Here is a 71827-nt window from a genome sequence, read left to right as displayed (position 1 = left end):
GCATCGTAATCTACACCGCTCCAAGTGCTGCAATCTGTGCTTTGACTCCACCGTACAAGACGTACCAATGAAGTGGAACTGAATACGAGTTAGCCCTTCATTTGGAGTAACAACGAATTGCTGATCTCTTTGACAGAGACCAGAAACCAGATGCCAACGGAAAGCCACGACAAGAATAGACTTCTCATTGGAAACCTATTAATAAGCAAATTCTCATGACTGAAACTTGTGACGTGAAAGGAACGGTAGACAAGGAAGTTTAGGAAAGCAAGATTTAGTTAGATTTTCAGAGACGTTAGGAGAACATATACCGCGGACCTTGACTTTTTGTCAGTTAAAATGCCAAATTCCTTTCATAATCACTTACGGCAAGAATATTGAAGAGAATTTGATGAATAATTTACACCATACAACAGGCAAGGTTCTTGATTATCTGCAATGATTTGGTGCAAACTCTAATTTAGATGATATCCTAGAGTTAACAGACGGTAATTGGAAATATTCCTGAAAATATAGTAATGGTGTTGTTTAAGTGCGAGGATCTGATGGAGGGGGAATAATGAAATTCATTGACCAACCTGAGTCACGGAAGATTTTCTCTGGATAATTCACCACCCAGTAGCTGGTATTTGTTATTGTCCACTCGAGAATAAATTCAATATTTTACATCATAATTCATGAAGCTTTGCTTTGTTGGGTCTTTAACTAAGCTTCTCAGGCCTACTATACTCTACCCCATTTGAAGTATGTGAAAACTAATTCTATATAATATATTTACAAATTTCTTGTATAAAGTCATTAATACAAACCGTATCAATCCCATGTGTTTTAATGTGATTGAATGGTTTTAAATTAGGGATAGAGGTAGCAAATTAGAGGAGATGATGCATTAAACATATAGGGTTGCCACATTAAAGGTGGGCAAACGGGCCTAGTCCCAAACTGGGAGGGACCGAACCAAAATTGGCTAGGACTAGTCTTGGGCCCGTCACTTTTGTAAGGGCTTGGACTGATCCCAAGCCAGGGCCTGGCTTGTAAAACCAAATTACATTTTTAACCCCTAAATTTATTATGTATTTTATATATTATAGCAGGTTTTGGTTATTTGTTAGGGGTCTTTGGAAATTAACTTGGCCTGAGCCTTGGAGGAAGGACCGTCCTAGGCCTAATCACCCTTCCCCAAGGCCCGGGCTAGTCTTGGGACCGATCCCTATGGCACCTCTACGCCACATCAAGTAACATCTCGTTATGTGTTTCTGAAATATGGAAAATTATGTCGCTAAGTATGGAGGGGATTAGGCTGGCAAGAATTAATGATGTCGCGACCTTAAGGATTATAAATAGTTCCCTGTTTTAAGGTGAGTTAGTTTAACCCACATCTTATTTGGTGATCCAGCTTTTAGCATTATCAATATGATTACATTTGATTAATTGATGTTAGATAACTATCACATGAATAGCGAATATAGTTAGAAAATTAAGAAATGAGGAGATGGATAGACAAGACAGATAGACCAAATGAAGATAAGTAAGGTGGTTAAGAGATGAAAGTGTCAAATCAATTAAGGGGAACCATAATTCAAGCCCAAAACTACAATGCAAGAGGCTTTATTTATGAGCTCATGAAATCAAATCATAAAGAACTTAAAATTCTAACAATTCTAATCGACATAACAAATGAAATCCTAATCTTAGTTAAACAATAAACATGAAATAAAGAACTTATAAATGAAACAGAACTCCAAATTATATACTAATATCCTTCATTTTACCTGATAAATTTCACCTTATACTTGCTGATGAAATCATCACACCATTTACCTTCTTGGAAAACATCAGGGGTGCAACGACAGCTCCAAAGCCCACCGCGAATCCAATCTCCCTCGTTATAAACAGCCAATCAATTTCACTGTTTGGTGAAGCTGGTGGTGGAGGTGGTAAGATGCTGGAATTTGTTGTGTAATTATTTGTCAAAGGAGGGCCATATAATGCTTCATTACCTGCAAAAGAAGATGCTGAAAATGTTTGGAGCTGAGTACCTGACGGGATCCTTCCCGCAAAGTGATTGTTTGAGAGATTCAGGACTGAAAAGAAACTAAGGCTTGCAAGCTGTATAGGGATCACCCCATTCAGCTGGTTAGCTGATAGGTCCAAGGACTCCAGTTGTAGTAAGTTCCCTATGGATGATGGGATTGGGCTTGTGAGAGCATTATGTGACAAGTTGAGAAGATGGAGGGTTCCATTAGTCCTATCTCTTCCGGTATTGGCCTTCAAAATTGTTGTCTGACAAGTCATGGGGTGAATAATGTTAATATCTTCACTAGCTCCAGCTCCAGACCTTTGCTGGTACTGTTATGAATCTTGGTAGTACAATTGGCCGAATTCAACAACTGAAATTGAAGGTGTTGAACTGTACTGTGTGTGTTGTTTCTAGAGCTGGAGTATACTAAGAAAAGAGGACCAAAAACTGACGTGAGAGAGAGCTGTAGAGAGAGAAAATCTGAACTGAAATTTACTCTGTTTTTCATTCAAAAAGCAGGGGTAGATTTTACAAAGCACACGCCACTGTTCCACCTAAAGCTGCAAATTTAAAATTTAAACTAAACACACCAACTAATGCACGTACAAACATATCAAAATACATCATTTTATCAACCTAATTCACCTAAACACATCACTGAATATTTCTTAAACTGACCAAAAACAACTTCTGCATGCACAGCACATTTCAACCGTGGCGCCAAAATCTTGCAACTCCCACCATGTGTTGACTTCATCATTTCCAGCATGGTATCACCATTCAACACTCCTCCTTGATATCATGCTGGAAACCCAGTTTGAGCTTTAAATCTTCAAACTTGGCTTTGGACAAAGCTTGGGTTATTATATCAGCAATTGTTCTTCTCTATAAAGAGAACTCCTCCTTCATTGCAGCTTCTCCACGCATCAGATTTGACTGCCTCATTGTAGCTGGTTGGTTCTAACTCAACCCACATGCCCTCTCATAAATTTCAGATATTGGCTTTGTACCTCTGACTGGAACTTCATCAACTTCTCTGAATTCACTTCTTCAATCTGACTTTTGGGCATTCTATCTTGTTGGAGCTTGGCCTGACTTTAATCTGATTTTTTTTACAGTTCCAAACAGCACATTCGTCCACCTTAACATCTCTATTACTATGTTAGCTGAATGGTTTTGAAAAACACATTTCCCCACTCTACCGGGAAGTTTTTTCTTTGCATCTTAACTCTCATTAACTCATTCCCATCACATTCCATAATGCCAACTGCTGAGTTTTTAAAATGAAAGAGTAATTCCTCTCAAGCATTTGTCCTACACTAAGTAGGCTTTGATTGATTTAGGAACAAATAAAACATCAGATATAATCTTGGTACCTGACTTGGTTGGACAAAAACATTTCCCTTGCCTTTGACCTCCAGCAGCTCTCCATTTCCCACTTTACTTTAGACTTGTAGATTTGATCTAAGCTCACGAAATGGACATGTTTGGTGACATATGGTTGGTGCAACCACTGTCAATAACCACACCTCTTGATCAAAATCACCACACATCCTGAAGCCATAAACAACTGCTCAAGTTCTTGAGTCTGCTGTTATTCTCCACTGCCTGGGATTGATGCTCCTGCTGCCCTCCTTTGTTCTTGCACACCCTTTCTACATGTCCAACTGCTTACAAGACCTACATTGTATGCCAGGCCTAACCAACATCTATTTTCAGAGTGGTTCTTTTTCTTGCAGTGAGGACAATAGGAAAGGTTCTCGCCGCATTTTTTTCTCCTTCGTTGTTAACTTCCTCTTTTCCCTTCTCTCTAGCGTACCTTCTGTTTTGCTTGCTATCATGGCTCCTTCACTTGTGTCTTCTTGCCTCACAACCTCCTCTGCTCTTGTGCTTGAGAGCATGCACAGTTCTGCTAAGCTGATCTGAGACAGGTCTTTGGAGTCTTCAAGTGAGAGATTTTTGCCTCAAATCTCCAGGTAAACTGACCAAAACCTTCTCTACTACCTCTTGTCAGTCAACTCTTCACCAAGTAGCTTAATCTTGTTCACCCACATCATCAGCCTATCCACATACTCCTCACAGACTCAGCCTCTTGCATCTTAAGCATCTCAAATTCTCTTCTCAGGTTTAGAATTTGCATGTTGCGTGTCATATTGCTGCCCCCAAACTCCTCCTTAAGCTTATCCCAAGCCTCTTTAGGAGTTTCACACGCCATAATCCTGGTGAAGACTTGGTCTGTCACTGCTGAGTGTATGTAAAGAGGGCCCTTGGTGCTTTAGACATCTCCTCTTCATGAATCCTGATTTGGTTCGTGTGGGGTTTGCTCCCAACTGAGAACTTCTTCTCCTCCTCCACGTATTGCCACAACCCATGGCCTCTTAAATAAGTCTTCATCTTGCAGCCCATACTGAACTGATCTCCATTGAAGATGGGTGGAGAAAGTGAAGCTGGAGTTGCTGCCATGAAGATGATTACGTATGTGTTGAGTTTTGTTAAGAGGTTTTTGTTTTTCCAGGTCCTGAAAGATCACACAGCTCTGATACCAACTGTTGGTTTTTAGAGCGGGAGTATACTAGAAAAAGAGGACCAGAAACTGACGTGAGAGAGAGCTGTAGAGAGAGAAAATCTGAACTGAAATTTACTCTGTTTTTCATTCAAAAAACAGGGTAGATTATACAAAGCACACGCCACGTTCCACCTAAAGCTGCAAATTAAATTTAAACTAAAACCACCAACTATGCACGTACAAACATATCAAAATACATCATTTTATCAACCTAATTCACCTAAACACTCACTGAAATATTTCTTAAACGTGACCAAAAACACTTCTGCATGCACAGCAGCATTTCAAACCGTGGCGCCAAAATCTTGCAACTCCCACCATGTGTTGACTTCATCTTTCCAGCATGGTATCACCTTCAACACTGTGCTTCATCTTCATCAGCCATCATGCTTTCCAGGTTGTTAAGTACTTTCCTGGTATTGTTCCATTAAAGTTGTTGATAGCTAAGTCGACAATCTGAAGCTTTGGCCAGGCACCATTAATCTCTTACAACTGATGTTCCCATAAAACCTATTTGATCGCAGGACTAGAACCGCAAGCTGGAAATATTCTTTAACCAGCATGGGAATGTATCATTTATTTGGTTGCTACCAAGGTCTAGAACCTCCAGCATTGTGCAATTAGCCAGAGATTTTGGAACCATTCCTCTAGATGATTTCTACTGAGATCTACTGTTTTAATGCACAAGTTTCTGGAAATGTATCAAAAATAATTCCATGAGGTTGTTTCTTCTCAAATTGAACACCAGTTCTCGCTGCTTTGAGTTAAACATTTTGGTATATTGCCATTGAAACTTTTGTTTGAGAGATCAAGAACTTGAAGAATGTGGCATTGCATATTGATTCAGGGATAGGTCCTGAATCGTATTGTCTGAAAGGGAAAAGAACAAGGTGAAGTGAGGGAATTACCAATTTCTGTGGGGATGGAAGAAAAGGAATTTTTCGAGTAATCCACATAGATAACATCTGGGGAGGAAGTGGTATCTTTCCTTGTAGCAGGTTGGAGTGCGGTCAATAAAAGTGAGATCGGGAATAACATAAGGTTCTTGCAGACCCACCAGGAAATTATGCGAAAGATTTAGACTGTTGAGATCTCCATTAACAACTTCCAAATCCAATTAGGTATTTCCCCAGAAATTTGGTTGTCGGAAAGATCTAACTCAAATAGACTTGATTGGTTTCTTTAGATTAGGAATTACATTCAGGTTGCAGGAGGCCAATCTCAACGTGGTAATCTGGGGAAGAAAGAACCATTACTACTGGCATTCACTGTCAAACTGTGTATGAAAAGTCAAGCCTTGTAGATTGGGAGCTTTGAATTTTATCCAGCAGTACAGTTCCAGTGAAGTTGTTGGAAGAAAGCAAGAGGATATTAGTTTTTTTAGCTCAAAGATTGACATGGGAATAGGCCCTTCTAGTCTGTGTGCACTCAAATCTAGGGTATCCAACTGAGAGGAGGAGCATCTAAAAATTCAGGAACTTGGCCCCTGAATCGGTTGTTGGCAAGCAGAAGCTTCTGCAATGATGGGATTGCAAACAGAGACGAGGGAATACTACCATTAAGGGAGTTGAACCTCAAGTCAAAATAAGAAAGATTCTGAAGCTGTTCCCAACTGGATGGATCGCATCAGTCAACAGATTATTAGAGAGATCAGGTAAGTGAGATTTTTGGACAGTGAAGATGGGATCGGACCACTGAAATTGTTAGATGACAGGTCCAAATAAACTATTTGGTGAGAGTGGCCATTGCAGTGGGAATTTGTCCTGTAAAATTGCAATCTGATAGCCCTATTCTTGACAAATTTTTGAGGTTGCCTACGAATCTGGTAGTGTCCCTGAGAAACTTGTGGAACAAGCATCGTGTCCTAAGAGACAGATTCTGAGGAAACTGTGGCAAGAACCTTGAGTAATTCGTTGTTTGATAAATCAAGATTCTGTAGTGTTGGTACCTGGAAGATATTTTCTGGAAATGTTCCAAGTAGCCCACAGTAACTGAGCCGCAGGGAGGTCAAATTCATGAATTCTGCTAAAAACCCGGGAACTGTAGAAAACAGATTATTCTGATCCAAACGGACTACTGAAAGTGAACCAAGTTCTGCAAGTGAAGTGCTGATAGGGCCTCAAAGAAAACAGTTGGACAAACTCAGGACTTGTAGATTAGGCAGTGAAGACGATAAAGCTTTGCACCATTCATTTCCATGAGCTGATATATTTACACCATCCAGATACAGTTCTCTAATCTCTGTGAAGTTCTGTAGAAACGTGCTTAAGTTTGGATTCTCGAGTTTCAAGACAGAAGATCCCAAGAAGTTAAGACTTGACAAATCAAGTGTAACCAACTTTGTCATGCCTGAAATCGAGCTGGGAATCTGCCCTGTGAAGCCAGCCTCAGAAAGATTCAGATAAGTCAAGTTTTTGAGATTGGCCAATCTGGACGGAATTTGAGTTGCATTGAATCTATTATAAGCCAAATTTAGGCTATTCAGATTCTGAAGAGCGAATAGACCAGTCGCATTCTCAATTCCACCAGAGATTGATTCATTGCTCAAGTTGAGACTAATAACATGTCCAGCCTCATCACAATCCACACCACTCCAAACACAACAATCTGTGTTTTGATCCCACTGCGCCAGATTTACAGATGAATTAGAACTGAACACGAGGCTGTTCTTCATTTGGAGTAACTGCAATTGTTCATCGCTCTGACATTGGCTAGAAACAAAAAGCTTAGAGGTGTTAAGGAAATTTGCTGAAAGGGGTATCAAAAAAAGCCATGTTAATAACAGATTTCTCATTGCGAACAGATTATATGAGCAAAATATTTGTACAAATGAAACTTGAAGATGTGATAAACTAGTTGTGACTTTATACAGGAGGGTCGAGGCTGTTGAACAGGACCTTTTAGCTTAAAGTCCAGCTCATGACCAATAAGAAATGGCTCATGTTTTGTGGGAAATGGCGACCGATGAACCAAGCGTATAGATTGGGAGGCAGAAGAAGTAAGCAGAAGGAGCAGAGGAATATAAGAGAAATGAATGGTCAGCATATAGCCGCAGTCGAATTAATTGTGTTCACCTATATTTCAAGGCTTTTTTCACAAACTATCCTCAAGCTTGTGTGTAAAAAGCCTTATAGCAGAACTAGTAGCTCGTGATTTAATTTCTTGTTAACTAAGAAAAAATATCTGGATCCTTCAAGATCTTTGGGAGAGCGACAGAATAAAATTGTTAGTCTACTAGGAAATAATTACAACTGGCAGGACTGAGGTTTTTCTGTATCAGTGTTTAATGATGATTAAAAGCCTAATGTCGATACAGCTCAAAGTTTAATATATGTCCAAGTTTGAATTCTAAGACTAAAAGACACCAAAGAGGTTTCAACTTTACCTTTTTTATATTTTTTTTCCCTCTCTTTTATGAATTATCTTTTATATCATCATCCATCAAGAATCTTACGTTATCTATTAGACAACTTAATGTAAAAACTTAAGCAGTGAAGTTAAAGATTCAGTAATATATAACCATAATCAATGTGGTAATTTCTAAATCCTTAAATATGTTAGTCCTTTAAACATTTGTTGGCTGATAATAGCAGTTACAAGGAAATATGAACAAAGAAATTTCGAGCAACAAGGTTTGGTTTGATGGCCACAATGTAGGAGACCATTCCGTAGACCTTGACTATATGCAATGACGGAAGTTTTATAAGCAGCATGTGGGCACTTATTTTGCTTTTCCATTCCGCATTACTTTAGGCATTTCTGTCATAATCACTTTGGTAGCATTAATTCTCTATGCCGATTTCCATTGCCTCAGCTACCTCGAAATGTCCTAAGCTCTCTTCTTTCATTATTCTCCCTTCCTTTAGCTGAACAAGGATTTTGAAGGGATTTTGATCGATGAGGATGTAAAAGTCTTGGTTCCACCTGTTCCAAAGTCAAGAAGTATGAATCATGATTACTGTCTTCATACGTTGGTTGTGGAAAATTATTATAAGAGATATGTAAGTGGCTGAGATTCTCGGAAGTAATGGAATTAGACCAGTATAATAAATATTTGATGGTAAGCCTACCTATACAGGTCGTATAAGATTGTCCGATAAGTGAAGTGTGAAACGTAGAAAAACGAGGGAGCAATGAATTGGCTCGCCATCACTTAAATACGTACTCTCCCTTAAGAGAGAGAATAAAGTTTTCCAAGCATATTCACTGAAATATATTTTTGCAATTTTCCAAAATTTTCCTCCATATTCTCAGCATGAGTAAATGATATACGCTAATGCTAAAATGAGTAAACACAACCCGCATGCTAGCTTCTTTCTTAAAATCATTAACCCTTTGAACTTTAGGCTTTAAGGTTTTATATTGCCATGATTGTTATAAGAACTAGGGATTTGGTATATAATCCGCATTGTTGAAAATTTCTCTGTTTCAAGTCAACCGAATCCAACTTTACTAATAGTCTCTGAATTGCAACGCAAAACTTAAGGGTTTTCGACATAATAAAAGCAGTGATACTTTCATTTCAGTTTTTCTATATTAGCAATTACAGCTGATGAACTTTAAATTTGCAGTTCTGTGATTAGCCATTAATCTCATATGAAGAGGAAAATTTTCTTTGTATAACGTTAGCATTTCAGTTATTTGCCCTTGCGCATACGCTTTACATATTACATTTTACTTGAAATAGACCGTTCTTTAATGTAAATGTCCATATTTTTAATATTATTCGGAACACATTTGCTGGTTAAGGAAAAAGTTCATTATCATTGGTAAACACTAAATAAAAAAATTCCAAACAAATTTCTAACTGGCAAGAGATTAGAAGGGCATATTTCGGGCATCCTTCATTTGGAGTAGCAACGATTGCTGATCTCTTTGACAATGACCAGAAACCAGAATCGTATAGATGATGTTGATGCAGTGATGCTTTGCTGGAAATGCATCAAATGCTCAAGTCTGCAGGATTATGTTTTTGGAAAATGCAGAATGTTTCATGCAGCAATGGCTTATCATGCATGGGAGAGTTTTTGTGTAATTGGTTATCTTGTTGTTTAAAGGGTATTTAAGTAAGTTCATTAGAAGTAAGTTTACTGTAATGTTGTATTGAAATTTGAATTTGAAAGCTGTAACTTCTGCTGTAGTTGGTGTAATTAGCAGAGAGTGGATATGAGTTATATATGGTCTTTTTTAATAAAAGGTTCAGAACCTTTTTGTAAACATTTGGGGTGCTCTGTTTCTCTCTCTCTCTCTCTCTCTTAATGTTCTTCGGCTGAAACCAACAAATGGTATCAGAGCTGCCACAAAAACCAGAAACTTAGCATTGTAAACCTTCGATCACACCTCCAATACACTCTTCATCTCAAAACGATAGACCTGCAGTTGTTTTTCTTTCTTCTTGCGACAGACACGAAAAACAAGGGCATGGCAACGCAATCTGCATTGATGGCTCCACCAGTATTCAATGGAGAACATTACCACATCTGGACAGTAAAGATCAAAGCCTTTCTTCGTGGACAGGGATTGTGGCAATATGTGGAAGAAAACTGGCAGCCACATCCTCTTGGACAGAATCCCACATTGAACCAAATGAGGCTGCATGAGGAAGAAACAACCGAAACTTCGAGAGCTCCTTCTCACATACATGCTGCTCTGACTGATCTTGTTTTTACAAGAATCATGGCATACGAAAACCCCAAAGAAGCATGGGATAAATTAAGAGAGGAGTACATGGGGAGCACTACAACGAGGAATATGCAAGTTCTTAATCTAAGGAGGGAATTTGAGATGCAAAGAATGCAGGAAACTGAAAAAGTAAAGGATTATGTTGATAGACTAATGAATGTTGTCAACAAAATCAGGCTTATAGGAGTGGAGTTGACAGATCGTAGGGTTGTGAAAAAGGTTTTGGTGAGTCTTCCGGAGAGATTTGAGTCCAAAATCTCTTCTTTAGAGGACTCTAAAGACATGAATCAGATTACATTGACTGAGCTTGTCCATACTCTCCAAGCTCAAGAGCAAAGAAGGCTCTTGTGGCAAGAAGATACTAGTGAGGGTGCATTGGTTGCAAGCTTCAAAGGCAAACCTACACAGACACAAACAAGAAAGTATGCTGGAGATAGAAAAGGGAAAGAGAGGAGTAATAAACAGTGGGAGAGACCTGGTGGAGCGAAAGAATTTCCAGCCTGCACCCACTATAAAAAGAAGGGGCATCTGGAGAGAAGATGCTGGTTCAGGCCTGGTATACAGTGCAGCAGTTGTAAGCAATTCGGGCATATTGAAAGGGTGTGTAAGAGCAAAGTAAACCAGCCAATACAACAAGCAAAAGTTAGGGAAGATCAGCAACAATGTCAAGAAGTTGAACAACTCTTTGTGGCCACCTGTTATACTGCACAAACCAGCAATGATGCTTGGTTAATTGATAGTGGTTCCACTAATCACATGAGTGCAGAGCTGCAAAACTTTGTTAGCTTGGACAAATTATATAGCTCCAGAGTCAAGATTAGGAATGGTGAATTCATGGAGGTCAAAGGCATAGGGGAGGTTGCTGTCCGAACTTGGTCAGGTACAAAAATAATCTCTCATGTGTTGTATGTTCCTAGAATTAGCCAAAATCTATTGAGTGTGTGGCAAATGTTAGAGAGAGGTTATTCCTTACACTTTGAGAACCAAGCATGTACCATACTAGATCCTAAAGGAGTCGAATTGATGAGGGTAAAGATGCTAGGGAAAAGCTTCCCGGTTGAGTGGAAAACCACCAATGATTCTGCCCTGTTAACTAGATTGGAGGAGTCAAAAACTTGGTACAAACGGCTTGGACATTACCACTACAATGGCCTCAAGGAGTTGAAGAATGCAAACATGGTGAGTGACCTGCCAGATATTGAGGAGAAAAACACATTGTACAGTGCATGCCAAATTGGAAAATTGAGCAGACTTGCGTTTCCTACGGATCAGACCTGGAGAGCAACAATGAAGCTTCAACTGATTCATTCAGAGGTCCCATGCAAACAGAATCCTTAAGTGGAAGCAGGTATTTCATACTCTTTATAGATGATTGTACATGGATGACATGGGTGTATTTCCTACAGTAGAAAAGTGAGGTTCCTGCAGTGTTTAGAAAATTCAGACTGTTAGTAGAAAATGAAGCTGGAACAAAGATCAAATCATTTAGAAGTGACAACGGACAAGTACACTTCAAGGGAATTCAGTTCTCTCTATTTAGAAGCTGGTATTAGGCATCAATTCACTACTCCATACACTCCACAGCAAAATGGAGTAAGTGAAAGAAGAAATAGAACCATCATGGAGATGGCTAGATGCATGTTGGCAGAAAAACAACTCCCTAAAAAATTCTAGGCTGAAGCAGTAAATATGGGAGTTTATCTCCTGAATAGGCTGCCAACCAAAGCAGTCAAGGGACAAACACCAGCTGAGGCATGGACAGGAACTAAACCTGCAATTGGCTATTTGAGAGTGTTTGGAAGTGTGTGCTATGTGATGGTTCCAGCAGTGAAAAGGACCAAGCTAGATAACAAAGCTGAAGTTGGTATTTTAATTGATTATAGCAACCAATCAAAAGGATTCAGAGTGTACATTCCGGAGACAAAAAGAGTTGTGATAACTAGGGATGTGAGAATTGATAAGAATGCGGTTTGGTGTTTGAAGAGTAAGAAGATTGTTGTTGACGGTAACACACAACAACAAATTGGAGCTGTTCTAGATGAACTTGAAACTGAAGAAGATGAAGTATCAACAGATGAAGAACCTGCAGTTCATGGAACCAGGACCTTGGCTGATGTTTATGCAAGGTGCAATGTGGCTGTGTTAGAACCTAAAACGTATGCTGAAGCTGCTGGATCATATGCTTGGAAGAATGCTATGCAGAAGGAGATTTCCATGATTGAGAAGAACAACACATGGAGGTTAGTTGAAAGACCTGAAAACAGAAGAATTATTAAGGTAAAATGGATTTATAAATTAAATCTCAATCCGAATGGTACAATCCATAAACACAAGGCTAGGCTCGTGGCAAAAGGATTTGCACAACAGCAAGGGGTGGATTACACTGATACATTTGCTCCAGTAGCAAGACATGACACTATAAGGATGATCATAGCCATGGCAGCCCAATTTAGTTGAAAAATTTTCCAACTTGATGTCAAATCTGCCTTCCTAAATGGCTGCTTAGAAGAGGAGATTTTTGTGGACCAACCCGAAGGCTACCAAGTGAAGGGTGAAGAAAGCAAGGTGTACATGCTGGAGAAGGCATTGAATGGTCTAAAACAGGCACCTAGGGCCTGGTATAGCCGCATAAACGATTACCTTAACAGCCTAGGCTATGTAAGAAGTCCAAATGAACATACCCTTTATGTTAAAGAAGCTGAAGGTGATTTAATTGTTGTGTCATTGTATGTGGATGATTGCTGATGACAGGGAGCAATCCGGACCAATTGAAGATGTTTAAGCAATCCATGCAATCTGAATTTGAGATGACAAATTTGGGGGAGATGTCATATTTTCTTGGTATGCAGATTTTTCAGTCCAAAAATGGAATATTTGTGCATCAGGAAAAGTATGCAAATGAAATCCTCATAAAGTTTGGAATGGAGAATTGTAAACCTGCAGATACACCTTTAGTCTCTAACCTGAAGCTGAGCAAAAATGATGGTGAAAAAGGAGTGGATGAGAGTATGTTTAGAGGTTTGGTAGGATGCTTGCTGTACTTGACAGCCACACGTCCAGACCTGATGTTTGCAGCGAGTTACCTCTCCAGATTTATGAGTTGTCCAAGTGAATCTCACTATAGGGCAACAAAGAGGGTGTTAAGGTATTTGAAAGGAACTTCAAACCTGGGCATTTGGTTTAAGAGAGCAGAAAAATTGGTTCTGTAGGGATACACAGACAGTGACTGGGGAGGTTCCTTAGATGACATGAAAAGTACCTTTGGGTATGTGTTTTACATCAATAAATGTGCCATTGGTTGGTTGTCGAAGAAGCAAGACTCGGTGGCTAAGTCCACTGCAGAGGCAGAGTACATTTCTGCCGCAGCAGCAGTGAACCAAGCTGCTTGGTTCAGAAAAATCCTGTCTGATTTGAAATAGGAACAAGTTAGGCCAACACTAATATTGTGTGATAATCAATCAGCAGTGGCAATGGCAAAGAATCCAGTTCTCCACGGCAGGACCAAACATATTAAGATTAAATTTCATGCAGTTAGAGAGGCTGAAAATGATGGGGAAGTCACTTTGATGCACTGCCGGGGTGTGGATCAGATTGCAGATATCATGACTAAGAGTTTGCCTAAAGCCAAGTTTGAGGAACTTAGACTCAAACTTGGTGTTTCCAGCTAGACCTGGGCAAGGGATCGGTCCCTTGCGGGCCCAGGCCTGGCCCCGTTTGGGATTGGTCCCATTTCATGGGCCTGGGACCGGTCCCAAGCCCATGAGAAAAACCAGGACCCAGACCAGGCCTTAGGCTTGGTCGGGACTGGTCCCATGGGGTTTGAAAAATTTTATTNCCTTCAATGGCAACAATAGTTCTCATGCTTAATAGTTACTCTGTTACTCTTCCAGCACCTAGACGACTAGCCTTTTTCCTTGGTAAGAGAAGGGAGGCTAGCATGGCAACAAAGAAGTTTGACTTTGATCAATCTAAAAGCAAGTCAATCCCATGGTCTGTTGATGATGCATCGATTATTGAAGTATATCCTCGATAATAGGGTGTTTTAGACTTCAAATCACTTGTACAACCAAAAGTGACAAAAATGCTTGTTTCTATATTGTATTTGGTGAATTGAAAGATCTTTCATCATATAGTGATCCTATATTTGCCAATTTTATTCAGGCAGATGTAGCCTGAAAGGGGGGGAGACGTATGCTCAGTATTTTCTTGTTTATGATATAATTTTCATGATCTGCGATAGCCAGCCTTGATGGTATGCTCCGTGCAAAACATAGTTTTCTGAGGAAAGAGTGTCAAATGGTTAATTTGTAACTACTTTCCATTGATTTTGTTATCTGTTGTCTTTGAAAAATCAATACCCTTTTATTATACTTGAATTATTACTCAAATACTTGTTTCTGCTAACACCAACCCCACTCCAGCAATGGATTCTCCAATGGTTTCTATAACACCACCCTAGGCCAAGACCCTAACAAGGTCTGCCATCTCTTTCTCTGCTAAGGCGATGTTAGCAGCAGCGTCTGCCAAGACTGTGTCAGATTTGCTGCCAGAGATGTAGCTCAATGTTGCCCTGTTGAAAAACAGACCATAATATGCTACAAACAGTGCGTTCTACGTTATTTAAACCTTTTGTTTTTGTAATGTCTGAAGCACTCTGGGTTAATCTGTGGAATGCACAAAAGAGTACTGACCAAAGCCGGTTTAATGAGTTAGTGGGGAAGTTGACGAACGAAGTTGCAATTGGTGTAGTATTATTCGAAATGATTCAGGACTTTGCTGAATGATCTAGAGTTGAGTCTCATTCTGTAGTATAATGACAAATTACCAATCAATATTTGAAAATTACCCACAGCTTTTAAAAAGGTAAATAAACAACAAATGTCTTCTTTATTTAAGGAAATACAATGACAAATTATTCTAGTATCATTTTTAAATGGTAAGCTAATATTTTAATTTATTCTTTTAACATATATTTATGATCAATATATACCCTTTAATTGAAACTAAATAACTTGCAACCAAAGCTAAGAATCTTTTTATCTAATTCTTCAAACATATTTATGCTCATAGTTGAAAGAAGAATTGAACAATCTCAAAGACTGGCTTCTACATGTTGGAATTGGCAACAACTTCAACTATGAACAACTCAAAAAAGACCTCATCGGCAACTTTAGGATTCTCTAACTCCTATAGGTAGGGTTTGACTTAGGAATACGAATCCTTGTAGATTTAGGTTTCTCTACAAAAAACTAGTATATAAAACACTTCTTCTTGTATGAGTGCGTACAGGAAATCATAACAAATACATTCATGTAAAGAGAGAGGTGAGTAAAATATTAAATAATATTGACTGACATAGCCTAGATTTGACATTTGAGTGAAACAGGATAAATCGCGCTTGTCAAACGCTCTTTAGTTCTTTCAATTTCTTTTGAATCGGTGAGAATCAATGATATTTTTCTCTTGCTTGTTAATCAAATGCTTAGGGTCCATTGTTTTAGTATATAGATAGTATTTTTGAAAAAGTAAGAGTGGGTGGGAATTACAAGGTAGGATTTGAAAATTAACAGAAACACCCTCTATGTTTGTTAATTTACTAACACCCCTGTAATAGAACCATAAAAAATTACAAAACACCCCCACCCACCATTAAATACTGACAGCCAGAAGGGGGCTGGAGTCCCATATGGCGGACAATAGGCTGGATTTGGCTGGTCGTGCACCAAGATGGCCTTTTCAGCTAGATCCACCGTGCCAGATCTGGCTGCGTTTGGCCGTCAACGACGACCAGCTCTTGGCAATAGATCTGACCTTTTTGGCAACGCAGATATGGCCTGAAAAGGCTATATCGGCACATACCAGCTAGATCCAGTGGTAGTGCACCATTATAACAGATTTCGGCCATCTTTCAACAGTGGTGGTCGAATTTGGCAAATGTGGGTGGGTGGAGGTGTTTTTGTTAATTTTTAAACTTTTTGGGGTGTGTAAGTTAAATATAAATTTAAGGGTTAAAAGAATTAAATAAAATAGAATAAGATTTTCAAAATAGGAAACAAATGTGTATTTTCAAAATTATAAGAATAGGATATTGTAAAAATTTTAAAACAAAGGAGCCTTAGTTTTTGTTATATATGTTATATATTCAATGTGGATTCTTTGTTGCAAGGAGAGAATTTTGAAGATGGGCATTATCCATATGAGTGAAAGATAGGATAGAATCGGCGAATACCTGATGAAATCCTCCTTCACATTCTATCCTTCCTTCCAATAGAGATGGTTTCAGAACTTCTGCATTGTCAACGAGATGGAACACCATTGTACTTTGAAGTATATATGGTTACTACATCTCAGCTTCAGCCATGGATATCTGTTGCAATTAGATGCAACCTACAGGAGCTTGGCTTTCTCCCGACAATGTACCATTACCTGATAACTTTTACTCAAATCACTCATAGTAATGAAGTTAAAGATTACTGTTTCAATTAAAGCCTAAATATCAATCTATCTTTAACACTCACACATAAAACCAAACAAGAATAAACAAACAGATTTTAAGTGGTTCACTTGTTCAAGATTGAACAAGCTACGTCACATTGAGCTCTAGAATACGAGGCTCGTTGCATTAGGATTATTAAGAGATTACAAAGTACAATTGCACTTGAACAATAGCAAAAACCCTCTCTGCAAATCAATCACTCAAATCAACCACCAAACCCTTAATCCTTGGAGAAAACTATCCTAGCTTTCTACCCTTGAAGGAAACACGACTTCTAATACGAATTAATAGATGCACCAAGGATTACAAGATTTACAGTGAATAGATGAACCCTTGCAAAGAGAAAGCTCTGATTGAATAAGAGAGAGTTGTGTTTTTGAGAGGTGAAGAATCACACGTTTATATATCGTTGACCAGCAGATGGAGTCTCAAACGTTGGATCAATCACAGATTGACGGTCAAGATTGCAAATAATAAAAGACCAAAACGATAGCACATAGGTTAATCCAACGATAGCATTTAATGGCTTCACAATTAACAATCTCCACCTTGAAGCCAACAAACCCTTTTGAGCAGTATTCAAATACTGCAGCAAACATCTCAAATATTCCTCCTCAACTCCAATTGATTATCGTATATGTAACAAGCTGTGCTTGAACTTGGCAGCAGTCACAATCTTTATTCATATCAGTTGGATTGTCCTTGGTTGCACCTTTTTCAGATCCAAACGTCCTCTTAAAATGAGACTCTAAAAATGGTACCTTACATCTAATGCTTAGTTCTCTCATGGTACACTGGATTTTACTTAGGTGGATGGCACTTTGACTGTCAAAATATACGGTCACAAACCCATCCATTAGTTTGGCTTCTTTCAGGATCCCTTGAAGCCATTTTCTTTTTTGAATGCATCAGTTACAGCCACGTATGCAGCCTCTGTTGTGGATAATGCAACCAAAGGTTGTAATGAGACTTCCAGCTCACATAGTTTCTTCCAAGAGTGAAACAGTATGTTGTAGTCACTACCTTGTGTCTCTATCACCTGCAAAATCAGAATCTACATACCAAAAGATCAAGTGTAGCATTCTTTTTATAGTAAAACAACCCCATATGTACAATTATAATGTATCTTAACAGCCATTTTAGTTTAACCCAATGCTCAATTCCGGATTTGACTATATTACTTAGCAAAGATATTGCAAATGAAATATCAGGCCTAGTACTTATCATAGCAGGAAAAAAGGAGTTGACTTTGATCAATCTAAAAACAAGTCAATACCATGCTCTGTTGATGATGCATCAATTCTGAAGTGTATCCTCGATAATAGGGTGTTTTAGACTTCAAAAGTGACAAAAACACTTGTTTCTAACTATATGTAGTTTGGTGAACTGAAGGATCCTTGATCATATGGTGATCCTAATTGGCCAACTTTATTCAGAGATGCAGCCTGAAAGGCAGGAGATGTATGCTTAGTATTTTTGTTTCTAATATAATTTTCATTATGTGGTATCGCCAGCCTTGATGGTATACTCTGTATAAAATAGAGTTTTCTGATGAAAGAGTATCAAATAGTTAATTTTTCACTAGTTTCCATGATTTGTTATCTTGCATCACTTATGTCACATTTATGTATTTTGTCAACTTTTGAGTTTAGTGTGGTAACACTAGTTTTGATGTTGGACTTCATATTGTTCCTGCATAATCATTCAGTTTTAATACCAATGTTATGACTTCTGTGTTGATGTAACCACACTCAGTTATATCTGTTTTTATGCATGTCATGTGGGCACATCAAAGTCTGTGTGATGACACTCATCCAACAAAATATTTGTATACACATGTTGTGTTTCATTTAATGTTAGGACTCTATCCTTGGCTAAGATATGTGTATGTGGTCCATGTACACTGTCATTAGTCCCTATGGTGTACTGGAGAATTTGTATTGTATGAAGACAATTACAGCAATTCAACACCACCTTTTAACGGAGATTTCTCAGAGTCCTGGCATCTCTTGCTCCTCAAACTATGGCAAAGAGATGAAGATCTTTTAGGCCGAGGATTGCTCTCAAAGAGTCGTAATGGACTCCATCAGAAGAGAAATGTTTCAACTTTGTTGCTTCTTTTTACTCTTTCATGGCTGTCTTGATCATATTGTTTACATCTTCTGTAAATGTGAAACAAGAGAGCAATTGTGAGAAATGGTGGATACCCTCTTGTTTGTCCTCGTCAACTTCACTTGTGTTTGTGTTTCTAGTTCAGGTAAGCTGTACAGGTACTCGAAAGTGTGGAGAATTGCAGAGAGGGGGGTGACAATAGAGCTCTCATTAGGTGTATAAAGGAACTAAGAATTAAAAGGGCTAGCTTTGACCTGTCAAAAGAGCCTCAAAGTGGGAGGAGAATGAAAGTTCAAGTGTTGAGATCAAATGGAAACCACACTAGGTGTTCTCGAAATTTTATCACATTTGTCTTCTTGGTTTCTTAGGTTTGATCTTTTTTGCTAGCAATGACACGACCCATCCCGAATTCCTCATCCCGTAGGATTTGGGTGCTCCCATAAGACTCGGATACCCGAGACGTGCCATGTAGAAAACTGTGAAACCTGTTTAAAGACCTACTTTTCCTGAATAAAACACATAGTTTCACTTTCCAACATCTTAAAAAAAGACATGCATCATCTATCGTTTTACAAAAGAAAAGAGTTAGGGAAAATGTTGGTATCAGGTTTTCCACTTATACTACACATCCATCCAAAACATGAAACAAAAAATACATGATGGGAAAAATGAGTTCTTGAACGAAGTCCAAAATACAATGCGACATAAATAGAAAACCCACATAAAAGACGTCGACCGTGGCACAACCCTGAGCGAAGACTCACTGCTCGGCACGATCTCCGGAAGGTCCTGGTGAGGGGGGAAAACATTTAAAGGGGTGAGCTGAAATACTCAGTGAGTGGGGGAAAGGGGAGGTTTATAAAAGTTCTTTAAAAAAAAGAAAATAATGATAACATACAACAATTCTCAAGCAATCCTGACGACAATATAATTTTATGAATATGCAATAGAACAACCGTCATTCATGTATGCAATAGTGTGTTATCTTTAACCATCCTGCACTCAGTAAACTGTACTCTGACTTACTTCCTTTAACTGTATCGGATTTTGTATAAAAACCTCAACATTTGGTATTAAAAAATCTCACCACAACTAGCACCCCGGGGAAAATCTGTCATACCTGGTAAGGTCCCACACGCAGGTAGAGCGAGGGACGTACCTGTCATACCGGCAAGGTCTATCATCGTGCGGGCAGAGCCTCAAAAAAATGTCATACCTAGCGGACACATCAACGCTTTGGCAGAGCATTGATAACCGTCATACGCATGCGCAGAGCCAAAATCTGAAAATGTCATACCCGGCGGAATCCTGTATCACTCGGGCAGAGCCAAAAATCTGTCACTAGGGGATGGTACTTCGGAGGGTGGTTTTAGCACCACAACAATCTCATGCATAATCTCAAGTAACATGTAAGTCAAGAGCATATTTCGTATGTGCTTATAAATCATACATATATGACATAATATTCAAAATCACATATAGGGGTGAAATTGCAACTTTCTAAACATGTTTAAGAAACTGATGGTTTAACCCAGATTGAGAATTATTCAACATCACATGATCTTAGTATAAACCAATATAAATCATAAGTAAATATCACTTTTAAAAGTCAAAACTCATATAACACATTATAATGATAATTAAACCCAAGAGCAAAAACAATAATAATAATAATAATAATAACAATATTTCATTAGGACAAATCATTCCAACATATGAGATTTCATGGAAAAAGGGGGGTAAAATGTAAATTTTTAAAATATACTTTCAAAACTGACTAAAAGCACCCATTTTTCCTTTTTACCGAGAAGATTATTTCCACTATCTATATATATATATATATATATATAACCTCACATGCATAACTCAACACACCATGGAAATCAATTTTCTCAAAATAGTCCCACTGGAAGCATGCAAGTGTACTCACCAACCACTTTAGTCCAAATACATAACTCAAGCACCTCTCAAAATGCAGTCCAGCCGAGTGCATGCAACCAAAATATGCAGCCACCATCACAGTTTATTGAAACAACCAAATGCATGCAAAGTTCAATTAGCAAGCAAGTTCATTTCATTTTAAAACTCAAAACAGCCACTCTAGAATCTATCCGAAAACATGCAAAGAAAAATAAACCAAGCAAGCTTCACATTTAGCCAAACCTCATCAAAATACAAAAATGGCATACTAGAAATTAACTTGCAAGCATAGATCTGAAATTTTTAGACGAGCTCCAAATATCAGAACGACGGATGGTAGACGAGCTCCAGATCACGATTTGATGATGCACTGTTCACAGACTCAAAAACTAATATATCCTCTCCCTTTCCTTTGTTCTTCATTTTTCTTCTCTTCCTCTCTCACTCTAACTCTCGGCCGAACCCACTCTTTCTCTCTTCTTCTTTTTTTCCTCTCCTTTCTCCCTCTCTTTTCTTTCTTCTGCTCTGTTTTTCTTCTTCATTTGGGCGAACTGCCCGTTTTCTTCTTCTTTTAAACAAAACATTTTTCTGAAATATAATTCTGCCCCAATATTCCCTAAATTCAATAACCCCACCCTAAGTTTCCTAGCACAAAAATGTCCAAATTTTTCCCTCTTAATCTGAAAACCCATCAGGATTTATTTTTCGTCTTTACTCATTAACGCAACTTTAAAAAACTGATGAAAATACCCCTATCTTACCACAATGCCAAAAACAAATAAATAAATAAAAAGAATTAATAACCAAATTTAATCATGATCTAACTAAATCAGGAATGGGGTTTTACAAGCAAGTTCATTCTCTGTGGGTTCTGATTGTAAACAATCAAACTATGCGCATTTTTTAGAGCAGAATATATAATTCACGAATGCTATAAGGTACTAATCTGGAACTCTATTCTGATAGCGGGATCTGTGAATTTTCACATATATTAATCTTAATTCTTCCTTGTGTATGAATATGCATTTGCTAGATTTCGGAGGAGGCGTGTGCTGTCAGGAGAAAATACTTCTGAATCGGTCTCCTTTGATTTCTTTAAATGAAAGGGGATGAAGCAAATTGGTCCGATTATTATTATATTACCAGAAGTTGTTGCGAAATCAGTAGTCCACAAAGGTGGCAAAAGATTTTGTGTGAAGGGTTCATGGCTCCACTCTCAAGGTACAGCAAAAATTTTGTATTGAGAGAATTGGTGGTATTGACATAAAAGATAGTCATTTGTAATTGACTAATTGTGTACAACTGAGAAAGAAAGAACATATACAACGATTTATCATTGTAATTCAAACAGTTGTTGACGACCTGTCCCGAATTTCTCATCCTGTAGGATCTGGGTGCTGCCACAAGACTTGGATATCCGAGACGTGCCATGTAGAAAACGTGAAACCTGTGAAAATAATTATTTTTTCTGAATAACATCATAGTATTTCCATTTCCAACATCTCAAAAACATACACACATCTTGTTTTGCAAAAAAGATTAAGGGAAACTTGTGGTATCAGGTTTTCCAATTATATTAAACATTTCAAATATAAACAAAAGAAAATACATGATGGGAAACATGAGGTCTAAGTAAAAGTCCAAAATACAATACGACATAAAATATAAAACACACTTAAGAAATGTCGACATGTGGCACCCTTGAGCGGATAGTCACTGCTCGACACGATCTTCGGGAGGTCTGGTGAGGGGGGAAAAACATTTAAAATGGGGTGAGCTAAAATACTCAGTGACTGTGGGAAAGGGGAGGTTTGTAAAAGTTATTTAAAAAGAAAAATGATAACATACAATAATTCTTAAGCAAATCCTGAATACAATATAATTCTATGAATATGCAATGGAAGCAACCACCCATTCATGTATGCAATATGTGATTTATTTCTAATCCTTGAACTCAATAAAGTATACTTGACTTACTTCTTTTAACTGTATCTGATTCTGAATAAAAACCTCAACATTTGGTATTAGAAACTCTACCACAACTAGTACCATGAGGAAAAATGTCATACCTAGTGGGCATCCCACACGTAGGCGAGCGAGGGAAGTACCGTCATACCTGGCAAGATTATCATCGCACGGCAGAGCCTTGAAACTGTCATACTCAATGCCTGGCAGAACATTGATAACTGTTATATGCATGCACAGAGCCAAAAATTTGTATCACTGGGGGAGGGTATTCGTAGGGTGGCTTTAGAACTACAAAAAATCTCATCATATCTTAATTGGCATACCACTCATGAACATATCACATATTGGCTTATAATTCTGCATGTTGACATAATAATAAAAAATCACATCCAGGGGTGAAATTGCAGATTTTCAAACATGTTGCAGAACTAACAGTCAACTTAGATTAAAAATTACTTCAACATCACATTACCATAGCATATGTCCGACACCAATCAACAAGCAATTATCACTTGAAAAACCAAAAACTCAAATACATATTTAATTATAATTAAAACAAGGAGCTAAATAACTATAAATAGGACATCTCATGTTGAAATAAAATAAACATGACCCTCCAAGACTAATAGCCAATACCATCATTTTTCCATTATCAAAAACAGCACTTTTAAAAAATTCTCTTTCTCCACTCCTCAACTAATCTGAAACCAACACCAATCTCTACAGTATGGCTTCACTCCAATTAACAAAGGCATCAGATTTAATTTTTTTATTAGGAAGAGCCATCTATTGACATATATATATATATATATTGTTACCACTATTTAACCATTTCAAATTTTTGGGAGTTTATCAACATATTCAGAAGCCAAGGTTCCAATGTTAGTAATTAACAATTTAATCTTTATAAAACAAAGGAATTATAATAAATATATGAATATAATATATCATACCAAAGTGTGTAGGTCCGTCCCTTAGTTACTAGACAAAACATCACTTCTTATTAACATATCTGCACCTTTAACGCCTCTCCTTTTTCTACCCTTAACCGAGCCCACATGCATGATGCATAACCATAGTAAGTTTACCCAAATCAACAACCAACACTACCCAGCCAATACTCAAGCTGCCTTAATTTCCCAGCATTTCCAAACACAAATCAACCAACTTCCCACTGTATTTTAACCGAGTGTAAGCAAATGGGATATCCAACAAAACACTGAATTGAAAACACAACTAGATCATATTCTAATATGACCTACAGCAAGCATAACAATAAAAAAAAGAACCAACTCAAGCATTCTAATATCTTGTCCAGCCGAAATTAAATTTCTGTATACATAAATTTTCCAGCAACATCACCAATAGACAGAACAGTTGAAAGCGAAAAAGAATTAACATCCCACAATATCATGTTTAATATCAATCTCTTTGCTCAAACATGAAGAGCAAATCAAAACTTTAACATGCAAGGATCATTTACATGCAAGGACATCAGGCAACGTTTTTAAGGAAAATTGTTTTGGATCCACTCACAATTCTAGCTCAACCGAAAATCAAATCAAGTGTCAAGCACTCTTCTCTTCCGTACCTACACCCAAAAGCTCAAGATTAAACACTCACTCCTAAAGCAAAGGAGAATTGATTAAAGAAATTGTTTCTTAAGCCCAGTGTATGCGTTACCCGAACCCAAAAATTGGAGTGACCTGCTTCAAATTCTCTCCTTCTTTATTTTTCCCCCTTTCCTTCTTCTTCATTTGGGCTAACAGCCCAGTTTTTTTCTTCATACAAAACAATTTTCTGAAATTATAAAATTGCCCCCAAATTCTATTAATTCTTCTAACCCCGCCACATAACTTCTGCTTACAAAAGTGTCCAGATTTTTCCCTCTTAATCATGCAAACCCATCAGAATTTATTTCTTTTGTTTTCACCCCTTAATGCAAACTTTAAAAACTGACAGAAATACCCTTTCTTACAACAATACAGTAAAATCAAATAGAAAGAAAAGTAAATAAATAAATAAAATTCATGATATAACTAAATTAGAAATGGGGTTTTACAGTTGTTATTCACATAAAGAGAAAAAAAAAGTTTTGTTTCTTTCATTCATCACAAACTCTAGCTCATGTGGACATGGACTGGTGAATTTTTCCTATTGACAGTCTCCCACGGCAAGTTCTGTTACTCCTAATGGCTTCTGAATGTCGAAACAGAAACATTAGACATCACATTGTTGGGTGGGGTACTTGGATTGCTTGGTTGAGAATCAATAATACTTCTACAGTTATGTTTATGCATGACGGCTATAGCTCTTTTCCTGTGTTAAAACAATTAATTCTTCTTTGTTAAATCAGAAGTCTTCGTTTTTGTTATGTTTATATAATGAAGTCTTCGTTTTTGCACTATTCACTAGGTGCGTCTCCGATGGACAGCATCCTTGATGACTCTATTGGTCAGTTTCAATCCCAATTTGCGCATGAAATTTTATTCTAACCCCTGATTTAATTTTGTGGAACGAAAAAATTTCCCACTGTTAAATTGTGATAAGTGGGGTGGGCCGCCTTGAATAAAACTAAGGCATTTTATATCCACTCAAGTCACCATCACTGGCGTGTTCCCATTCCCAAAAATTGAATTTCCGCAGATTTTGACTCTGTGTTCTTTTAATTAGGTAGATGTCCTCAAACAGAAGCTAAAAGCCTAAGACCTGAGAATCAAAATGCCCTCCTGGAAATTCTTCATGTTCTTTCTTGTTCTATATCATGTTATCGGTTTAACAAGTGCAGCTGATCCGAACTATCTTTTCCATGATTGCCCAAACACAACAACTTTTAACAGAAATAGCACCTATCAATCTAACCTCAAATTTCTCCTCTCTTCACTTGTATCTAACGCCGCCCGCAGCAATGGATTCTCCACCGGTTTCTACAACGCCACCGCGGGCCAAGACCCTGACAAGGTCTACGCTCTCTTTCTTTGCCGACTTGTTTTCACTCCCACCGCCTGTCAAGAGTGTGTTAGTTTTGCTACCTCAGACATTCTTAAACGTTGTCCTGTTCAAAGAGAAAGTATAATTATGTACGACCCGTGCGTTTTACGCTACTCAGGCGAGTATATCTTTTCTACCATGGCCGCTAAGCCCGCTTTTATTTTGTACAACATTAATAATATTACGGAACCAGTCCGGTTTAACCAGCTAGTAAGGACTACAATGAAGGAATTAGCAGATGCGGCTGTTGGCTCCCCTAAAAAATTTTCAACAAGAAAGGTTAGCTTTACAACCATTCAAACAGTGTACTGTCTTGTACAGTGCACACCAGACCTGTCAGATTTTGACTGCAACAGTTGTCTTGAACAATCTTTTTCTAGTTTGCCGACTACCCACGCAGGAGCAAGAGTTTTGCTTCCAAGTTGTTGTAGCCACTTTGAATTGTACCGAAATAGAAAACCCACATAAAAAGACGTCGACGTGGCACAACCCTGAGCGAAGACTCACTGCTCGGCACGATCTCCGGAAGGTCCTGGTGAGGGGGAAAACATTTAAAAAGGGGTGAGCTGAAAACTCAGTGAGTGGGGAAAAGGGGAGGTTTAAAAAGTTCTTTAAAAAAAAGAAAATAATGATACATACAACAATTCTCAAGCAAATCCTGACGACAATATAATTTTATGAATATGCAATGAAAAACCGTCCCATTCATGTATGCAATATGTGATTTATCTTTAACCATCCTGCACTCAGTAAACTGTACTCGACTTACTTCCTTTAACTGTATCGGATTGTATAAAAACCTAACATTTGGTATTAAAAAATCTCACCACAACTAGCACCCGGGGAAAATCTGTCATACCTGGTAAGCGTCCCACACGCAGGTAGAGGAGGGACGTACCTGTATACCCGGCAAGGTCTATCATCGTGCGGGCAGAGCCTCAAAACTGTCATACCTAGCGGACCACTCAACGCTTGGCAGGCATTGATAACCGTCATACGCATGCGCAGAGCCAAAATCTGAAACTGTCATACCCGGCGGAATCCTGTATCACTGGGCAGAGCCAAAACTGTTCACTAGGGGATGGGTACTGTAGGGTGGGTTTAGCACCACAACAATCTCAGCATAATCCAAGTAACATGTAAGTCAAGAGCATATTTCGTATGTGCTTATAAATCAACATATATGACATAATATTCAAAATCACATATAGGGGTGAAATTGCAACTTTCTAAAATGTTTAAGAAACTGATGGTTTAACCCAGATTGAGAATTTTTCAACATCACATGATCTTAGTATATAACCAATATAAATCATAAGTAAATATCACTTTTAAAAGTCAAAACTCATATAACACATTATAATGATAATTAAACCCAAGAGCAAAAACAATATAATAATAATAATATAATAAAAATATTTCATATGGACAAATCATGCCAACATATGAGATTCATGGAAAAAGGGGGGTAAAATGTAAATTTTAAAATATACTTTCAAAACTGACTAGCACCCATTTTTCCTTTTTACGAGAAGATTATTTTCCACACATCAATATATATATATATATATATATATATATATATATATATATATAACCTCCCATGCATAACTCAACACACCATGGAATCAATTTTCTCAAAATAGTCCAACTGGAAGCATGCAAGTGTACTCAACCAACCAACTTTAGTCCAAATACATAACTCAAGCACCTCTCAAAATGCAGTCCAGCCGAGTGCATGGAACCAAAATATGCAGCCACCATCACAGTTTATTGAAAAAAAACCAAATGCATGCAAAGTTCAATTAGCAAGCAAGTTATTTCATTTTAAAACTCAAACAGCCACTCTAGAATCTATCCGAAAACATGCAAAGAAAAATAAACCAAGCAATCACATTTAGCTCAAACCTCATCAAATACAAAAATGGCATACTAGAAATTAACTTGCAAGCATAGATCTGAAATTTTTAGACGAGCTCCAAATATCAGAACGATCGGATGGTAGACGAGCCCAGATCACGATTGTGATGCATGTTCACAGACTCAAAAACTAATATATCCTTCCCTTTCTCTTGTTCTTCATTTTTCTTCTCTTCCTCTCTCACTCTAACTCTCGGCCGAACCCACTCTTTCTTCTCTTCTTCTTTTTTCTCCTTTCTCTCCTTCTTCTTTCTTTTCGCTCTCGTTTTCTTCTTTCATTTGGGCGAACTGCCCAGTTTTCTCTTCTTTTAAACAAAACATTTTTCTGAAATTATAACTGCCCCCAATATTCCCTAAATTTCAATAACCCCCACCTAAGCTTTTCCTAGCAAATGTCCAAATTTTTCCCTCTTAATCTGAAAACCCATCAGGATTTATTTCTTCGTCTTTACTCATTAACGCAACTTTAAAAACTGATAGAATACACCTATCTTACCACAATGCCAAAAATCAAATAATAAATAAAAAGAATTAATAACCAAATTTAATTCATGATCTAACTAAATCAGGAATGGGTTTTACAAGCAAGTTCATTCTCTGTGGGTTCTGATTGTAAACAATCAAACTATGCGCATTTTTTAGAGCAGAATTATATATTCACGAAGCTATAAGGTACTAATCTGGAACTCTATTCCTGATAGCGGGATCTGTGATTTTACCTATTATTAATCTTAATCTTCCTGTTATGAATATGCATTTGCTAGATTCGGAGGAGGCGTGTGCTGGCAGGAGAAATAAACTTTGAATCGGTCTCCTTTGATTCTTTAAATGAAAGGGGATGAAGCAAATTGGTCCGATTATTATTATTATACCAGAAGTTGTTGCGAAATCAGTAGCACAAAGGTGGCAAAAGATTTTGTGTGAAGGGTTCATGGCTCCACTCTCAAGGTACAGCAAAAATTTTGTATTGAGAGAATTGGTGTATGACATAAAAGAAAAAGTCATTTGTAATTGATAATTGTGTACAACTGAGAAAGAAAGAACATATACAACGATTTATTCATTGTAATTCAAACAGTTGTTTGATGACCTGTCCCGAATTTTCTCATCCTGTAGGATCTGGTGCTGCCACAAGACTTGGATATCGAGACGTGCATGTGAAAACTGTGAAACCTGTGAAAATACTATTTTTTCGATAACATCATAGATATTCCATTCCAAACATCAAAAACATACACCATCTTTGTTTTGCAAAAAAGATTAAGGGAAACTTGTGGGATCAGGTTTTCCACTATATTACACATTTCAAATATAAACAAAAGAAAATACATGATGGGAAAAATGAGTGTCTAAAGTAAAAGTCCAAAATACAATACGACATAAAATAAAACACACTTAAGAAAATGTCGACATGTGGCACAACCTTGAGCGGATAGTCCCTGCTCGACACGATCTTCGGGAGGTCCTGGTGAGGGGGGAAAAACATTTAAAAGGGGTGAGCTAAAATACTCAGTGACTGTGGGAAAGGGGAGGTTTGTAAAAGTTATTAAAAAGAAAAATGATAACATACAATAATTCTTAAGCAAATCCTGAATAAAATAATTCTATGAATATGCAATGGAAGCAACCACCCATTCATGTATGCAATATGTGATTTATTTCTAATCATCTGAACTCAAAAATATACTCGACTTACTTCTTTAACTGTATCTGATCTGAATAAAACCCAACATGGTATTAGAAACTCTCACACAACTAGTACCATGAGGAAAATATGTCATACCTAGTGGGCATCCCACACGTAGGCGAGCGAGGGAAGTACCTGTCATAACTGGCAAGATCTATCATCGCACGGCAGAGCCTCGAAACTGTCATACTCAATGCCTTGGCAGAACATTGATAACTGTTATATGCATGCACAGAGCAAAAATTTGTATCACTGGGGTGGGTACTTCGTAGGGTGGCTTTAGAACTACAAAAAATCTCATTCAATCTTAATTGGCATACCCTCATGAACATTCACATATTGGCTTATAAATTCTGCATGTTGACATAATAATTAAAAATCACATCCAGGGGTGAAATTGCAGATTTTCAAACATGTTGCAGAACTAACAGGTCAACTTAGATTAAAAATACTCAACATCACATACCATAGCATATGTCCGACACCAATCACAAGCAATTATCACTTGAAAAACCAAAAACTCAAATAAACATATAAATTATAATTAAAACAAGGAGCTAATAACTAATACATAAGGACATCTCATGTTGAAATAAATAAACATGACCCTCCAAGAATAATAGCCAATACCATATTTTCCATTATCAAAAACAGCACTTTTGAAAAATTCTCTTTCTACCTCCTCAACTAATCCGAAACCAACACCAATCTCTACAGTATGGCTTCACCCAATTAACAAAGGCATCAGATTTAATTTTTTATTAGGAAGAGCCATCTATTGAAATATATATATATATATATATATATTGTTACCACTATTTAACCATTTCAAATTTTTGGGAGTTATCAACATATTCAGAAGCCAAGGTTCCAATGTTAGTAATTAACAATTTATCTTATAAAACAAAGGAATTATAATAAATAATGAAGATAATGTTTGAGAGGTGAAGAATCACACGTTTATATATCGTTGACCAGCAGATGGAGTCTCAACCGTTGGATCAATCACAGATTGACGGTCAAGATTGCAAATAATAAAAGACCAAAACGATAGCACATAGTGTTAATCCACACGATAGCATTTAATGGCTTCACAATTAACAATCTCCACCTTGAAGCCAACAAACCCTTTTTGAGCAGTATTCAAATACTGCAGCAAACATCTCAAATATTCCTCCTCAACTCCAATTGATTATCGTATATGTAACAAGCTGTGCTTGAACTTGGCAGCAGTCACAATCTTTATTCCCATATCAGTTGGATTGTCCTTGGTTGCACCTTTTTCAGATCCAACCGTCCTCTTAAAATGAGACCTCTAAGAAATGGTACCTTACATCTACATGCTTAGTTCTCTCATGGTACACTGGATTCTTACTTAGGTGGATGGCACTTTGACTGTCAAAATATACGGTCACAAACCCATCCATTAGTTTGGCTTCTTTCAGGATCCCTTGAAGCCATATTTCTTTTTTGAATGCATCAGTTACAGCCACGTATGCAGCCTCTGTTGTGGATAATGCAACCAAAGGTTGTAATTGAGACTTCCAGCTCACATAGTTTCTTCCAAGAGTGAAACAGTATGTTGTAGTCAACTACCTTGTGTCTCTATCACCTGCAAAATCAGAATCTACATACCCAACTAGATCAAGTGTAGCATTCTTTTTATAGTAAAACAACCCCATATGTACAATACTATTAATGTATCTTAACAGCCATTTTAGTTTAACCCAATGCTCAATTCCAGGATTTGACATATATGTACTTAGCAAAGATATTGCAAATGAAATATCAGGCCTAGTACTTATCATAGCAGGAAACAAAGGAGTTTGACTTTGATCAATCTAAAAACAAGTCAATACCATGCTCTGTTGATGATGCATCAATTACTGAAGTGTATCCTCGATAATAGGGTGTTTTAGACTTCAAAAGTGACAAAAACACTTGTTTCTAACTATATTGTAGTTTGGTGAACTGAAGGATCCTTGATCATATGGTGATCCTATATTGGCCAACTTTATTCAGACAGATGCAGCCTGAAAGGCAGGAGATGTATGCTTAGTATTTTCTGTTTCTAATATAATTTTCATTATGTGGTATCGCCAGCCTTGATGGTATACTCTGTATAAAATAGAGTTTTCTGATGAAAGAGTATCAAATAGTTAATTTTTCACTAGTTTCCATTGATTTTGTTATCTTGCATCACTTATGTCACTATCTTTATGTATTTTGTCAACTTTTGAGTTTAGTGTGGTAACACTAGTTTTGATGTTAGGACTTCATATTGTTCCTGCATAATCATTTCAGTTTTAATACCAATGTTATGACTCTCTGTGTTGATGTAACCACACTCAGTTATATCTGTTTTTATGCATGTCATGTGGGCACATCAAAGTCTGTGTGATGACACTCATCCAACAAAATATTTGTATACACATGTTGTGTTTTCATTTAATGTTAGGACTCTATCCTTGGCTAAGATATGTGTATGTGGTCCATGTACACTTGTCATTAGTCCATATGGTGTACTGGAGAATTTGTATTGTATGAAGACAATTACAGCAATTCAACACCACCTTTTAACGGAGATTTCTCAGAGTCCTGGCCATCTCTTGCTCCTCAAACTATGGCAAAGAGATGAAGATCTTTTTAGCCCGAGGATTGCTCTCAAAGAGTCGTTAATGGACTCCATCAGAAGAGAAATGTTTCAACTTTGTTGCTTCTTTTTACTCTTTCATGGCTTGTTCTTGATCATATTGTTTACATCTTCTGTAAATGTGAAACAAGAGAGCAATTGTGAGAAATGGTGGATACCCTCTTGTTTGTCCTCGTCAACTTCACTTGTGTTTGTGTTTCTAGTTCAGGTTAAGCTGTACAGGTACTCGAAAGTGTGGAGACAATTGCAGAGAGAGGGGTGACAATAGAGCTCTCATTAGGTGTATACAGGAACTAAGAATTAAAAGGGCTAGCTTTGACCTGTCAAAAGAGCCTCAAAGTGGGAGGAGAATGAAAAGTTCAAGTGTTGAGATCAAATGGAAACCACTCACTAGGTGTTCTCGAAATTTTATCACCATTTGTCTTCTTGGTTTCTTAGGTTTGATCTTTTTTGCTAGCAATGACACGACCCATCCCGAATTTCCTCATCCCGTAGGATTTGGGTGCTCCCATAAGACTCGGATACCCGAGACGTGCCATGTAGAAAACTGTGAAACCTGTTTAAAGACCTACTTTTCCTGAATAATGTCACAGTATTTCCATTTCCAACATCTTAAAAAAAGACATGCATCATCTATCGTTTTACAAAAGAAAAGAGTTAGGGAAACTTGTGGTATCAGGTTTTCCACTTATACTACACATTCCAAAACATGAAACAAAAAGAAATACATGATGGGAAACATGAGTTCTTGAAACGAAAGTCCAAAATACAATGCGACATAAATAGAAAACCCACATAAAAAGACGTCGACACGTGGCACAACCCTGAGCGAAGACTCACTGCTCGGCACGATCTCCGGAAGGTCCTGGTGAGGGGGGAAAACATTTAAAAAGGGGTGAGCTGAAATACTCAGTGAGTGGGGAAAAGGGGAGGTTTATAAAAGTTCTTTAAAAAAAAGAAAATAATGATAACATACAACAATTCTCAAGCAAATCCTGACGACAATATAATTTTATGAATATGCAATAGAACAACCGTCCCATTCATGTATGCAATATGTGATTTATCTTTAACCATCCTGCACTCAGTAAACTGTACTCTGACTTACTTCCTTTAACTGTATCGGATTTTGTATAAAAACCTCAACATTTGGTATTAAAAAATCTCACCACAACTAGCATCCCGGGGAAAATCTGTCATACCTGGTAAGCGTCCCACACGCAGGTAGAGCGAGGGACGTACCTGTCATACCCGGCAAGGTCTATCATCGTGCGGGCAGAGCCTCAAAACTGTCATACCTAGCGGACCACTCAACGCTTTGGCAGAGCATTGATAACCGTCATACGCATGCGCAGAGCCAAAATCTGAAACTGTCATACCCGGCGGAATCCTGTATCACTCGGGCAGAGCCAAAAATCTGTATCACTAGGGGATGGGTACTTCGTAGGGTGGTTTTAGCACCACAACAATCTCATGCATAATCTCAAGTAACATGTAAGTCAAGAGCATATTTCAACAATCTCATGCATAATCTCAAGTAACATGTAAGTCAAGAGCATATTTCGTATGTGCTTATAAATCATACATATATGACATAATATTCAAAATCACATATAGGGGTGAAATTGCAACTTTCTAAACATGTTTAAGAAACTGATGGTTTAACCCAGATTGAGAATTATTTCAACATCACATGATCTTAGTATATAACCAATATAAATCATAAGTAAATATCACTTTTAAAAGTCAAAACTCATATAACACATTATAATGATAATTAAACCCAAGAGCAAAAACAATAATAATAATAATAATAATAATAACAATATTTCATATAAGGACAAATCATGCCAACATATGAGATTTCATGGAAAAAGGGGGGTAAAATGTAAATTTTTAAAATATACTTTCAAAACTGACTAAAAGCACCCATTTTTCCTTTTTACCGAGAAGATTATTTTCCACATCATATATATATATATATATATATAACCTCACATGCATAACTCAACACACCATGGAAATCAATTTTCTCAAACATAGTCCAACTGGAAGCATGCAAGTGTACTCAACCAACCAACTTTTAGTCCAAATACATAACTCAAGCACCTCTCAAAATGCAGTCCAGCCGAGTGCATGCAACCAAAATATGCAGCCACCATCACAGTTTATTGAAACAACCAAATGCATGCAAAGTTCAATTAGCAAGCAAGTTCATTTCATTTTAAAAACTCAAAACAGCCACTCTAGAATCTATCCGAAAACATGCAAAGAAAAATAAACCAAGCAAGCTTCACATTTAGCTCAAACCTCATCAAAATACAAAAATGGCATACTAGAAATTAACTTGCAAGCATAGATCTGAAATTTTTAGACGAGCTCCAAATATCAGAACGATCGGATGGTAGACGAGCTCCAGATCACGATTTGATGATGCACTGTTCACAGACTCAAAAACTAATATATCCTCTCCCTTTCTCTTTGTTCTTCATTTTTCTTCTCTTCCTCTCTCACTCTAACTCTCGGCCGAACCCACTCTTTCTTCTCTTCTTCTTTTTTTTTCCTCTCCTTTCTCTCCTCTCTTCTTTCTTTCTTCTGCTCTCGTTTTCTTCTTCTTCATTTGGGCGAACTGCCCAGTTTTCTTCTTCTTTTAAACAAAACATTTTTCTGAAATAATAATTCTGCCCCCAATATTCCCTAAATTTCAATAACCCTACCACCTAAGCTTTTCCTAGCAAAAATGTCCAAATTTTTCCCTCTTAATCTGAAAACCCATCAGGATTTATTTCTTCGTCTTTACTCATTAACGCAACTTTAAAAACTGATAGAAATACCCCTATCTTACCACAATGCCAAAAATCAAATAAATAAATAAAAAGAATTAATTAACCAAATTTAATTCATGATCTAACTAAATCAGGAATGGGGTTTTACAAGCAAGTTCATTCTCTGTGGGTTCTGATTGTAAACAATCAAACTATGCGCATTTTTTAGAGCAGAATTATATAATTCACGAATGCTATAAGGTACTAATCTGGAACTCTATTCCTGATAGCGGGATCTGTGAATTTTCACATATTATTAATCTTAATTCTTCCTTGTTATGAATATGCATTTGCTAGATTTCGGAGGAGGCGTGTGCTGTCAGGAGAAAATAACTTCTGAATCGGTCTCCTTTGATTTCTTTAAATGAAAGGGGATGAAGCAAATTGGTCCGATTATTATTATTATTACCAGAAGTTGTTGCGAAATCAGTAGTCCACAAAGGTGGCAAAAGATTTTGTGTGAAGGGTTCATGGCTCCACTCTCAAGGTACAGCAAAAATTTTGTATTGAGAGAATTGGTGTATTGACATAAAAGAATAAGTCATTTGTAATTGACTAATTGTGTACAACTGAGAAAGAAAGAACATATACAACGATTTATTCATTGTAATTCAAACAGTTGTTGACATGACCTGTCCCGAATTTTCTCATCCTGTAGGATCTGGGTGCTGCCACAAGACTTGGATATCCGAGACGTGCCATGTAGAAAACTGTGAAACCTGTGAAAATACTTATTTTTTCTGAATAACATCATAGTATTTCCATTTCCAACATCTCAAAAACATACACCATCTTTTGTTTTGCAAAAAAGATTAAGGGAAACTTGTGGTATCAGGTTTTCCACTTATATTACACATTTCAAATATAAACAAAAGAAAATACATGATGGGAAACATGAGTGTCTAAAGTAAAAGTCCAAAATACAATACGACATAAAATATAAAACACACTTAAGAAAATGTCGACATGTGGCACAACCTTGAGCGGATAGTCACTGCTCGACACGATCTTCGGGAGGTCCTGGTGAGGGGGGAAAAACATTTAAAATGGGGTGAGCTAAAATACTCAGTGACTGTGGGAAAGGGGAGGTTTGTAAAAGTTATTTAAAAAGAAAAAATGATAACATACAATAATTCTTAAGCAAATCCTGAATACAATATAATTCTATGAATATGCAATGGAAGCAACCACCCCATTCATGTATGCAATATGTGATTTATTTCTAATCATCTTGAACTCAATAAAGTATACTCTGACTTACTTCTTTTAACTGTATCTGATTCTGAATAAAACCTCAACATTTGGTATTAGAAACTCTCACCACAACTAGTACCATGAGGAAAATATGTCATACCTAGTGGGCATCCCACACGTAGGCAGAGCGAGGGAAGTACCTGTCATACCTGGCAAGATCTATCATCGCACGGCAGAGCCTCTGAAACTGTCATACTCAATGCCTTGGCAGAACATTGATAACTGTTATATGCATGCACAGAGCCAAAAATTTGTATCACTGGGGGATGGGTACTTCGTAGGGTGGCTTTAGAACTACAAAAAATCTCATGCATATTCTTAATTGGCATACCACTCATGAACATATCACATATTGGCTTATAAATTCTGCATGTTGACATAATAATTAAAAATCACATCCAGGGGTGAAATTGCAGATTTTCAAACATGTTACAGAACTAACAGTTCAACTTAGATTAAAAATTACTTCAACATCACATTACCATAGCATATGTCCGACACCAATCACAAGCAATTATCACTTGAAAAACCAAAAACTCAAATAACACATTATAATTATAATTAAAACAAGGAGCTAATAACTAATACATAAGGACATCTCATGTTGAAATAAAATAAACATGACCCTCCAAGACTAATAGCCAATACCATCATTTTTCCATTATCAAAAACAGCACTTTTGAAAAATTCTCTTTCTCCACTCCTCAACTAATCCGAAACCAACACCAATCTCTACAGTATGGCTTCACTCCAATTAACAAAGGCATCAGATTTAATTTTTTTATTAGGAAGAGCCATCTATTGACATATATATATATATATATTGTTACCACTATTTAACCATTTCAAATTTTTGGGAGTTTATCAACATATTCAGAAGCCAAGGTTCCAATGTTAGTAATTAATAATTTAATCTTTATAAAACAAAGGAATTATAATAAATATATGAATATAATATATCATACCAAAGTGTGTAGGTCCGTCCCTTAGTTACTAGACAAAACATCACTTCTTACTAACATATCTGCACCTTTAACGCCTCTCCTTTTTCTACCCTTAACCGAGCCCACATGCATGATGCATAACCATAGTAAGTTTACCCAAATCAACAACCAACACTACCCAGCCAATACTCAAGCTGCCTTAATTTCCCAGCATTTCCAAACACAAATCAACCAACTTCCCACTGTATTTTAACCGAGTGTAAGCAAATGGGATATCCAACAAAACACTGAATTGAAAACACAACTAGATCATATTCTAATATGACCTTCAGCAAGCATAACAATAAAAAAAAGAACCAACTCAAGCATTCTAATATCTTGTCCAGCCGAAAATATATTTATGTGTATACATAAATTTTCCAGCAACATCACCAATAGACAGAACAGTTGAAAGCGAAAAAGAATTAACATCCCACAATATCATGTTTAATATCAATCTCTTTGCTCAAACATGAAAAGCAAATCAAAACTTTAACATGCAAGGATCATTTACATGCAAGGACATCAGGCAACGTTTTTAGGGAAAATTGTTTTGGATCCACTCACAATTCTAGCTCAACCGAAAATCAAATCAAGTGTCAAGCACTCTTCTCTTCCGTACCTACACCCAAAAGCTCAAGATTAAACACTCACTCGTAAAGCAAAGGAGAATTGATTAAAGAAATTGTTTCCTAAGCCCAGTGTATGCGTTACCCGAACCCAAAAATTGGAGTGACCTGCTTCAAATTCTCTCCTCCTTTATTTTTCCCCCTTTCCTTCTTCTTCATTTGGGCTAACAGCCCAGTTTTTTTCTTCATACAAAACAATTTTCTGAAATTATAAAATTGCCCCCAAATTCTATTAATTCTTCTAACCCCGCCACATAACTTCTCCTTACAAAAGTGTCCAGATTTTTCCCTCTTAATCATGCAAACCCATCAGAATTTATTTCTTTTGTTTTCACCCCTTAATGCAAACTTTAAAAACTGACAGAAATACCCTTTCTTACAACAATACCGTAAAATCAAATAGAAAGAAAAGTAAATAAATAAATAAAATTCATGATATAACTAAATTAGAAATGGGGTTTTACAGTTGTTATTCACATAAAGAGAAAAAAAAAAGTTTTGTTTCTTTCATTCATCACAAACTCTAGCTCATGTGGACATGGACTGGTGAATTTTTCCTATTGACAGTCTCCCACGGCAAGTTCTGTTACTCCTAATGGCTTCTGAATGTCGAAACAGAAACATTAGACATCACATTGTTGGGTGGGGTACTTGGATTGCTTGGTTGAGAATCAATAATACTTCTACAGTTATGTTTATGCATGAAGGCTATAGCTCTTTTCCTGTGTTAAAACAATTAATTCTTCTTTGTTAAATCAGAAGTCTTCGTTTTTGTTATGTTTATATAATGAAGTCTTCGTTTTTGCACTATTCACTAGGTGCGTCTCCGATGGACAGCATCCTTGATGACTCTATTGGTCAGTTTCAATCCCAATTTGCGCATGAAATTTTATTCTAACCCCTGATTTAATTTTGTGGAACGAAAAAATTTCCCACTGTTAAATTGTGATAAGTGGGGTGGGCCGCCTTGAATAAAACTAAGGCATTTTATATCCACTCAAGTCACCATCACTGGCGTGTTCCCATTCCCAAAAATTGAATTTCCGCAGATTTTGACTCTGTGTTCTTTTAATTAGGTAGATGTCCTCAAACAGAAGCTAAAAGCCTAAGACCTGAGAATCAAAATGCCCTCCTGGAAATTCTTCATGTTCTTTCTTGTTCTATATCATGTTATCGGTTTAACAAGTGCAGCTGATCCGAACTATCTTTTCCATGATTGCCCAAACACAACAACTTTTAACAGAAATAGCACCTATCAATCTAACCTCAAATTTCTCCTCTCTTCACTTGTCTCTAACGCCGCCCGCAGCAATGGATTCTCCACCGGTTTCTACAACGCCACCGCGGGCCAAGACCCTGACAAGGTCTACGCTCTCTTTCTTTGCCGACTTGTTTTCACTCCCACCGCCTGTCAAGAGTGTGTTAGTTTTGCTACCTCAGACATTCTTAAACGTTGTCCTGTTCAAAGAGAAAGTATAATTATGTACGACCCGTGCGTTTTACGCTACTCAGGCGAGTATATCTTTTCTACCATGGCCGCTAAGCCCGCTTTTATTTTGTACAACATTAATAATATTACGGAACAAGTCCGGTTTAACCAGCTAGTAAGGACTACAATGAAGGAATTAGCAGATGCGGCTGTTGGCTCCCCTAAAAAATTTTCAACAAGAAAGGTTAGATTTACAACCATTCAAACAGTGTACTGTCTTGTACAGTGCACACCAGACCTGTCAGATTTTGACTGCAACAGTTGTCTTGAACAATCTTTTTCTAGTTTGCCGACTACCCACGCAGGAGCAAGAGTTTTGCTTCCAAGTTGTTGTAGCCACTTTGAATTGTACCCGTTTTTTAATGAAAATGTTCCTGCCGCACCGCCGCCGATGCCTGTGCTCTCTTCTCCACCTCCTGTTTTTGTAACAAGGCCTAAAGGTAAAGTTGAGCTAACCCACTTTGAATTATTTTCATATCTATTTTTGAGTTTACAATAAAAGTTGGAGCTCTTTAGAAGAACGGAGTAAATCTGAACACTGGTGTACAAAATAAAAATGTTACCGTTCTTGCAGGAAAAAGCGGAATTTCATCTTCAATAATCATCGCCATCATTGCTCAATTGTTGTAGCTGTAGTACTTTTCATAGCCGGCTATTGCTTCCTAACTAGGGTGGCAAGAAAGAAGAATAGTCCTCCACTACAAGATAATGGTAAATCTCTAAAAAGTTATTCTATTAACAATCCAAACAATCTTTTACTTTCCCATTTGTCTGTGCTCTAGAAATGTTATTGTTGCAATCTTTCGGATGATTAAATTATTTTATGTCTGGCTGTGCCTGTGTAGCTGGAAATGATGACATTACAGATGTAGAGTCCTTGCGATTTGATTTGGGGACAATTGAAGCAGCCACCAAAAATTTCTCAACAGATAACAAGTTGGGCGAAGGTGGATTTGGTGAAGTTTACAAAGTACGTATAGCATTCCTGTTGTATTCATTTAGACACAGTCGGTTCAACAGACGATCTGAAGTTTTATCAATGAATATTCTCAGGGCATACTTCCTGATGAAAAAGCTATAGCAGTAAAAAGGCTATCAAGTAGCTCTGGGCAGGGTGCAGAAGAATTTAAGAATGAGGTTGTATTGGTAGCCAATCTTCAACACAGAAATTTGGTTAGACTACTGGGATTTTGCTTGGAGGGAGAAGAAAAGATTCTTGTCTATGAATTTGTGACGAACAAAAGCCTTGACTACTTTCTACATGGTCTGAACTGTCTCCATGAATTTCAACGATTCATGAGTCCGATAGCCTTATTTTGCATTAGACCAAATGGATTCTTTCATTCATTATGGATTTCAACTCAACTCCTAAATAGTTTAATTTGAGATTTTAATTTTGACATATGCAGACCCTAAAAGACGAGCAGAATTGGATTGGTCAAGACGTTACAAGATAATTGGAGGCATCGCTCGAGGAATGCTTTATCTTCACGAGGATTCTCGATTGAGAATTATACATCGTGATCTTAAAGCTAGCAATATATTGTTAGATGGAGATATGAACCCAAAAGTTTCTGATTTTGGCATGGCAAGGATAGTTGGAGTTGATAAAGCTCAAGCGAATACAAACAGAATTGTTGGGACATAGTAAGTTTTGACTATTACTTGCTTTGAGGAAAGCAGATAAATGAATTCAATTATATAATCTTAATTCTTGAATCATCGCGAAAGAGAAAAAATGTCGAATGATAGTTTACAAATTTCTACTTGAAATTCTCAACACAAAGTTACAATGCGTCTTTGAGCTTTCTTATATCACGAATGCATTCTTCATTTGGTATACCAAATGGTTCTAGGCATAACATCTGAATAACCTGTTGGTTAGCCTTAAACAGATTAATGTGCAAATTTTTTCGATTAATCTTCAAAGGTTCCTTCTTGTCTTTAATATTAACATAATATTCGTTGCACAGTGGTTACATGTCTCCAGAGTATGCTATGCATGGGCAATTCTCAGTGAAATCTGATATGTATAGTTTCGGTGTCCTAGTACTAGAGATCATTACTGGCAAGAGGAACAGCAATTTCTATCAAACAGATGGAGCTAAGGATCTCGTGAGCTATGTAAGCAAATTGTGTATTGTATTTCCCCTTTGTTAGAGTTAATATCTTTATATGCAAATGGAGAGTGGAGAAATATAAGAGTTAGAGGTGAAGCTAATTGATTGTGACTAATTTATTGTTTCAGGCTTGGAAACATTGGAGGGATGGGACACCGTTGCAATTGTTGGATTCAACCTTGACAGATTCTTACTCGAGAAATGAAGTGATTAGATGCATACATATGGGGTTGTTATGTGTCCAGGAAGATCCAGCTGACAGACCCACAATGGCAACAATAGTTTTCATGCTTAATAGTTACTCTGTTACCCTTCCAGCACCTCAACAGCCAGCCTTTTTCCTTGGTAGTAGAATGGAGGCTAGCATGGCAACAATGGAGTTTGGCTTTGATCAATCTAAAAGCAAGTCAATCCCATGGTCTGTTGATGGTGCATCAATTACTGAAGTATATCCTCGATAATAGGGTGTTTTAGACTTCAATTCACTTGTACATCCAAAAGTGACAAAAATGCTTGTTTCTGAATTGTAGTTTGGTGAACTGAAGGATCCTTCATCATTTAGTGATCCTATATTGGCCAATTTTATTCAGGCAGATGTAGCCTGAAAGGGACAAGATGTATGCTTAGTATTTTCTGGTTTATGATATAATTTTCACTATGTTGTATCGCCAGCCTTGATGGTATGCTCTGAATAAAACAGAGTTTTCTGAGGAAAGAGTATCAAATAGTTAAATTATTGTGCTTCATGATCTTTGGGTTCCTCTCCCTATTAAGCTTTTTTCTCAGATTCAGCAGTGCAGCTGATGCAACATACGTTTCTCACATCTGCTAAAACACAACTTTCTCCATAAAAAGCACCTACCAGTCTAACCTCAATCTTCTCTATCTCTTCTCTCCAACGCCAACTCCGGCAATGGATTCCATTGGAGTACAGCTCAGAGTTGTCTAGTAGTTAGAGGATAGTTGTGATTAACTGTGGTAAAGTTAAAGTAATACCATGGTATAGTTAAAGCTTAGTTTAGATAGAAAAAGAGTCAACGATTGCAAATGAGAGTGGGACTAAAATGATGCTTGAATTGAAGAAAACTTTCTCCAGTAAATTCTCTACTCTGTTCTGTTACATTTTTCTTTGCTTTCTTACATGGTCAAACCAATTAATTTTCTATTGTTAAATGTGATAAGTGGGATGGGCCGCCGTGAATAAAAAACTGGCATTTTATATCCACTCAAGTCAACATCAGTTACCCTACTTATCGTTCCCAAGCTTTAATTTTCCGCAGATTTGACTCTTGTGTTCTTTTAATTAGGTAGAGATACTAACACTGTACGAGGTTGTCCTCAAACAGAAGCTAAGAGGAAGAGCCTAAGAGCTGAGAATCAAAATGCCCTCCTTGAAATTCTTCATGTTCTTTCTTGTTCTCTATCTTGCAACTTCTGCTATCGGTTTAACAAGTGCTGCTGATCCAAAATATCTTTTCCATGATTGCACAAACACAACAACTTTTAACAGAAATAGCACCTATCAATCTAAACTCAATTTTCTCCTCTCTTCACTTGTCTCTAACGCCACCCGCAGCAATGGATTCTCCACCGGTTTCTACAACGCCACAGCAGGCCAAGACCCTGACAAGGTCTACGCTCTCTTTCTTTGCCGAGGTGATGTCACTCCCACCACCTGTCAAGAGTGTGTCAATTTTGCTACCTCAGACATTCTTCAACGTTGTCCTGTTGAAGAAGAAAGTATAATATGGTACGATCCGTGCCTTTTACGCTACTCAGGCGAGTATATCTTTTCTACGATGAAAGGTAACCCCGGTGCGGTTTTTTACGACTCTAACAATGTTACAGAACAAGTCCGGTTTAACCAGCTAGTAGGGACTACAATGAAGGAAGCAGCAAATGAGGCTGTTGCTTCCCCTAAAAAATTTTCGACAAGAAAGGCTAACTTCACAACCATTCAAACACTGTACTGTCTCGTACAGTGCACACCAGACCTGTCAAATTTGGACTGTAACAATTGTCTTGAACAATCTTTTGCTACTTTGCCGACTACCCGGGTAGGAGCAAGAGTTTTGATTCCAAGTTGTAATAGCCGGTTTGAATTGTACCCGTTTTATAATGAAAACGTTTCTGCCGCACCGCCGCCGACGCCAGCGCTCTCTTCTTCACCCCCTAAAGGTAAAGTTGAACTAAACCAATTTGATTACTTTTCAGTATTATTTTCAGTAAATTTAAGCTTTATCATTTTAAATTACTATTATATATTCGTTTATTTTTCTTTCAGGAAACAGCGGAATTTCATCTTCAATAATCATCGCGATCATTGCTCCAATTGTTGTAGCTGTAGTACTTTTCATAGCCAGCTACTGCCTCCTAATTAGGAGAGCAAGAAAGAAGAATAGCCCTCCACTGGAAGATAATGGTAAATCTTTAAAAAGTTATTTTATTAACTGTTATTGTTGCAATCTTTCGGATGATTAAATTATTTAGTGTCTGGGTGTGCCTGTGTAGCTGGGAATGATGACATTACAACTGTAGAGTCCTTGCAATTTGACTTTGGGACAATTGAAGCAGCCACAAAAAATTTCTCAACTGATAACAAGTTGGGCGAAGGTGGATTTGGTGAAGTTTACAAAGTACGTATAGCATTCCTGTTGTATTTATTTAGACACAGTCGGTTCAACAGATGATCCGAAGTTTTATTAATGAATATTCTCAGGGCATACTTCCTAATGGAGAAGCTATAGCAGTAAAAAGGCTATCAAGCAGATCTGGGCAAGGTGCAGAAGAATTTAAGAATGAGGTTGTATTGGTAGCCAAGCTTCAACACAGAAATTTGGTTCGACTACTTGGGTTTTGCTTGGAGAGGGAAGAAAAGATTCTTGTCTATGAATTTGTGACGAACAAAAGCCTCGACTACTTTCTATATGGTATGAACTGTCTCCATGAATTTCAAGGATTCATGAGTCCAATATCCTTGTTTTGCATTAGAGCAAATGAATTCTTTCATTCATTCATTATGGATTTGAACTCAATTCTTAAATAATTTAATTTAAGATTTTGATTTTGACATTTGCAGACCCTGAAAGGCGAGCTGAATTGGATTGGTCAAGACGTTACAAGATAATTAAAGGCATCGCTCGGGGAATGCTTTATCTTCATGAGGATTCTCGATTGAGAATTATACATCGTGATCTTAAAGCAAGCAATGTATTATTAGATGGAGATATGAATCCAAAAATTTCTGATTTTGGCATGGCAAGGATTGTTGGAGTTGATCAAACTCAAGCAAATACAAATAGAATTGTTGGGACATAGTAAGTTTTGACTACTGTTTGCTTTGAGGAAAGTAGAAGAATGAATTCATTCATTAATTATATAATCCTAGCTCTTGAATCATTGCGAAAGAGAAAAAATGTCTAATGATGGTTTACAAATTTCTACTTGTAATTCACAACACAAAGTTACAATGCCTCTTTGAGCTTTCTTATATCAACAAATGCATTCTTCATTTGGTATACCAAATAGCTCTAGGAATAACATCTAGAGAACTTGTTGGTTAGCCTTAAATAAATTGATGTGTAAATTGTTTCAATTAATTTTCAAAGGTTCCTGGTTCTCTTTAATATTAACAAAATCTCTGTTGCATAGTGGTTACATGTCTCCAGAATATGCTATGCGTGGGCAATTCTCAGTGAAATCCGATGTGTATAGTTTTGGTGTCCTAGTACTTGAGATCATTACTGGCAAGAAGAACAGCAATTTCTATCAACCAGATGGTGCTGAGTATCTCGTGAGCTATGTAAGCAAAATGTATATTGTAATTCCCCTTTGTTAGAGTTAGCATCTTTACATGCAACTAGAGAGTGGAGAAATAAAAAGGTTAGAGCTGAAGCTAATTGATGGTTATAATTTATTGTTTTAGGTTTGGAAACATTGGAGGGATGGGACACCGTTGCAATTGTTGGATTCAACCTTGACAGATTCTTACTCAAGGAATGAAGTGATTAGATGCATACATATGGGGTTGTTGTGTGTCCAGGAATATTCAGCTGACAGACCCTCAATGGCAACAATAGTTCTCATGCTTAATAGTTACTCTGTTACTCTTCCAGCACCTAGACGGCCAGCCTTTTTCCTTGGTACTAGATGGGAGGCTAGCATGGCAAGAAACGAGTTTGACTTTGATCAATCTAAAAGCAACTCAATCCCATGGTCTGTTGGTGATGCATCAATTACTGAAGTATATCCTCGATAATAGGTTGTTTTAGACTTCAATTCACTTGTACAACCAAAAGTGACAAATTCTTCTTTTCAAGAAGAGAAATAGTGAACACGGGCAATATGGAAATATCTCTGGACTTCGATTTCGGATGTCAATTTTACTGACACTAGATATTTGATCTACTTCTAGTTCTGGAGAACACTAAGGAATCCTTTGAGCATTAGCCTTCTTTAATTCTATTGAAAAGAACATATAAGAAAATTCCATGTTTTAAAGAAATCTATTGTTGGTACATCTCAGGTTAAGTGATGGATGTCTACTGCATCGGAACCTGCAAAAGCTTAATCCTTCTCTCGGCTTCAACTGTCAAATCAGTCCTAGTATTATTATTCCTTCCTTACTTCAGGTTAATAATTTCATTGTCAAATCATTTAGGACTTTGCAGCTTAGTGTTTTGATTCCAGGGAAAATTGGCCATCTATCAGTTCTTTTGTCATTTTAATAGTCAATTATGGTCTTCAGTTACATTTAATGGCCAAAACTAAGTTTGGGGGAGATTTTTGGATGATATACTAACGAATTTGAAAAGTCGAAGGGAGATAAATGATTTTTTGTCATGTAGACAATTTATAATTTGGTCAAACCAATTGATTTGCCATTGTTAAATGTGATAATTGGGATGGGCCGCCTGCCTTCAATAAAACTTAGGCATTTTTATATCTAATGTTGGAAATATAACCCGCCTGGCCAACCCGGCTCGGCCCGCAAAGAGTTAGTGTTTTTGGCAGTTTGGGCCTACCCTGCTACCCCGACCCGCCTTGTTAGGATTGGCTAGCCTAGCTTGGCCCGCCAACCCTAACCCGGCAGGTTATGCTGCGGGCCGGGCCAAGTTAGCCGCCTCCCCCCCCCCCCCCCCCCCCCCCCCCCTTAATAACTTTTTTCTTTTGTTTTGTTTTGTTTGTTTTGTTTATGTTTTTAGTTAACTTTTCAAATATCAATAATTCAATTCAATTCAATTATTTTTTTTTTGTTAACATTTCAAATATTAATTCAATTTTAATATAATAAAATTGTAATATAAAAAAAAAATTAGATTTATTTATTTATCAAAAAATAAAATAAGAAATTACAACAATTATTGCCTCGTCAAAAACCTCACAAAAAAAAACCCAATGAGACAAAAACTTGGTAAAGAAAAAAGAGAGCAATAATTGACAATTAATTTACAAGTTACAATTTACAAAACAACTAATTTGGGGGTTGACTAGGACCTCCCTCATCCATATCATCTATATTACAAAATTGAAATAATTCAATTAAAGTATCGTCGACAACCTCGTATTGTTCTTGATGGCGCAATCGTTCCCAATCTCGAAGACATGTGAGGACTTCAATCATTTTTTTGTGAAAGTTTAGTCCTCCTTTCATTTAAAATTCTTCAACTTGCACTAAATGTTTGTTTGGATGAGACGGTTGAGATAGGAACAACGAAAACATCCAAGGCAAGTCTTGATAATACTGGAAAAATACATTTTCTGGTTTTCCAATTTTCTAAGACATTAAAATTGGCTATTTGTTATGGATCTGCTGGTAATATTTCAAGGGTTCCCAAATATTGTTGAAGCCCATTACTCTATGACTGCATGGAGGAAAGTATATTCGTTATTGGTGCTTCTGAAGATGAGGTTGTGCTTCGGGTTTGGGTTCTCTTTGGCCTATTAAATACACTCCAGAAGTAGAAGTCTTCATTTGTTTCTTCTTATGCAACTTCCCTAGGTATTTCGCATCTTTGCGAGTTCCCATACCTGTTTTCATATTGGAAATATACCTCTGTAAGACAATCTCTTACCTCTCCTAGTTGATTGGCATATTCTTCGTTTTGTAAATTTTCAGTTAATGTGTCTAAACCATTTTATAAACCTGCTATTTTAATTCTAGGATCAAATATAACACCTAAACAATAAATAAAAGGAATAGGTTTCCAATATTTAAAAAAAAAAAAAAAATTCATTGCCTTTATTGGTTCCCTTAAAATTTCATTATTTTTGTTTTTTGTAAATAACTCTGAAATTTTTATAATTGTATGTATTACCAATAGACTAATAGGATAATACATACCTGAAAGTTGTAAAGTGGATTGGTAAAAAATTTTAAGAAAAGAATGAAATATTTTAACTTTATGCCAATTATTTTCTACCAAATAATGAGGACCTCTATTATTTGCTACAAAATAACTAATTAAATTTGCATAAGGTAAACATGAATCAAGCATTAAATAAGTACTATTCCATCTAACAGGCATGTCAAATGCAAAAGTTCTAGGGGACATATTTGATTTTATACAAGTATCTTGAAATTCAGCATTTCTTTTATTACTACTAGTAATCCAAGTTAAAGAATCCCTAATTCTATCAATATTATCTCTAATTGTTTTTATACTACTTTTCACAATTAAATTAATAATGTGACATGCACAACATCGGTGAAAGAACTTCAAATTGTTATAAAAAGGATAATTGCTTTTAAAAAAATTTATACATGTACTATTAGCACTTACATTATCTAAAGTTAAACTTATCACTTTATTAATAACATCATAATCTTCTAAAACTTCAACAATTTTATTATAAATTTGTTCACCACTATGATCTACATCCATTAATCTAAATCCTAATAAAGATTTATTTAATTTACATTCGCTATCAAAATAATGACTAGTCACACAAATATAATCTTGTTTAGCTCTACCACTCCAAATATTGACAGTTAAAAGCCACACTAGCATGACAACTATGTATTTTATTTTTTAATTCTAATTTCATTTTCCCAAATAATTTTATTAAATCATTTCTAGTTACAGTTTTAGAATAACTTTTAAATTCTGGAAAAAATGAATTTTTAATAAATCTTTCAAAATATTTATCTTCAGCCATATTAATAGGTTGATCAGTTGTAGTAATATATAAAACTAATTGTTCCCTATATACATCAGAATTATAACGCCAAGAAGTACTCATATTAGTTATTTCATTTTGATTGGTTTCTTTATTTCCATGTTGAGCAATATGTTTATTAGCATGCCTTTTTAAAGTACTAATACCATTACCTGAATCAACTTTATAAATATTTCCGTAATACTTGCATCTTGCTTTCTTCACTTGAACTCTATTTTCTGTCTCGAAAAACTTATCAAAATGCACCCAAATGTTTGATGTGTGTCTATCGTCGGTTTCGATAGCAATTGATGAACCCACTTTAGCCTGAGATGAAGTTGGACGAGGACCACTTGTAGAACCACCAGGAGCTGTAGCAGCATGGGGAGGAATCGGGGGAATATTATGAGGTGTATCTGATTCTGAGACTAGAAAAGCCGGACTATTTGAATCTACTACATTTATGTTAGCAAATTAAGGGGGATTGGGATAGTAGTTTCCTTCATCATCAGAATTGACGGGATGGAAATATCTATCCATTGTAGTTAAAAACAAAAAAATTTGATATAGAAGAAATAAAAAATTAAAGAAGGAGAATTGGAATATGGAAATATGAATTGAAAATTGCAAAAACTAATAAAAATTAAAATGAGAGTAAATTGACAACAAAGAGAATAATTGAGAGATTTCAATAGAGATTAGAGATCGAAGAAAATGAGAGAATGAGAGAATTTGGGATGTAAAAAAATATGAGAGTTTAGGGCCACTTTATAGAAAAAAAAGGGGGGAAAAGAAAATGACGAAAAAACCCCCTCAAACTGCTATAAAACGGCTATATGTCAAGGGTAAAGGGGGTATTTGAAAAAAAAAATTGTTATTTTTTTTGGCCAACCCAGCGGGTTGGCGGGTCCTTTCAGAAAAAACAAAACAGCAACCCGTCGGGTTGTCATATATCAACCCGACCCGCCCAGGGGTTACATGCGGGTTGGGCTCAAGCCCACCCACCTTATAAGCGGTCCGGGTTAAACTCCCTTTAATGCGGACTGAGTTAGGATTGACCCGTCTAACCCGACCCATTTCTTCCACCACTATTTATATCTACTCAAGTCACCATCAATTATGACTTGGGAGGTTTAACTTTCCGCTGATTTGACTTGACTCACATTTTAGTGCTTCCTGAAGAAGCTAGCATTAATCTAAACCCCCTGTCAGTACGTTGTCCTCAAACGGAACCTAAGAGGAAGAGCCTAAGACCTAAGAATCAAAATGCCCTCCTGGAAATTCTTCATGTTCTTTCTTGTTCTCTATCTGGTAAGTTTTGTTATCGGTTTAACAAGTGCAGCTGATCCAACATATCTTTACCATATGTGCCCAAACACAACGACATTTAACAGAAATAGCACCTACCAATCTAACCTCAATTTTCTCCTCTCTTCACTTGTCTCTAACGCCACCCGCAGCAATGGTTTCTCCACTGGCTTCTACAACACCACGGCAGGCCAAGACCCTGACAAGGTCTACGCTCTCTTTCTTTGCCGAGGTGATGTCACTCCCACCACCTGTAAAGACTGTGTTAATTTTGCTACCTCAGACATTCTTAAACGTTGTCCTGTTGAAAAAGAAAGTATAATATGGTACGACCAGTGCTTTCTACGCTACTCAAACGCGTCTATATTTTCTGCCGTGGACGGTGACCCCAGTGTTATTATGTCCAACCCTAATAATGTTATAGAAAAAGAACGGTTTGATCAGCTAGTAAGGACTACAATGAAGGAAGCAGCAAATGAGGCCACTGATTCCCCTAAAAAATATTTGACAAAAAAGGCAAACTTTACGACCAGTCAACCACTGTACTGTCTTGTATAGTGCACACCGGACCTGTCAAGTTTTGACTGTAACAGTTGTCTTGAACAATCTTTTGTTAGTTTGCCGACAACCAAAGCAGGAGGAAGAGTTATGGTTGCAAGTTGTTATAGCCAGTATGAATTGTACCCGTTTTATAATGAAAACGTTACTGCCGCACCGCCGCCGACGCCTGTGCTCTCTTCTCCACCTCCTGTTTCTGTAACAAGGCCTAAAGGTAAAGTTGAACTAACCCACTTTGAATTCTTTTCATATCTATTTTTGAGTTTACAATAAAAATTGGAGCTCTTTAGAAGAACCGAGTAAATCTGAACACTGGTGTACAAAATAAAAATGTTACCGTTCTTGCAGGAAAAAGCAGAATTTCATCTTCAATAATCATCGCCATCATTGCTCCAATTGTTGTAGCTGTAGTACTTTTCATAGCCGGCTATTGCTTCCTAATTAGGAGAGCAAGAAAGAAGATAATGGTAAATCTTTAAGAAGTTATTCTATCAACAATCCAAACAATGTTTTACTTTGCCATTTGTCTGTGCTCTAGAAATGTTATTGTTGCAATCTTTCGGATGATTAAATTATTTAATGTCTGGCTGTGCCTTTGTAGCTGAAAATGATGACATTTCAGCTGCAGAGTCCTTGCAATTTGATTTGGGGACAATTGAAGCAGCCACAAAAAATTTCTCAACTGATAACAAGTTGGGCGGAGGTGGATTTGGTGAAGTTTACAAAGTACGTATAGCATTGATTCCTATTGTATTTATTTAGACATAGTCGGTTCAACAGATGATCTAACGTTTTGTTAATGAATATTTTCAGGGCATACTTCCTAATGGAGAAGCAATAGCAGTAAAAAGGCTATCAAGCAGCTCTGGGCAAGATGCAGAAGAATTTAAGAATGAAGTTGTATTGGTAGCCAAGCTTGAACACAGAAATTTGGCTAGACTACGGGGATTTTGCTTGGAGGGAGAAGAAAAGATTCTTGTCTATGAATTTGTGACGAATAAAAGCCTAGACTACTTTCTATATGGTATGAACTGTCTCCATGAATTTCAACGATTTATGAGTCCAATATCTTGTTTTGCATTAGACCAAATGGATTCCTTCATTCATTATGGATTCGAACTCAACTCCTAAATAGTTTAATTTGAGATTTTGATTTTGACATATGCAGACCCTAAAAGACAAGCAGAACTGGATTGGTCAAGACGTTACAAAATAATTGAAGGCGTTGCTCGAGGAATGCTTTATCTTCATGAGGATTCTCGATTGAGAATTATACATCGTGATCTTAAAGCTAGCAATATATTGTTAGATGAAGATATGAACCCAAAAGTTTCTGATTTTGGCATGGCAAGGATAGTTGGAGTTGATCAAACTCAAGTGAAAACAAACAGAATTGTTGGGACACAGTACGTTTTGATGCAGAAAAATGAATTCATTCAATTTTTTTGATTAATTTTCAAAGGTTCTTTGTTGTCTTTAATATTAATCTTCGTTGCACAGTGGTTACATGTCTCCAGAATACGCTACGCATGGGCAATTCTCAGTGAAATCCGATGTGTATAATTTCGGTGTCCTTGTACTAGAGATCATTACTGGCAAGAACAACAGCAATTTGAATCAAACAGATGGTGCTGAGGATCTCGTGAGCTATGTAAGCAAATTGTATATTGTATTTCCCCTTTGTTAGAGTTAGTATCTTCACATGCAAATAGAAAAGAGTTAAGAGCTGAAGCTCATTTATTTCAGGCTTGAAAACATTGGAGGGATGGGACACCGTTGCAATTGTTGGATTCAACCTTGACAGATTCTTACCCGAGAAATGAAGTGATTAGATGCATACATATGGGGTTGTTATGTGTCCAGGAAGATCCAGCTGAGAGACCCACAATGGCAACAGTAGTTCTCACGCTTAATAGTTACTCTGTCAGTCTTCCAGCTCCTTAAAAACCAGTATTTTTCGTTGGTAGTTGAAGGGAGGCTACCATGCCAACAGAAGAGTTCGATTTTGTTCAATCTGAAAGCAAGTCGACGCCATGGTCTGTTGATGATGCATCAATTACTGAAGTATTTTAGACTTCTATTCACTTGTACAACCAAAAGCGACAAAAATGCTTGTTTCTCTATTGTAGTTTGGTGAACTGAAGGATCCTTCATCATATACTGATCCTATAGTGGCCAACTTTATTCAGGGAGATGTAGCCTGAAAGGAAGGAGATGTATGCTCGGTATTTTCTTGTTTATGATATAATTTTCATTATGTGCTATCGCCAGCCTTGATAGTATGCTCTGTATAAAACAGAGTTTTCTGAGGAAAGAGTATCAAATAGTTAATTCGTCACTAGTTTCCATTGATTTTGTTATCCGCTGCATCTTGAGTTTTGAAAAATCTAATACCCTTTTGTTATACTTAATTATTACTCGAATAACTCTTTCCTCCGACGCCAACTCCAGCAATGGATTCTCCAATGGTTTCTACAACACCACCCTAGGCCAAGACCCTAACAAGGTCTACAATCTCTTTCTCTGCCGGGGCGATGTTACCACCAGCGTCTGCCAAGGCTGTGTCAGATTTTCTACCAGAGATGTAACTCAACGTTGCTCTGTTCAGAAACAGACCATAATATGGTAAGAACGGTGCCTTCTACGTTATTCAAACTAATCATTTTAATCTCTTAGCCTGGGAATGCTCTCTTTGGAAGGAGATTCGGCTCTTGTTGCTGACTGGTCCGTTTATTTGAACTGAGTGAGCTTATGGAGTTCTTGGGTTGTGCCTTCTTGGGCCTGTTGTTTTTAACCAGTGTGTGAAGTCCCTGGGCTTGTGTCATTTGAGCTGGAGGGTTTATTTAGCCTTTTGGGCTTGTAGCATTTCATTGTATGAAAATGTTGTATAGTTAGTTTTAGGGCTTTTGTTCGGGCCTTCTTTTTGATAAGGCTTAGCTTGTAGAAGATTGTTTTTTCCTATGTTATGACCTTTGTTTTTTTTAGTTTGATCCTTAGGTTTGTCCGAGGCACTCTTTGAGGGAAGGGCTCCCTTTCCTAGGGTGCATTTTTTTATTCTTTTTTATTTAATTATCGAGTTTATCAAATGTTATCAATGCCTTTGAGTCTAAAACTCATACCTAAGGAAAAATATCTTCGGGATATCAATTGCTATTAAAAAGAAAAAATGTAACGCTATAAAGAGTTTCAAAGATAATTGTTTTAACATCAATTTTGTCACTACAACTTATTGAAAAATTGTGCGATGGTCAAATATGAATATATGATGGCCAGATAATTGTAGGCTATCTCCGTTTATTACTTTTTAGGTTTTAGTTCACATTGCTTTTAGTGGGTTTCACATTTCTTTTGTTTGGGTTTGTGGGATGTTGTATTTAGTAATTTAGATACAAGTGTTATATAATCCCATTGAAACTTAAAAAAGATAAAAGTGAGGCTTGTTTACTTTGTAAAACAAGTGCTCTAGCATTGAAAATTCAGTCTAACAAAAAACAAACCAAAATATCAGTTTAATTATTTAGAGTTCATTGTTTAAGTGATGAAATCAAATAGGCTCTAAAGTCTTGGTCTTCCAATTGCATTCATTAGTCAATTAAAATTTATAACCACCATTTGAATTTACCTTCCTCAGTACGCAATTTGACAAGTTCATGATGATAAAGTTACATGCTTCCTCATCAACCTCAGACTTCTTTTTCAGCTTTTTCTCTGAACATTTCGTGGCATCTTTCTCCAACGCAATACCCATCTTGTTGTGTGACAGGAGAGCTTTCATTTTCTTCTTCCAGCTGTTGAAATCAATCTCCCCATCATACTGAGAGATTTCCATACGTGTGGTAGTCATGATGTGGCTTCAAACGTGAACCCTAGAAATCAAAGGTTGATTCCTAATTCTTGAACCCTAAAACACGAAATTGGTTTTTGATTCTTGCAATTAGACAGATAAATTGAAGCAATTAGGAACTCTAAACTACCCAGGAGACATCAAATCAAGAAACCCTCAATTTTGATAAACCCTAATGTCAAGAAATTGCCAAATCGAGAAACCCTATAAATTAGACAAACCTTAGAACTCTCCTTCTGATACCATTGTTACAATTAAAGCCTAAATATCAATATATCTTTAACACTCACACACAGAACCAAACAAGAATAGAACAAACACGATTTTACCGTGGTTCACTTGTTCAAGATTGAACAAGATATGTCCACGTTGAACTCAAGAATACCGAGGTTCGCTGCACTAGGATTATCAAGAGTTTACAAAGTACAATCGCACTTGAACAATAGCAGAAACCCTCTCTACAGATCAATCACTCAAATCAACCACCACAACCCTTAATCCTAAGAGAAAACTATCCTAGCTTCTCTACCCTTGAAGGAAACACAACCTTCTAATTGTGAATTAATAGATCGCACCAAGGATTACAAGATTTATAGTGAACAATTGAACCCTAGTAGAGAGAGCTTTTTGATCAAAGAAGAGAGAGTTGAATTGAGAATGAAAGGTGTAACGCCCCGCTTGAGGTACGTTGTTATTGTTTCCTCTTTCGCCCTTAATCGAGTTGGTGTTTGTTATATTTGTTTGTTTGAATGTTATGTTGATTGTTGCCCTGAAATTGGTTGAAAATAGAAGAATCTTAGTGAACCAAACTTCGCCGGGGCGAAGAAGAGTCTTCGCCGCGGCGAAGATGTGTTGAGACCAAGGGCGAAACTCTCTGGACAGTTTCGCCGCGGCGACAAAGGTTTCTTCGCCGCGGCGACGGGCCGATTTTTATGTTGGTTGAGTTTTAGATATTTCCTTCCCCAAGGGCAATTTGACCTTCCTACCCCTAATTAGTAGGAAAAGTGGGGAGTGAATTGTAAGAATTTTTCATGGAGAGTATGTTGAGATGGGGGTGAGTTTGTAATGAATCAAAGGATATGAATGGAATTTCCAAAGAAGAGTAAGGGCAAAATGGGAATGATTGTGTTTTTATTTCATTAAAAGGAATTAGAATCAAAGAAACCCTTCATTTCTCTTCTTCTCCAACGCAACTTCTCATTCTTCTCCTCTCAACTCCTCTTTTCTTTTGATCAAGGATTTCCAAGGGATTTTGAAGTGATTTGGGGTAGAGAAAACAACCTAAGGCTTCCTAAGGTACTGATTTCTTCTAAGTTGTGTGTATTTGGAGTTTTAACCCATATTTGAGTTTGAGGTTTTCATTCTTTTGGTTAAGATTTAGAGTTATCAAGCTAAACAAGTGAAAGGAAGAAGATTGGTGAAGTCTCTCCATAGCAAGTAAGTAAACCCAACCCAAGTTGAGATTCATGAAATTTCTTGATTAGGGTTTTGATAGAAATGGTGTATGTATGTGATGTGCATGTAATATGCCATGTTGGAGTATTATATGGAAATTTCTATGCTTTGTGAATGTTTCTTACCTTGCAAATTTAGAAATGAGTGTTGTTTGGCAAGGTAGTTGAGATGAATTTAAGGGGTATATGAATCCCCTTTTTGGAAGTGTTTTTCTATGCAGGTTTTGGCTTTGTGAAGGGGTTTTTCCCCATTTTGGATGGTTAGGAAAAGTTTTAGATTCATGACTATGAGATAGTTTTAATGCACATGAGTTGTTTGATGAAATGCCTAATAGAGGTTGAGTGGTAGTTATGAACCTTAATTCTTGCAACATTGCATGTTGGCATTTCACAAGTGCATTAGTAGAGATGATCATCCATGTGCATTGTTATATGCATTGAAAAGTGACCTAGAAAAGTAGAAAACTTTGTGTTAGAAATACCCTATGAGTAGAGAGCTTAGTGGTAAATTACTCTAAGGGTAGAGAGCATTGAAAAATGCTACAATAGAATGAGTTAGAAGATAGTATAGTTGGGATGATGCTTTGTGATCATCACCCGACCGTTATGGAATCGGATTGATGCTTTGTGATCATCATCCGAATACCTTAGAAGATGGGTCGATGCTTGTGATCGTCACCCAATGAGTAATAGAAATGGTAGATGCTTTGTGACACATACCCGTTAGTTAAGAGATATGTAGGTTGATGCTTTGTGATCATCATCCATGGCTAGTAGAAGCGGGGTGATGCTTTGTGATCATCACCCGATAGTGACTAGAGATGGGTAAATGCTTGGTGATCATTACCCAAATTCATGAGAAACGGGTAGGTGCTAGGTGATCTCCACCCGATAGTTAGGAGGAAACCGAGTTGGTGCTTTGTGATCCTCACTCGGTAGTCACTAAGATAGGGTTGGTACTGTGTGAATTCCACCCGATAGCCATGAGAGTGAAATGGTGCTGTGTGAACGCCATTCGGCCGTACCTCCGGTAGATGAGGTCATGATGTTATTAGAAACAGAATAGAAACAGAATTAGAAAAGGAAAGAATTGAGAATCACACACGGGGACAGACAGTTAGAGTTTTACTTACTGAGCATTATTTGTGCTCACCCCGTTATTTTCCTTTGTGGATGCAGGTTTCTAGGTGATGATTCGGTTGGAGGGGCGTCGGCGCGCGAGGAGCAATAGCTACACTGTTCCCCTATTTTGTCTTTTAAAATCACTTTTGTAAACAGTAACCTTTGTGTATAAAAGCATGTGAATTGTAATGAAAAGAAACATTTGGGCCCAATTTTTCATTGTTAATTGCATGCATTGTACTAGTTTTCAGTAGTGTTACATTTTTGGTATCAGAGCAAAGATTTTGGGATTGAACAGTGTACTTTCTCATCGCCACGACGTCTCTAACGACTGTGTGGTAATTCTTTCCTTATAGTAATTGTTTCTGAGTTCATTAGTGTGATCATTTTGTAGATGAGGCATAGTTATCGAAATCGCGGTAAAGGTGTGGTGAATGAAGGAGAACCTTCTAACCCACCAGAGTCTACGCCCCCTCCCTTGGATGAAGCTAGAATCCGGGGAATAATACAGCAGGTTATGATTGAAACTCAGGGAGAGTTGTACCCCCGTACAGGCACCGCCAGTACGCCTGTCGAAAGGCAAACGGTACCTCCCCCAGTACCGAACAGAGTTGAACCGATATATGTCTTTCCAGTCAACACACCCTTAGAGTTTAAGGGTACTACTATCAGTAGTAGCAGAGAGTGGCTTGGGTCAGTAGAACGACCACGGGTTTATTTCCCATGACAGACCGGAGAAGATCCGGTATGCGAGTTTCCTGTTTCGGGTGATGCCCGAATTTTGGTGGAATTAATGGAGAAACTCATGATGCGACAGTAATGACATGGGAAGAGTTTAGGCAAGAGTTGAGGCTGAGTATGATCAGAGGACCAATTCATGAGAAGGTCCAAGAATTTATCAGTCTTCAGCAAGGACTAGCGCTGTGAAGAGTATTCAGTGAAGTTCAACGCCCTTGCAAGGTTTGCACCGGGAATAGTTAGCACCCCGGCCTTGAGAAGGGATAGTTTTGCATGGATTGAAGCCGGAGATAGCCCGGGATATTATGACAAGCTCCAACCTCCCTCGCAATTACAGTGAGGCCTTGAGCGGGCAATGAAGGCGGAGATTTTTGAGAAATAAATCTTCCCTGTAGGATCCTCGACAGGAGGACCGAAGGAGCTACCCTCCGCTCCTCAGAAGAGAGAGACATGAGGGTGAAAAAGCAAAGATATGAAGAATCAGAAAAAGAAGTTTCAGTATAAACAGACTAGAAAGAGTGGAGGAATAAGCGACCTCGAACGAAGGGTTTCCTCCTTGCCCTAAGTGTGGGAAGAACCACCCGGGAGAGTGTCTGAGGGATCAGAGAGTATCATAGGTGTCGACAGCCAGGCACATGATGAGGATTGCAAAGCTCCTCTTCCACCAACTGCTCAGAGTTCAGGAGGTACTGCGAGTGCCAGAGTTTTACTGTGCCACAAGGGGAAGCAGAGGCCAGTCCATCAGCCGTTACTGGTCAGTTATTATTTCATGCAGTCCCTTTATATGCTTTAATTGATTCGGGCCTACCCATTCGTTTATTCTATGGGATGCTTGAGAGATTAGGCTTGAAACCTACGAGATCGACGCACCATTAAGATAGAACTACCCGATGGGGTTAGTGTTGTACTCAGAGATTTTGTTAAGAGAGTCCTTAGTGATCCAGGGTAGAGAGTTGACAGTTGACTAATAGTCTTTGATATGCCCGATTTTGATGTATTCTGGTATGGACTTCCTAGGAAGGTATGGAGTAGAGATTGACTGTCGGAAAAAGAAGCGAGGTTTAACCTCACAGTGGAGATAGGTTAGTTTTGGAGAAGGCCATCAGTTGAGTATGCTGGTAGTAATGTGAAGCCAGGAAGATGTTGAGAAAGGGGTGTTCGGGTATATTGCCCATGTAGTGCAGAGTGGTGACGTTCCACAGTTAGATTCAGAGGATGCCAGTAGTTCGAGACTTTACAGATGTGTTTCCGGAAGAGTTACCGGTTTGCCTCCAGAGAGAGAGGTAGAATTTGTATCGAACTAGCACCAGGAACAGCACCAGTATCCAAAGCCCCTTATCGAATGGCCCCAACTGAGCTCCAAGAATAAAGAAGCAACTCCAAGAACTTTTAGATAAAGGCTTCATCCGACCAGTCATTCCCCTTGGGAGCTCCAATCCTGTTTTGAAAAAGAAGGATGGATCACTAAGGATGTGCATCGATATAGGGAGTTGAATAAAGTTACAGTGAAGAATAAGTACCCGCTACCCCGGATAGATGACCTCTTTGATCAGTTGAAAGGTCCAGGTGTTCTCCAAATTGATTTGAGGTCCGGGTACCACCAGTAGAGTGGCTGAGCAAGATGTGGCTAAGACTGCCTTTCGTACCAGGTACGGGCATTATGAATTTGTAGTAATGCCTTTTGGCTTGACTAATGCCCCAGCAATTTTTATGGACTTGATGAACAGGATATTTCATGAGTACTTGGATCAGTTTATGTTGTCTTCATCGACGACATTCTGATTTACTCAAAGTCCAGAGAAGAGCATGAGAAACACTTGAGTATAGTGTTGCAACGACTGAGAGAAAAGTTGTGTGCTAAATTTTCCAAGTGTGAGTTTTGCTGAATCAAGTGATATTCCTGGGTCATACCGTGTCGAAGAAGGGATTTCGGTAGATCCGAGTAAATGCAGGCCATCCTAGAATGGCAGAAGCCGAGAACAGTAAAAGAAATCAGGAGTTTCTTAGGCTTAGCAGGCTACTACCGCGATTTGTAGCGGGATTCGCCCAGTTGGCTAAACCGTTGACAGCTCTTACCAAACAGAAAACTCCTTTTATCTGGTCAGCAGCTTGTGAAGAAAGCTTCCAAGATTGAAGAAAAGGTTAACATCACTCCTGTACTAGTGTTACCCACAGGAGGGTGTAGATTATGACATCTATACAGACGCCTCTTTGCAGGGACTCGGAGCTGTGTTGATGCAGTTAGGTAGGGTTATAGTTATGCTTCTCGTAATTGAAAGAGTACGAGACCAGATACCCTACGCAGACCTAGAGTTAGCAGTCGTTGGTCTTTGCTTTAAAGATATGGAGGCATTACCTTTATGGTGTGGAGAGTAATCTACACCGATCATAAGAGTTTGAAGTACTTCTTCACTCAAAAGGAGTTAAATATGAGACAGAGAAGGTGGTTAGAGCTGGTCGGATTATGATTGTGAGATCAAGACCAACCGGGAAAGCCAATGTAGTAGCAGATGCCTTGAGTAGAAAGCTCATGTTTCCCGGCTTACCAGGCAGAAAGATTAATAAAGAATTGTCTAAGGAACAGATTGAGGTGGTTCCGAGAAGAATTGCCAGCCAGTGGTACAGTCTTCCTTATGGGAGGAAATTAGAGAAAAGCAAATGGCTGATGAGTGGTGTCAGAAACTAGTTCAGCAAGTGCATGAGGCAAGACATCAGAGTTCTTTGTGAGAGATGGTGTCCTCTATTTTGAAATCGGTTGTGTATACCTCCAATTGAGGAGTTGAAACAGAAAATCCTTATAGAGGCTCATGACACACCGTACACCGCTCATCCGGAGCAACCAAGATGTATCAGGATATCAAGAAAGGCTATTGGTGGTCTGAAGAAAGACATCGCCGAGTTTGGGCTAAATGTCTAACTTGCCAGCAGGTGAAAGCAGAACACCAGCGGCCGTCAGGGTTGCTTCAGCCATTAGTGTTCCAGAGTGGAAATGGGAAAGCATTTCAATGGATTTTATCACGGGTCTTCCCAGAGTGCGGAAATGGTGTAATGCATATATGGTGATTTGGATAGGTTAACCAAGTCAGCCCATTTTCTCCCAGTAAAGGAGAGTACCACTACAGATCAGTTGGCCCAGATTTACCTCAAGGAGATAGTCAGATTGCATGGTGTGCCCAAGGTTATAGTATCAGATAGAGATTCCAGATTGTTTCAGCCTCTGGACAAGTTTACAGAGGAGTTTGGGTACCCGTTTAGCATTCAGTACTGCCTATCTCCTCAGACAGATGGCCAAACCGAGAGACAAAATCAGGTGCTCGAGGATAGTTGAGAGCCTGTTGCATGGATTACAGAGTATCCTGGCATGAGATGTTACCATTAGTAGAATTTGCCTACAACAACAGTTATCAGTCTACAATTAGAATGGCGCCTTACGAGGCTTTGTATGGTAGACGATGTAGGTCTCCGCTTCATTGGGATGAAGTAGGAGAGAGAGATGAGTTGAGTACCGTCTTGGGCCAGAGATGACTCAGAAACTAGTAGAAGAGTGAAGGTGATCCAAAGTAGAAGAAACAAGCCCGATCGACAGAAGATATGCCGACTTGAAGAGGAAAGAGGTGGAATTCCAAGTGGGTGACAAAGTGTTCTGAAAGTTTCCCCTTACAAACGAGTCAGCTGCTTCGGACCAAAGGGAGTTAGCACCGAGGTATGTAGGTCCTTTTGAGATCTTGCAACAGTGGGAAGAGTGGCCTATAGATTGGCACTACCACCTAGCATGAGTAGGGTGCACGATGTCTTTCATGTCTCGATGCTACGGAATATGTAAGTGATCCCCTCCACATCCTGAGCATAGAAGACGTTGAAGTAGCAGAGAATCTAGTATGAAGAACGTCCAGTTCAGATTTTAGACCGAAGGGTTAAGGAGCTTCGGAACAAGAGTGTTCCGCTATGAAGTCCTTTGGAGGAATCATAAAGTGGAAGAAGCCACTTGGGAAGTAGAACGGGACATGCAGAATCGTTCCCAGAGTTATTTGTTTGAATTTCGGGGACGAAATTCTTTTAGGGGGGAAGAATTGTAACGCCCCGCTTGAGGTACGTTGTTATTGTTTCCTCTTTCGCCCTAATCGAGTTGGTGTTTGTTATATTTGTTTGTTTGAATGTTATGTTGATTGTTGCCCTGAAATTGGTTGAAAATAGAAGAATCTTAGTGAACCAACTTCGCCGGGCGAAGAAGAGTCTTCGCCGCGGCGAAGATGTGTTGAGACCAAGGGCGAAACTCTCTGGACAGTTTCCCCGCGGCGACAAAGGTTTCTTCGCCGCGCGACGGGCCGATTTTTATGTTGGTTGAGTTTTAGATATTTTTCTCCCCAGGGCAATTTGACCTTTCTACCCTAATTAGTAGGAAAGTGGGGAGTGAATTGTAAGGATTTTACATGGAGAATATGTTGATATGGGGGTGAGTTTGTAATGAATCAAAGATATGGATGGAATTCCCAAATAGAACAAGGGCAAAATGGGAATGATTGTGTTTTATTTCATTAAAAGGAATTAGAATCAAAGAACCCTTCATTTTCTTCTTCTCAAAAACGTGACTCTTCATTCTCTCCTCTCAATTTCTCTTTCTTTTGATCAAGGATTTCAAGGGTTTTTGAAGTGATTTTGGGGTAGAAGCAACCTAAGCTTCCTAAGGTAAGGATTTCTTCTTAAGTTGTGTGATTTGGGAGTTTACCCTATTTGAGTTTGGAGGTTTTCATTCTTTTGGTTAAGATTTGAGGAGTTATCAAGCTAAACAAGTGAAAGGAAGAAGATTGGTGGTCTCTCCATAGCAAGTAAGTAAAACCCAACCCAAGTTGAGATTCATGAAATTTCTTGATTAGGGTTTTGATAGAAATGGTGTATTGTATGTGATGTGCATGTAATATGCCATGTATGGAGTATTATATGGAAATTTCTATGCTTTGTGAATGTTCTTACCTTGCAAATTTGAGAAATGAGTGTTGGTTTGGCAAGGTAGTTGAGATGAAATTTAAGGGGTATTATGAATCCCCTTTTTGGAAGTGTTTTCTATGGCAGGTTTTGTGGCTTTGTGAAGGGGTTTTTCCCCATTTTGGATGGTTAGGAAAAGTTTTAATTCATGACTATGAGATAGTTTTAGTGCACATGAGTTGTTTGATGAAATGCCTAATAGAGGTTGAGTGGTAGTAATGAACCTTAATTCTTGCAACATTGCATGTTGGCATTTCACAAGTGCATTAGTAGATGAATCATCCATGGCATTGTTATATGCATTGAAAAGTGACCTAAGAAAGAGTAGAAACTTTGTGTATAAAATACCCTATGAGTAGAGGCTTAGTGGGTAAAATTACTCTAAGGGTAGAGAGCATTGAAAATGCTACAATAGATGAGTTAGAAGAGTAGTATAGTTGGGATGATGCTTTGTGATCATCACCCGACCGTTATGGGAATCGGATTGATGCTTTGTATCATCATCCGAATAGCCTTAGAGAGATGGGTCGATGCTAGTGATCGTCACCCAATGAGTAATAGAAATGGGTAGATGCTTTGTGACCACTACCCGATTAGTTAGAGATATGTAGGTTGATGCTTTGTGATCATCATCCAATGGCTAGTAGAAGCGGGGTGATGCTTTGTGATCATCACCGATAGTGACTAGAGATGGGTAAATGCTTGGTGATCATTACCCAAAATTCATGAGAAACGGGTAGGTGCTAGGTGATCTCCACCCGATAGTTAGGAGGAACCTAGTTGGTGCTTTGTGATCCTCACTGGTAGTCACTAAGATAGGGTTGGTACTGTGTGAATTCCACCCGATAGCCATAGAGAGTGAAATGGTGCTGTGTGAACGCCATTCGGCCGTACCTCCGGTAAGATGAGGTCATGATGTTATTAGAAACAGAAATAGAAACAGAATTAGAAAAGGAAAGAATTGAGAATCACACACGGGGACAGACAGTTAGAGAGTTTTACTTACTGAGCATTATTTGTGCTCACCCCGTTATTTTCCTTTGTGGATGCGGTTCTAGGTGATGATTCGGTTGGGGGGCGTCGGCGCGCGAGGATCAATACTACACTGTTCCCCTATTTTGTCTTTTAAAATGCACTTTTGTAAACAGTAACCTTTGTGTATAAAAGACATGTGAATTGTAATGAAAAGAAACATTTTGGGCCCAATTTTTCATTGTTAATTGCATGCATTGTACTAGTTTTCAGTAGGTGTTACAAAAGGGGTTAGCTTTGATCTGTCAAAGAAGCCTCAAAGTGGGAAGAGAATGAAGAGTTCAAGCGTTGAGATCAAATGGAAACCACTCACTTGGTGTTCCCAAAATTTTATCACCATTTGTCTTCTTGGTTTCTCAGGTTATCTTTCCTGCTAGCAAGTTCATTCTCTGTTGGTTCTGATTGCAAACAATCAAACAATGCACATTTTTGAGAGAGGACTTATATAATTCATGAATGCTATAGGGTACTAATCCGGAACTCTATTCCTGATAGCGGGATCTGAGAATTTTCACATATTATTAATCTTAATTCTTCCTTGTTATGATTTATGAATATGCATTTGTAATGTTTACATATGAAGTTTTATTTACGCATGAAATTATATTCAACGCCTCATTTAATTTGGTCAAACGTGACGTGATAAATGGGATGGGCCGCCTTGAAGAAAAGTAGCCATTTTATATCCACTCAAGTCACCATCACTTCGCCGTTCTCATTCCGAAGGTTGAATTTTCCGCAGATTTGACTCTGTGTTCTTTTAGTTAGGTAGAGATATTAATGGGTTGGTTTGATTTATTATTTTGGATAGAATTTTAGGGATAGTATTAGATAATTGAATATAGGAGTATTACGAGGTAAAATTTAAAAATTAAAAAAAAACCTTATAAGTTTGCTAATTTAATAAATACCCTAATATGTAAAATGACAAAAATATCCTCACCACCTGCAGTGCTAGATTCCGGCCACCACTATCAGAATCTGGCTGGAAAATCGCGTTACAATACAGACTAGTCGGATCTATATCGTAACGTATCATTATGGCATTTTCCGACCAGATCCACTATGGATCTGATCTGAAAATGCCAGATCTACGGCCTATCGTGGCCGTTGACGGTCGAAAAAGGCCAAAACGATAGCCATCTTTGGCTATCAGCGACGGCTAAAGATATGGCTATCGTTTTCATCTTTGGCCATCGCTGACGGCCAAAGATGGCCAAGATTTGGCCGTCGTTGACCTCAACGACGACCATTTCTTTGGCCGTCATTCACGGCCAGATCTAGTCTTTTTCGACCAGATCGGTGAACTTTCTATCATTTATGGTCGGCAGGTAGGTTGTTGTACAGATTCTGGCTACCACCGACGGTGATTGTCTGAATCTGGCAAGTATGGGTTGTAGGGGTGTTTTTGATAATTTTTAAACTTTTTTTAAGGTGTATTTAATAAAATTAATAACTTTATGGGGTCTAAAAATAATTAAAAAAATAAGATAATATTTATGGAATAATGTGTCAAATATTATTTGGAGAATAGGATATAAAAATAATAAGCCAAACATGGCCAATACTGTTCTCGGTTGTCCTCAAACAGAAGATAAGGGGAAGAGCCTAAGAGAGATGAGAACCAAAATGCCCTCCTGGAAATTCTTCATGTTCCTTCTTGTTCTCTATCTTGTAAGTTTTGTGATTGGTTTAACAAGTGCAGCTGATCCAACATATCTTTACCATATGTGCCCAAACACAACGACTTTTAACAGAAATAGCACCTATCAATCTAACCTCAATTTTCTCCTCTCTTCACTTGTCTCTAACGCCACCGGCAGCAATGGTTTCTCCACGGGCTTCTACAACACCACCGCAGGCCAAGACCCTGACAAGGTCTACGCTCTCTTTCTTTGCAGAGGTGATGTCACTCCCACCACCTGTAAAGACTGTGTCAATTTTGCTACCTCAGACATTCTTAAACGTTGTCCTGTTGAAAAACAAAGTATAATATGGTACGACCAGTGCTTTCTACGCTACTCAGACGCGTCTATCTTTTCTGCCGTGGACGGTGACCCCAGTGTTATTATGTCCAACCCTAATAATGTTACAGAAAAAGAACGGTTTAATCAGCTAGTAAGGACTACAATGAAGGAAGCATCAAATGATGCCGCTGATTCCCCTAAAAAATATTCGACAAAAAAGGCAAACTTTACAACCAGTCAACCACTGTACTGTCTTGTACAGTGCACACCAGACCTGTCAAGTTTTGACTGTAACAGTTGTCTTGAACAAACTTTTGTTAGTTTGCCGACAACCAAAGCAGGAGGAAGAGTTATGGTTGCAAGTTGTTATAGCCGGTATGAATTGTACCAGTTTTATAATGAAAACGTTACTGCCGCACCGCCGCCGACGCCTGTGCTCTTTTCTCCACCTCCTGTTTCTGTAACAAGGCCTAAAGGTAAAGTTGAACTAACCCACTTTGATTTCTTTTCATTGTTACTTTTAGGTAAATTTAAGCTTTAATATTCGTTTTTTTTTTCAGGAAACAGCGGAATTTCATCTTCAATAATCATCGCCATCATAGCTCCAATTGTTGTAGCTTCAGTGCTTTTCATAGCCGGCTATTGCCTTCTAATTAGGAGAGCAAGAAAGAAGAAGAGTCCTCCACTGGAAGATAATGGTAAATCTATTATCTTTTACTTCCAATCCAAACAATCTTTTACTTTGCCATTTGTCTGTGCTCTAGAAATGTTATTGTTGCACTCTTTCGGATGATTCAATTATTTAATGTCTGGCTGTGCCTGTGTAGCTGGAAATGATGACATTACAACTCTAGAGTCCTTGCAATTTGATCTGGGGACAATTGAAGCAGCCACCAAAAATTTCTCAACTGATAACAAGTTGGGCGAAGGTGGATTTGGTGAAGTTTACAAAGTACGTATAGCGTTGATTCCTATTGTATTTATTTAGACACAGTCGGTTCAAAAGATGATCTAACGTTTTGTTAATGAATATTCTCAGGGCATACTTCCTAATGGAGAAGCAATAGCAGTAAAAAGGCTATCAAGCAGCTCTCGGCAAGGTGCAGAAGAATTTAAGAATGAGGTTGTATTGGTAGCCAAGCTTCAACACAGAAATTTGGTTAGGCTACTGGGATTTTGCTTGGAGGGAGAAGAAAAGATTCTTGTCTATGAATTTGTGATGAACAAAAGCCTCGACTGCTTTCTATATGGTCTGAATTATCTCCATGAATTTCAACCATTCATGAGTCCAATATCCTTGTTTTGCACTAGACCAAATGGATTCTTTTGTTCATCCTTTGTAGATGGGCTAAGTTGCTTCATTATGGATTTGAACTGAACCCCTAAATAGTTTAATTTGAGATTTTGATTTGACATATGCAGACCCTGAAAGACAAGCAGAATTGGATTGGTCAAGACGCTACAAGATAATTGGAGGCATCGCTCGAGGAATGCTTTATCTTCATCAGGATTCTCAATTGAGAATTATACATCGTGATCTTAAAGTTAGCAATATATTGTTAGATGGAGATATGCACGCAAAAATTTCTGATTTTGGCATGGCAAGGATAGTTGGAGTTGATCAAACTCAAGCGAATACAAATAGAATTGTTGGGACATAGTAAGTTTTGACTACGATTTACTTTGAGGAAAGCAGATAGATGAATTCATTCATTAATTATATAATCCTAACTGTTGAATCATTGCGAAAGAGAAAAAATATGTATTGATTGTTTACAAATTTCTACTTGAAATTCACAACACAAATAGCTCTAGGCATAACATTTAGAGAACCTGTTGGTTAGCCTTAGATAAATTAATATGTAAGTTTTTTCGATTAATTTTCAAAGGTTCCTTGTTGTCTTTAATATTAACATAATCTTTGTCGCACAGTGGTTACATGTCTCCAGAATATGCTATGCATGGGCAATTCTCAGTGAAATCCGATGTGTATAGTTTCGGTGTCCTAGTACTAGAGATCATTACTGGCAAGAAGAACAACAATTTCTATCAAACAGATGGTGCTGAGGATCTCATGAGCTATGTAAGCAAAATTGTATACTGTATTTTCCCCTTTGTTAAGAGTTAGTATCCTTACCTGCAAATAAGAGAGTGGAGAAATAAAAGAATTGGAGCTAAAGCTCATTTATCGTGACGAATTTATTATTTCAGGTTTGGAAACATTGGAGGAATGGGACACCGTTGCAATTATTGGATTCAACCTTGACAGATTCTTACTCGAGAAATGAAGTGATTAGGTGCATACATATGGGGTTGTTATGTGTCCAGGAAGATCCAGCTGACAGACCTACAATGTCAACTATAGTTCTCATGCTTAATAGTTACTCTGTTACTCTTCCAGCACCTCAACAACCAGCCTTTTTCTTTGCTAGAAGAAGGGAGACTAGCATGGCAACAGAGGAGTTTGACTTTGATCAATCTAAAAGCAAGTCAATCCCATGGTCTGTTGATGATGCATCAATTACTCAAGTATATCCTCGATAATCGGGTGTTTTAGACTTCAATTCACTTGTACAACCACAAGTGACAAAAATGCTTGTTTCCATATTGTAGTTTGGTGAACTGAAGTATTCTTCATCGTATAGTGATCCTATATTGGCCTACTTTATTCAGGTAGATGCAGCCTGAAAGAGAGGAGATGTATGCTCAGTATTTTCTTGTTTCTGATATAATTTTCATTATGTGCTATCGCCAGCCTTGATGGTATGCTCTGTATAAAACAGAGTTTTCTGAGGAAAGAGTATCAAATAGTTAATTTGTCACTACTTTCCATGATCTGCTGTCTTTGAAAAATCAATACCCTTTTATTATACTTGAATTATTACTCAAATACTTCTTTCCTCCAAAGCCAACTCCAGCAATGGTTTCTACAACACCCTAGGCCAAAACCCTAACAAGGTCTACAGTCTCTCTCTACTGGGGCGATGTTACCACCAGCGTCTGCCAAGACCCTGTCAGATTTGCTACCAGAGATGTAACTCAACGTTGCCCTGTTAAAAAACAGACCCTAATATGGTACGAACGGCGCCTTCAACGTTTTTCAAACTAATCTTTCTTTTCTGTTAGGTCTGAAGCACCCTGGTTTAGTATGTGGAATGCACAAAAGAGTGCTGACCAAAACCGGCTTAACGAGTCAATGGGGATGTTGACGAACGAAGCTGCAACGGTGGCTATAAATTCTCCCAATATGTTTGCAAACAAGAACGGAAGCTTTTACATCCTTTCAAACAGTATACAGTCTTGTGCAGTGCACTAAAGATTTATCGAAGTACTGATTGTAATAGATGTCTTGAAGGAGCTATTTCGCGGTTGCCGGATTTTTGTATAAAGTTTTTGTAAGTGTAGTATTATTCTGAATGATTTAGGACTTTGCAGCTTAGTGTTTTGGTTACAGGGAAACTTGGTTATACAAATGATCTAGAGTTGAGGTTCATTCTCAACCAATTGGTGTAGTACAATGACAAATTACCAATCAATATTTGAAAATTACCCACAGCTTTTAAGAAGGTAAATAAACAACAAATGTCTTCTTTATTTAAGGAAATACAATTACAAATTATTCTAGTATCATTTTTAAATGGTAAGCTAATATTTTAATTTATTCTTTTAACATATATTTATGATCAGTATATACCCTTTCATTAAAACTAAATAACTTGCAACCAAAGCTAAGAATCTATTTATCCAATTCTTCAAAAAAAAAAAAAAAAAAAAAATGAATTGAACAATCTCATATGAATAGCCACTGTAGGATTCTATAACTCCTAATAGGTATGGTTTGGTTTAGCAACACGAAATCCTAGTAGATTTAGGTTTCTTTCACAAAACCTAGTATATAAACACATTATTCTTTTGCATGAGTGACATATAAAACCATAGCAAAAACATTTATTGTAACAAGAGAGGTGAATAAATATTTAAATAATATTGACTAAATAGCCTGGATTTGAGTGAACCAGGTTAAATCTTGCGTGTCAAAAGCTCTTTAGTTCTTTCAATTTCTTCAAAATTCGGTGAGAATCAATACTGTTTTTCTCTCTGCTTGTTAATCAAAATCCTAGTTTTTGTTATGTTTATATATGCAGTGTGGATTCTTTGTTGCAAGAAGAGAATTTTGAAGATGGGCAATATCTATACGAGTGAAAGACAGGATAGAATCGGCGAATTACCTGATGATATCCTCCTTCACATTCTATCCTTCCTTTCAATCGGAGAAGTTTTCAGAACTTCTGCATTGTCAACCAGATGGAAACACCTTTGTACTTTGAAGTATGCGTGGATTACTACATCTCAGCTTCAGCCATGGATATCTGCTGCAATTAGATGCAACCTGCAGGAGCTTGAATATTCTTTCGGCTATGTACCATTACCTGATAACGCTTTTACTATCAAATCACTCAAAGTAATGAAGTAAAAGATTACTTCATTTTTTCACGTTCCCAGTTTCATTAAATTATCAAATCTTAAGACTTTGCATCTTAGTCTTTTTTTGAAAAATGGGGAAGGGATTGCTGAACAACTTGAACAACTTTTTTCAGATTGTTGTCTTCTTCAAGAGCTGGTTTTAAACATAGGTATCTCTCTTAGTATTAAGAGAATCAAGATTTGTATTCCTAGTCTAAGAACAATGGTTATTCGTTGTCCATCCAACCGACGCATACTTTGTGGGTGTGGTATCACAATTTATGCTGAAAAATTGAAGGTTCTCCTGAGCATAAATTGTCTAAATATTGAAATTTTACCTTGTGATTTATCTTCACTGAATTATGCATATATTGAAGATGACAGTGACAGTTTCACTCAGCAAACTGCTCAAAATGCATTAAAACTCATGACTGGAATTTGTAATGTCAAATCTCTTACGCTGTCAGGTGATATCCTTAAGGTATGATAGCTTACTGTTTTCTCATAAATTTCATATAAATGTATTATAAAGACTGATTCTTAATTCTCTTGTTTGGTTAAGCATCTCTTTTTTGAGGAAAATCTCCAAGATGGTCTTCCTCTATTTCATCGCTTGACTCATTTGAAGGTGATTCCCAGGAAACTTGGTTATACAGATTATCTAGTGTGGAAGGATATTCTTCAAAAATCACCTAACATAGGTAGAAAATTAAACTCTCTATATTGATTATAACCCCTTTGTCATAAAGTAATTTGTGATTGTCCTGCAGTTTCTTCTCGGATGACAGGGTACTGACAGATTTGCTGCAAGTTTCTATAATCTAGTAAAAATACAGAGATGTTGAAGGAGATCAACCATCAGTTAGAAGCAATAAACAAAGGGTCAACAAATTAGTGTACTTGAGTTTGATGAGTGCTGAGTATGGTTCTTATTCAGTACTCCTTTCATTTCATAAGTTGTTGAATTGGCATATCACAGCCAACTGTTGCAAAAGAAAACAGAAATTCCATATTCATGGATTTATTTGCTCACTTATGAATGCATTCACAAATTGGTGCATCGAACAAAGCAACAGTTAGTAACTGTAGCACAAACAAAATTGTTACATTAATTTGGTAAAGATTAGCAACAAGATAAACAATTTAAATATAACTGGAACATTGAACATATCATTGGATGTGCTTTAATTCTATGGAAAGAACATATGAGAAAAACTCTTGTTTTAGAGAAATCTATAGTTGGTACATCTCGGGTTAAGTCATGGATATCTCTCAGCTTCAACTGTCAAATTACTCGTAGTATTGAAATTGAAGATTATTCCTCCCTTACTTCAGGTTTCTAGTTTCATTATCAAATCATTAAGACTTCACAGCTTAGTGTTTTGATTCCAGGGGGAAACTTGGTTGTACAAATGATCAGTGTTGGGGGACATTCTTCAAAGATCTCCTAACATAGAATCTAACGTAGTTTAAACTCTTTAACATATTGGTTATAACCCTCTTTCAACAGGTAATTCTGATTGTCCTGCAGTTTCTTTTCGGGACGGTTGATCCCAAGGGCGATCAGTTAGTGATATTTTTACTATCCTTATGTTTCTATGATCTAGTGACAGATTTGGAGAAGTAAAAGGAGATAAACCATCAGTTACAATAAGCAAAGGGTCAACAAACTGGTGTAGTTTTTTATTATGTTTATATATGCAGTTTAAATTCCTTATTGGAATTGTGAAGATGGGCAATATCTGTAAGATTAAAAGAAAGGATAGAATTAGCGAATTACCTGACCATATCCTCCTTCACATTCTATCCTTCCTTCTAATAAGAGGTGTTTTGAGAACTTCTGCATTGTCAACCAGATGGAAACATCTTCGTACTTTGATTACG

The 71827-nt window shown here is 37.6% G+C and overlaps 5 protein-coding genes, 1 long non-coding RNA gene and 3 pseudogenes across 6 annotated transcripts; 8 read left to right on the top strand and 1 right to left on the bottom strand.

Moving 5' to 3' along the window:
- Positions 1–6450: 6450 nt before the first annotated feature.
- On the bottom strand, positions 6451–7631 carry LOC116135818 (receptor-like protein 7). The gene is made up of 3 exons (XM_031421534.1): positions 7457–7631; positions 6729–7334; positions 6451–6626 (listed from the first exon to the last, which is right to left on the bottom strand). Exons 1-3 carry the CDS (start codon positions 7629–7631, stop codon positions 6451–6453), a joined length of 957 nt encoding a protein of 318 aa, XP_031277394.1.
- An 11014-nt stretch (positions 7632–18645) lies between these two features.
- On the top strand, positions 18646–19300 carry LOC116135817 (annotated as a pseudogene).
- Positions 19301–25445: 6145 nt separating this feature from the next.
- Positions 25446–26202, top strand: LOC116135847 (putative cysteine-rich receptor-like protein kinase 23). The gene is made up of 2 exons (XM_031421559.1): positions 25446–26034; positions 26136–26202. Exons 1-2 carry the CDS (start codon positions 25486–25488, stop codon positions 26184–26186), a joined length of 600 nt encoding a protein of 199 aa, XP_031277419.1. The 5' UTR covers positions 25446–25485; the 3' UTR covers positions 26187–26202.
- A 5703-nt stretch (positions 26203–31905) lies between these two features.
- Positions 31906–32631, top strand: LOC116135816 (annotated as a pseudogene).
- A 6159-nt stretch (positions 32632–38790) lies between these two features.
- Positions 38791–41973, top strand: LOC116135842 (cysteine-rich receptor-like protein kinase 10). The gene is given in 8 exon segments (XM_031421554.1): positions 38791–39635; positions 39770–39811; positions 39814–39906; positions 40041–40165; positions 40249–40459; positions 40605–40842; positions 41169–41319; positions 41444–41973. Coding segments are annotated over 8 exon segments (1998 nt in total). The 5' UTR covers positions 38791–38830; the 3' UTR covers positions 41777–41973.
- Positions 41974–42635: 662 nt separating this feature from the next.
- LOC116135843 (cysteine-rich receptor-like protein kinase 10) lies at positions 42636–46323 on the top strand. Its single transcript, XM_031421555.1, has 7 exons — positions 42636–43493; positions 43600–43737; positions 43827–43951; positions 44035–44245; positions 44395–44632; positions 44967–45117; positions 45241–46323. The coding sequence occupies exons 1-7, from the start codon at positions 42698–42700 to the stop codon at positions 45571–45573; spliced, it is 1992 nt and encodes a 663-aa protein (XP_031277415.1). The 5' UTR covers positions 42636–42697; the 3' UTR covers positions 45574–46323.
- Positions 46324–49739: 3416 nt separating this feature from the next.
- LOC116135815 lies at positions 49740–52523 on the top strand (annotated as a pseudogene).
- A 12530-nt stretch (positions 52524–65053) lies between these two features.
- Positions 65054–68301, top strand: LOC116135840 (cysteine-rich receptor-like protein kinase 10). Its single transcript, XM_031421553.1, has 7 exons — positions 65054–65955; positions 66040–66177; positions 66307–66431; positions 66519–66729; positions 66902–67139; positions 67412–67562; positions 67691–68301. The coding sequence occupies exons 1-7, from the start codon at positions 65070–65072 to the stop codon at positions 68021–68023; spliced, it is 2082 nt and encodes a 693-aa protein (XP_031277413.1). The 5' UTR covers positions 65054–65069; the 3' UTR covers positions 68024–68301.
- Positions 68302–70284: 1983 nt separating this feature from the next.
- On the top strand, positions 70285–70927 carry LOC116135846. The gene is made up of 3 exons (XR_004128944.1): positions 70285–70424; positions 70506–70644; positions 70714–70927. It is a non-coding gene; the product is annotated as an uncharacterized LOC116135846 (long non-coding RNA).
- The last annotated feature ends 900 nt before the right edge of the window (positions 70928–71827 follow it).

Source organism: Pistacia vera, unplaced genomic scaffold (genome assembly GCF_008641045.1).
Source record: "Pistacia vera cultivar Batoury unplaced genomic scaffold, PisVer_v2 Contig303, whole genome shotgun sequence".
Lineage (NCBI taxonomy): Eukaryota > Viridiplantae > Streptophyta > Magnoliopsida > Sapindales > Anacardiaceae > Pistacia > Pistacia vera.
Note: the sequence above shows the minus strand (reverse complement) of the source record. Positions and strands in the feature narration are given on the sequence as shown.

Bases quoted from the DNA above. Each gene is read 5' to 3' on its own strand.
- LOC116135818 (XM_031421534.1), bottom strand. From the start codon at position 7,631: ATGCTGACCATTCATTTCTCTTATATTCCTCTGCTCCTTCTGCTTACT. The intron at 7,335-7,456 runs GTATAAAGTCAC...TACCCCTTTCAG, and splicing joins TCAACAGCCTCGACCCTCCT to CAAATTTCCTTAACACCTCT. The intron at 6,627-6,728 runs GTTTGTCCAACT...TGTTTTCTACAG, and splicing joins GCCTAATCTACAAGTCCTGA to TTCCCGGGTTTTTAGCAGAA.
- LOC116135847 (XM_031421559.1), top strand. From the start codon at position 25,486: ATGCCCTCCTGGAAATTCTTCATGTTCTTTCTTGTTCTATATCATGTT. The intron at 26,035-26,135 runs GTTAGCTTTACA...ATCTTTTTCTAG, and splicing joins AAAAATTTTCAACAAGAAAG to TTTGCCGACTACCCACGCAG.
- LOC116135843 (XM_031421555.1), top strand. From the start codon at position 42,698: ATGCCCTCCTTGAAATTCTTCATGTTCTTTCTTGTTCTCTATCTTGCA. The intron at 43,738-43,826 runs GTAAATCTTTAA...GTGCCTGTGTAG, and splicing joins CCCTCCACTGGAAGATAATG to CTGGGAATGATGACATTACA. The intron at 44,633-44,966 runs GTAAGTTTTGAC...TCTGTTGCATAG, and splicing joins AATAGAATTGTTGGGACATA to TGGTTACATGTCTCCAGAAT.
- LOC116135840 (XM_031421553.1), top strand. From the start codon at position 65,070: ATGGCCAATACTGTTCTCGGTTGTCCTCAAACAGAAGATAAGGGGAAG. The intron at 66,178-66,306 runs GTAAATCTATTA...GTGCCTGTGTAG, and splicing joins TCCTCCACTGGAAGATAATG to CTGGAAATGATGACATTACA. The intron at 66,432-66,518 runs GTACGTATAGCG...GAATATTCTCAG, and splicing joins GATTTGGTGAAGTTTACAAA to GGCATACTTCCTAATGGAGA.